The following is a 69,855-nucleotide window of genomic DNA, read 5'->3' as shown; positions in this document are numbered from 1 at the left end:
GTACTAAATTGAGTAGACAGGATGTGAAGTTGCTAATACTAGATCTCTACTCATGAGTAAACTACCACCTCTAATGGAACGGGCTATTTGAGTATGAATTAAATCTTGGGATGCTTTAATTTTGTCCGCTAAAATTTTGATAACATTTTAATTAAAGAAACATTCTCTAACATATTTTGTTAACAATGTTCTTATGCACTTCTCTGTTAAGCTTGATAAATCACTCGAATAGAAAACCAACACAACGAACGGCTTTACATCGTCGCTCAAATATTGTTACACACGGAATTAAGTTTCCTTAATCGAATCTAGATAATTAATAAATAAATCCATCATCGAATTAATTTAGTTTTGCTTGGGTAGAGAGAAGAGGAACAGAAAAAAAAAACAAAAAAACTTATTTCAACCCAAGCTAAGATGACGGTGTCAGTTGATTGGAATGCCATAGTGTTACTCAGCACTGAAGCTAATAGACGGTAATTAATTCATTAGGCAATCTTTGATGTGTTCCTTTTTATATATATTTTACAGGTGTAAACATTAAAAAAAGGTAATGTGTTTTTAATTTCCAATTTGTTTACACGCCAGATTAGTATTAGTATACAAATGTTTGATTTACTGATTAATTAATGACGAATCGATTGTTTTAAATATAATTAATTATTTCTTCATAATGTATTATGTTTGAAAATAAATGAAAATATTATCTCGTTGAGAGTTTTTATCTCATTCTTTATAGGGATTGGTCTTGATATCTTGATATTCTTTATCTATACACAAATGAAAGACAAAATAACTATTTGTAAACATTTAAAATATCATTTTAAATGCTCCAACGACGACAACGCACGAGACGTTTTTTTTTACTTTTCAAAGAGAGTATTAAAAGAAGGCATATAATATTTTTATTTCTGTATCTTATCCAGACACAGATACAGAAAACTATAAGTATGCTAATTGATGAGACGATCGCCAGAATTATTCTATCCAATTGGTATAGGAATGAATAAATTTAGATATCCTCCAGGTGATTACTTTCATAATAAAAATTATGGCAACAATTTACGTACAAAGTATTTTGTTGGCATTATAATGACCCAGTCTGTGAATCGAACACTGGGGTGAGAAACCTATTTGACTGGCAGAATATTGGAAATAAGTTTAATTATTTAGCCACATTAGCTAGCGATTTTTGGAGTGAGGAACGCTTTTGTTTAGATCTCAACCAAATTCTTACAATTATAACTGCCAAACCAATTATTTGTCAATTTTTTTTAAATTATTGGTTCAAAAATGTAGATTAGGTTCGCATTGCTTACTTAGTTTTGAAGCAAGTAGATGTGCAAGTAAAGGAGCAAATTATTTGCCATCGTCTATCAAATAAAAAAATCCTTCTAAAACTATAACATGCAACATGTTGGCATGTAAATGGTGTGCCGATTATGTTACATCAAATAAACAAACACAAATTTGATCATAAAACATGTATACTACTTCCAAGCCATAACTTGCATGTGTGGGCAAAAGTTAAGAGTTCTGTTTTCATTAGTAGCTAAACTATGAATTAGTTTTGCTTTAAAGATGTTTTTCGATTACAAATCCCACAAGTATATGAACACTTTGCACACAGACTGTGAACCTTAATTACGCAGAATTAAAATAGATTTATTCAATGCAGAGAGTGGCAAAGCACTAAACAAAAAAAAAAAATCCAAATTAAAACAGACAAATAAATAAAGCAGAGTACAAAAAAAAAATGCTCAACATTCCTTTGATGCGAGTCACCTCTGTGTGCACAGTTTTTGCTAAATCCGTTTGCCTGGAGATGCCATTTCCCATGCATGCCACCACAGCAGAACGTGTTCCTTAACTAGTTGTGTTATCGTCTTTATCTTCATGGTGCCCACAGTTCAGATGATGATCTTCATCGCCTTATACCTTCCTACTGCCTTGGTTTTGTTGTAAATTAAAGTGGTAGTGGTGTTCGTTTCTGTTTCTGATGGTGGTTGGTAGAGCGCCCCAAACTGAGTACCACACACAAATACATGAGTAATATAATTTTTGGGTTAGGTGGACTTGGACTGGTGCGGAGGTTGAATTCGTCGTGGGTACCTACACCATAGAGTTGAGAAGTTGTATACAACACTGTGCGTGTGTTTTAAGAGCTCCACTCCAACCCAACCATGATGCGATGAGCACATGTAGGTATAGCGCCCAGTTAGTCAGGTTAGTTAGTCAGGTTTTCACACACTCGCTTATGCTTGCGGCGCGGAGTGGCGGCGACGGCGACCGACCGGGCGACTCGACGGCTGTTTGCCGTGGGATAGGAGACGGGTAAATTGTTTGATTAAATATTTTCGATGAAACGAGTCGATTCATGAATGTCGATCGTGATTATCGCTTGGACCGGTAGGTAGGTAGGTATGTTAAATTCAACTTTTGTGGTCGTCTTCGTCGTATCACCTGTGCCCTCATGATTCAACATTAAACCGGCGCAAGCGGGCCAAATATTTTCTTATTTCTTGGTCACTTTTGTGAATTTAAAGAATGCATTATTTTTCTACATGTACGCGTAAAATATTTTTTCACACATTAAGTGCACTTCTTTTTCTCTCCATTATTTTCAAAAAAGAACTCCCTATATAGCTATAAGCTCTGAAAATATTTTCTTCTCTCTCCGTTTTTTTATTTCAATAGTGACTGGACTTGCAATCATTTAATTGGAAGACAATTTCAAGCATGGATTGCGTTAGGTATGTATCGAATAAAATTCCTCACACATAGACACTGCAACAGCAATTCAAGTAGAGCCATCAATCAATTAAAATCTTCTGAAGTGTTACTTAACACTACTTAAAGTCCACTTGGGATAGCATAGAACACACGCAGTTTGAGTGAGTGACGATATCTTTTATTGTACAGTGGGGCAAATAAATTTAAAATAGTGGAAATTGTATCACTATCGAATTATCACATCAACCGCGCCTGATAACAAAATCATAGAATACTGTATTCAATCGACAAACAAAACACTGCATAACTTAAATTTTTTCCACTGTGATTTTTCTGAACAAAAATAGCCCCATACAAATAAAGTTAACAAGAAATGTTATGGCTTGTTAGTTCGCTGATGTTTAAGTTTACTACTTTAATTGTTAAGCTGATGCCTGGTTTTTGTTAGTGTTTGGTAAACTTGAGCTCTTGTGAATCCTCTTATTCAACATACGCCGGAGCTTCTGCTCTTTCTAAGTCTTTCTAAGTATTGTCAGTCATGTTCCTGCTTGATATCTTGGCTGTCAAGGGATTTTGGGTCATATTCCTAACCGTTTAAGTAATGAATATCTGCATTTTCAACTATTTTGCAATAGTTTCAACTCCACTGTATTATGGTTATACATATTTACAAAAAAAAAAAAATGCATTCGTCTCGAAAAAAATAATAACACAGTAGCGATTGAATTGATTGGAAGCATCATTATTTAATTTTTCTACAAAACAAAACAGCACACAATGACTCTATATCAAAGGGTTGTTGGTTGGCAGTAGATATCATCTGTCAGTGTGTAGTAATATTGATATTGATGACTCAGTAAAAAAAAAATAAAAAAACGATCGGAAAACACTTAAGCATAATCAATTTTCATAACGAAACCGTATCAGACTTATTTTTGTATGGTGAAATGTGTGTGGCTTGATTGGATGTTGACCCTTCTATCATCGCGCAGAAAACAACAACAATTATTTATGCCACTTAAAACACAGTAAGGGTTAGCGAATTTTCATTCAAATGTGTATAGTATGCAAACGATACAAAAGTACCGCGTCTGGGTAGGTACTTGAACTGGGTTATAATAAACCAAAATATTGCTGGAGGTTTTTTTAAATGAATATTTTTTGTCGAGTACGACTAGGTATTTCCGCAACGTGAAAAAAACTTTGTTATTTTAGAAAGCCCTTATTGTGGACAAAAAAAACAAAATGATAGTTGCAGAAAGCAGTATGAAGCTGTATGGTAATATAAACAATTTATTATAAACCTAATACTGTTATCAAATCACTTTTCACAGTTCTTTGCCGCCGGGTACAAAGGGGTTAAGTCACAAAAATGCACTTTCCAGGTTTCGATGAAATAAGAATAACCTCTTTTTTCTTTTTTATTTGGTATTAATATTAATTTAGAACAACTCTTTTCTATAAAAATAAGAGGATCAATGCTCAAAAGTTCATCGATTAGCTCAACTTCACATTTTTAGGCAAACTATCAATTATGACTTAACCCCTTTGTACCCGGAGGCAAAGAGTTATCTATCCATAATTTTGATATATAAAAAAGGAAACATATTAAGAACCGAACAAAATTTGGTCTTTTCTTAATCCTGTTGGACGGTCTCAAGTCTCGAGCTTGGAAAATGTTGTCTCCACTTCTGACCGGAGTTTCCTTCAACTCTATTGAGTATCTTCGATGGAATGCAAGCTTGTAAAAAAAACTACAAAAGCTTCTATGGTTATTAAACACCGTCGTTTTGAATGTTAAGTTTTGTAGTGATTGCTATATTGATATATCGAGAACCATCCCACCACTAAAAACAATTAATAGGATCTTTTACGTGTATATTAATAAGATTTTATATGATTGAATTATGTTGTGTTTTTCAAAAAAAAACTTAAATATCAACTCGATTACAACAGTAACGCAAAAAGTAAATCATGAAAATTTCAAATAGAAACTTGATTTGCTAAAAAAAAATTGCTTTTGCTCAGAGCAACTCCCAATAAATTAACCATTTATGCACAGTTAAGTTAAAAACAAAAATTCTTACATTGTGCTGTATTGTATAAGACTTATATAATTATTTTGTTTTTTGGATTTCTGAATTCTGACCCTCTTTTTTTCTGATTCTCAACTATGATCCGATTTTTAACGATGAAGTTGAATTTTAAAACCTTGAAATGAACCCATAACTATTTTTGCACCATATATTGACTATTCAATTTGTTAGCTCTCAGAATCCAATTGCTTTTCTTGTTCACTTTTGCGTCCCACTAGACGTTGCATAATCTTTTGTCTAAAATAATCTATATCCAAATAACTTCTACAAATTTTTAAAGAAGTTATTGTAAGCTTCTGTAAGGCTTTATAGAATAATGAACTACATTTTCCCAAGTCGGTTTGTGAGTTGTGACTTTAACGTTTTAATTATACTATAGTAGATATACAAAATTTCATAATTCACCGGGAAAATAATCTTCTCTTAACGTTCGTTGCTAGGATATATATAAAAATTGTATCAAACATCAAAACCACATTCATATAAACGCGGAACTTGTCTTTTTATTTTTAAAAGAAACAGAACAGAAATATGTACTAAGGTAAACAGAATATTTGATGAATGGACAGTTGCATATAGCTTTTATGTGACCTGGTCTGAGAAAAAAAAGTACATCTTTAACCTTCGGCAAGCACCTCATCATCAGAAGATGTGTATATTTTTTTTTTTTCAAACAAATATACAAAAATGCATAACTATTTACCTACTTCAGTGGAAAACGGAACGAAAAAGAATAAAAAATTGAAGACAAAATACTTGATATGAGTAAGTGTGTATACGTTTCCTCTAATCTTAAAAAAAAAAAATAAATAAAAAAAAGTACAAAGCAGCACTCTTCTCTTTTTTATATTTTACCTTTTCCACATGCTTGGGCAAAAGGTGTGTGTGCCCTGCAGCATTAAATGTAAAGGACACAAAATACAACATAACATATACTGTATAGTATAGTATTTTTTTTTTGACGATGAAAAAGAACCTCAAGTAGCTGCTGTGTTCCCGTTCCCCTTCTGCACATCAGACAATTCAATGGATGCAGAAAGAAATATATGCCGAGCCAAGACTAGAAGATATACAGTCATGTGCACTTTTTTTTAAATGTTAAATCAATATGTATCAATCCGGTTTTGAAATCTGTTTGCACTCGGTTGAAGTTCTAGATTCTATTTCAGAGCTCACTACATCAACTACTTCAGCTACATCAGCGATCTTAAAAATCAGTAGTTGAGTCGAAAGTAGGGACATACTTGTTATGGTATTGAAAATGTTCAAACAATTTATTCGAGAAAAGGCCGCACTTATTAATGTTTAAAGTCGTCGATATAGCTGAACTTATAAAATTGGAGTAGTAAGCTTCGGAACAGGGACATGCCCCTAGTGTCTCAACAAAAACGCTAACGGTTAAGTAAAAATTATGATTTCCGCAAATGATTTGAAGACAAAACTGGCCTTGTAACCATGTACCGCCCACGATAATAATTTTGTATAACTGCCTGAATATGTTATTCGCTCTCAGCTTAGAATTCACAAAACCATGTTTCTATGCCGAAGAAGATAAACCAAAATCAAAGCTTCGAGCTTGGACCTAAGCTTTTCAATATCTACAACACGGATCTGATACTGAACAAATTAGGAACCGTTTGTACAGTATAGTATACACATTCTCACCTACAGCAATTAAGTTAGCCTGGTATTGTATACGACCAACTTGTGATGAAGAAATACATGCCAACCAAAAACTCCCCGGGAGACTAAATGATCAGAAACCTAGAAGTTTGTTCGAACTTTTGAGTTATGCAATACTTGTCAGCAACTACTAGGCCCTAACCGCTCTGGCGCCAAGGTTTGTTTTAATTAAAAATTCTTAAGCTATAATTATCTAAAAACAAAAAAAAAAATTTTTTACACAGTTGTGTCTATCTAGTAAAAGGCGGCATAAATTGAACTTGCACCTACACTCGTATTAATGCAATGACACTGAGGAAGAAGAAGAACACGAAGATGTGACAACAGCATGTTTGCTTTGTTCACAGCGCCAAACCATCAACGATGACTAAGGTAAAAAGTAGTATATCAGCTTAGCTCAGCTTACAGGCAACATAATATCAGAGACGACAACATTTTTACACAGAAAGATAAAAAGAATGAAATGATAATTATGAGAATGGTTATGCAGGTATAACGAATAACGACGCACAAGGATGCTTTTCAAAGCGATTCGACATCCTTCATAATCCAACATTTACATCTACGCATATCGCATAAGCATAGATACCTACATCCATCTCTCCATCTCCATCCATATACATGTGTATTCATGCTTTTGCAAAAAACAAAAAAAAAAAAAAAGAAGCAAAATGCAAAAAAATTATTCTATCTACCTGTGTTGTACATTCTCTAGTATGCACTTCATGGCAATGGCATGCGATAAGAGACTGAATAAATACAAATACGCAGCAACACAATTTTTGTTGATACAAATAATTGCAAATGCACGGCATGTTAACAATCGACTATGTGAGGAATGCAAACCCAGAGGAGTATCTCTATTTAATGTAGCAATTCGTTAAACAATGGATTTTATGTCTTCAAGCTTATGTTGCCTCTTAAACTTTACAGATTCACATTTAGCTAAACATCAAGATAAAAATATAATTTATTTGCAATGTATATGTACAAAAATTCATATGTTCATATGGAATATTCAAGACTTTGTTAGTATAACCTAAGCTATTCGCTGCAGTTAAAAAGTTGTTTGCAGTATTTAATATTATTATTTTTAATGCAGTCGACTGAATCGTTACAAACACTTAAAAAAACTTACATGTCGAGCCAACTACATCCAAAGGAACTCAAGTTGTTGAAGAGGGCCTTCAATCTGACTATTTATATCATCACTCTCTCTGTTTCGTATATCCTCTAGTCTATACTGACCTTGAAGGCTTAGCGACCGAAGCGTCAATGCTTATTAATTCCAAATGTCCTTAATTTCTATCCTCAATTTTGTAATATGGCGAGTGTTCAGCAGCGTCCAGAAAAACAAATTCCTTGAAAGCTACCAATAACTACGATCTTCTTTAATTCGACGCTATTATGACCTCGATGTTGAGGTGATAAAAACTTTCCCAAGTATCTGCTTCACACTAATCTTCTGCCTGTGGGGTTCGCCGGATTGCCCTCAGAAATTGGCTGCAAGTTTCCCGAATTTGTTTTGATCTATTTCTGAGCCCAACAGAGTGCTGATGTTTTTGCATTTGCCTACATTTCTTGTTACTTCGCGGTCGTATTGGAACGTTGTATTATATCCGGTCCGGTTCTCCGGATCTCTCCTTTGGCAATACCAACTGTTCTATTTTTAGAGAGATGGTATTTTTAGCATGTTATCCTAATTAACGAAAAGTCCTAAACTTTGGGATGGGAATCAAACTTGGAGGCCAAGCTGTAAGAGGAAATCGCCTTCAACTAAATTTCGGGGCATAATAAACCTAATTTTTGAAGTGAAATTCTAAAACAAATCATACAAAATCTATTTTATTAACAAATGCCCAGCTTTTAGAATTTGACATCAACATCATTAATTCTCGTTGTACTATGGACATTCCTAATGAATAGGTACATTATGTAAGTTGGTCTTTTAAACTTTTTCAAAGAGCGAGTGATTTTTTTTTTAATCATACTCAACGTTTACTCCCGGATGGCACTACTTCTTGGAGCATCACTTGAGACAAAACTTAAGACGTAGACAGAGAGTTGATATATATATTTTGTAGGTGTATGTGAGTCATTTGCTCCGAATAAAGTATCTTGAATCTTTGTTCAGTCTTTAGGTATACAACAACAACTTAACCCTTTATGTCTATACAAGAATGCATTCAAGAAATACATTCCAGAGGTTTCTTTTATTTTGTTTTTGATTATTTGTCTGAATGAAACTTAATTACAGTAATTTTCTATTTTTCTATTTCCGTAAAAAATGTTTGAAACAATTAATTTTGAGCCCTTAATTATTTTTCATAATATTCTTAATATGTTTTAGTGGTAAGAACTAGTCTTTACTTGATTTCAAAATAAACAACAAAAAAAGAAAACCCTTTTGAGAAAAACCATCACATTTAATGTAAATGAATGTGTTCTACGTTCTAGAGGATGTCACCAATTTAAAAAAAAAAAAAATACATGGCATGGATGAATGAATGAATCTCCAACAAGACCTAGCATGTACCATATAAATGTTTGTTTAAATGCATGTGTGTACTTGAAACTGTTTTACTTTTTTTTTTTACCTTTCACACAAAGGACCCTATGATTTAACTCAGAGAGAAACTGCACTAAAAGAAGAAATTTCCGGTTATAATTTCCATGCTGGATGTGTCAATCTAAGATAATTTTTTTTCTCTTTTCTAAAAAAAAGGATTTTAAGTTTTAAATTGAAATGTTTTACTTTTTTCCATTTCCTGTTCATGTTCATATATAAACAGATCCAGCTTCAGTAGTAGTTGATTTAAATGGCGCTCATTTTGAGTTATCTACCATTTACCTTTACCATTTAACTTTCTGTCCCGTCGTCGTCGTCATAGTCGTTGATGTTATATTAAAATTCACAAAGCAAAACAGAAAGTGTCAGTGGTACTCAACTGTCAACCTGCTGTTTGTTGAGGTGGGACGGTCATTCGTTAAATAAACTTTTATAGCAAAACTATTTAAGGCTTTTTCTTAAACCCAAAGCACGATTCAGTAGGTAATTCAAATTGAAAGACCATAACTATAAGACATCTTTTTTTTACAAATTCAAATTTCCTGATTATAATAACTCCCTGTCCCTATTTCGTGCTTGAAAAAACATGAATATTAAAACAACATGAGGTATAGAAAGAAATGTACCTTCTGATTCATGGAACAAAGGACCTGGTAGTAGGCCGTCTATTGTTGTCTTGTGATATCAGAATTCATTCGTATGCATTTGATGTTTTTTTTTTCTGGCTCTTGTCTCACAATAGGTTACTTAAGACGTTATGGTTTCAGTTGCATCAAGCCGTCCGTAGGTCGTCGGGATGGCCAGCTGTGGTGAAAATTGAAATCATTTTCCACTTACCTCCCTTTTATCTGTTATCTGTTTCTCTCTTTTTTTTTTGTATGCCATTGAACCACTTAAACTTGTGTGGTCTTGAATGAAATTCTATGATGATGTTGCAGTTAACAATCACAAAATATTTCCCACTTCAAAAGTGGTTATGTCAACCGTGTGCATCATATGGAATTAGTTCATTGTTTCCTAAGCGCACTCATTTACCTAAAGGGTCTAAATTGGTTCGTTCAATATAATATATATAGAGTTGAGAATAGACAGGTAAATATTCTTGTGCACTTCATTATTCTGTTGTGGAACAATTACTGTTCATTCAATATGACTAATCGAGTTGATTTAGAAATCATAAGCTGGCTGTCGGTCGGTCGGTTGGAAACAACATCCCTTCGTTCATTTAACGCTCTCAACTAATCAAGTGGAAACTCCTTTGTTGCAAATCCCTAAGTAGGCTGTCGCACATATCATTTGTGTGGGCTATTATTACATTTTTAACACCGCCTACAGAAATACAAATCCCGAACTAGATCCCTCTTTTTCCAGTTCAGCACTCTAAATAGTTTCTCCTTTCGATTGCTATTGCTATCCTTTCATCCTCATCCTACACTCTTCTCTATTTCGGTGCATTTCCGGCTGCCATGCTGTTGTGTGTTGTGTCCTGTTGTCCCAATCCCGATCCCAAAACCAAAGAACACACAACACTAAAAAAAAAAATAAGGAAAATATAACAAACAAAAGAATCTCAAACAACAAAGAGAAACAAAAAAAAAAAAAAAAATAGGAAAAAGCAACAAACACAATGCGAATAATAACAATAAAATAATATTGAGGAATCTCTCAATCATTGAGAACAAAAAAAAAAAAACAGCATTTGTGTACAGCAGGGACTGGGAAAAAGGGAATTAGCTAACGTTATAACATATTGTGTGTATTGAGCTGTGGAATGTTTAATCCTTTAAATGATTTCTCACAAAGAATGTAGTTGCCACTTAAGTGTACGTTCGTTGAGGCGCATTCGATACTTTTGTATCCTCTCTTCTCCTATCATCATCCAATACCTGTTTTCTTTTTTTTTCAACCTTTAGATTCAGATCCAGAATGAGAGACAGAATGGAGGAACCTCTTTCGAAGAAATTAAGAAATTTCTCGTTGGTGGTGTGGTATTTATCGAAGTTCATTCAGGAAATCCCACACTCGAAGATCAAGTTGAATGCCCAAATACGTGTAATTTTAATTTGTGTGGATGAGATGAGGACTTGGGATCGTTTTTTTTTTTTGTTTGTCTACATCAAAAAGAAAGAAAATGGAGATTCATCCACAAAATTATTATCAAAAAAATCAAACACACACACACAGGAAGGTGGCCTGGCAATGATGATGATGGAAAAAGAAGAAGTAGAAGAGAAAGAATCCAGGTAAAAGATACGCATCTCATCAATAGTATGCGCGCAATTTACCAAATCAAGACTGAGAAGATTTTCGTGTGATCCTAACGACTTGACTGTGCCGCAACGATATGGCGGCTTCCTTTTTAGATTTCTTTATCGCCACTTTTTACTTGATTTTGATTTCACTTGTTTTCTTTCTTTTTTTTGTTGGTTCTCCTCTTGTGTTCCTTTTAAGAAAAAAAAAAAACAAAAAATAAATAAAAACACTCCAAATACCTGAGAGGAAAATAAGTTTACCTTTTTCTCACCTCACTTCTTCTCTTCCCACATACAAAAAAAAAAAAAACTGGTCATACGACGAGGACGACCGAACCGACCATTCGGAATATTGCAGTCTTTAAGAGAAATTGGGAACAAAATCAGTTAACATAACAACAACTTTAACTAAAAAACTCGACCAAGCTGAAATTTTTTAATGAACGGCTTTATTTCGCATGTGCGGCGCAGTTACCTCTTTTTTTACAAATGCAAACAATTTAAAACATCCCCTTAAGTTAAAGTGATTAATTGTTGATTTTATTGAGGTCAATCGTTTTTTATAGTACCTAATTATATTTAGGGAGGTCATTCAAAGTGGCGCTTATTCATAGATTTGAAGAGTATATGCATTCGTTTAGGATCAATTGGTTATTTGACCTTACTTATCGCGTCAAGAAAAACCAATTTACGACATCTACTTACGAAAAAAAGTAAGCCACTAAATAAACAAAAACTTATATCAAGCCGTGTCGCGGTCGGGTCGTGTCTTAACAACAACATTATACTATTTCTTTTCTCAAAATAATTAAATATTTGGTAAGTATGCAAAGAGATAACCCACACGCTTATCAGCAATTCAAAAATATTCAAACTCACTTTAGCTTGCCGTCTGATGATGGTGAGGCGTGAGCCGCAGATGAATAGATTTAAACATATTTTTGATTCACCGACAAAAGATAGTTTAAATGGATTTTTGGATTAGGAAGGAAATATATAGGTATAGTCTGTCTATTATTTCGTAAGATTATTATTTCAATATAAACACACAACAGTAAGTCTAGATTGTTAAATACAGATGTCAAGTGGGTGTTAAGATATTACATTTTGAGATCAACAGAAGCAAAGTAATTGGGTTATATTCATAGATTTTGGAGCGATAAATAAATTTACAAAACAAAAAAACCTTCTAAATATTCATACATAATTTGTTTCTCTCTCACTCTCACTCTTTTTATTTCCTTTTGTTTGTTTTCTACATTTTAGATCTTGTTGGATTTCGGATGTAGTGTGTTTGTAAATTAATGTCATTCATACACACCCACAATGACGACTGCCACTTGTGGAACGCCTTATGTTTAAACAAAATTGGAAATTGATCTCAACAAAAGTATCTCTACCTTTCCATAAATTAACTTTATGAAGACATTGACAGCATATAAGCCGGTTAGGGTATTAAAAAATAAAAAAAAAAACAATTTTTTCCTAAATTTATTGTCAGCTTAAAAGTTTGTTTACTTTTCGTTGTTTTATAGCCCAGTAATTTTAGACATTTTTTAACCCAATCTGCGGAAAAATTCCTACTGGGCTCGATTTTGGTATAGACCTTCGTTACGGCGTTGTTATGAAGATGTGAAAAATCGACATTGATATCGTGTCCGCGTTAAGAGTTATAGGGGTCAAAAGGTCACAAAAACTGGTTTTTCACGATTTTCAGCAAAACGGTAAGTCTTATCAAAAAATTTTCAATGCAAGAATTGTAGACCAGATTATTATATATAAAAAGTGTCATGACACTTTTTTTCCTAAGACCCACCGTTTCTTAGGTATAACGATTCAAAAAGTTGAAGTTTAGTTGTAATCGTCATAATCCTATTCCTGAAAAAAAAACTCCTAACTGAAAAGTTCCTGAAATTTCATTATTTTTTTAGCTTGAATTTCGTTCCTCAACTGTTAAGAATATGGGGAAACCAAAAAAAAAAATGGAAATTTTCGCCATTTTTCCGATTGGGGCCCTTCTCCCGAAACCATTTCCCTGGGAATTTTTGTTTAGAATATGTCTAAAAATATACAGGGTGTGCAATAGAGAATGGACAACCCTAAAACGGCTTATAGCTACACTTATGATTGTCCTAAAAACAGATAGAAAAAAGTTCTATCGCAACCAGTTCATAAAATATGGACTTTTTTTCGTTCAGTGTATTTTAAATTTTATCATCTTATGTTTTCGTTCACTACAACCACGAATGAATGAATTTTATTTATTTCTTTTTTTTATAATTTTCTACAATAATTGGATGAGTACATAAACACTTTAAAAATTTTATAGCTATTGCACATTTTCGTAAAAAAAATTTTGAAATCTGTTTTTTGATGCAAAATGTAAAAAAAGTATTTTATGAAAAATTTTAAACACCTGTGGTATTAAATAAATCTATAGAAACCTAGGTGGCCAACTTTCTTAAAAATATTCTCCTTATACCAGAATATTTTATATTTTTAGGAATTTCAAAGATATTTTTCAAAATTTTGATATGAAATTTCGGCCAAATGAGCTAATTTGTGAAATTACATATCTCCTTTGGGCCCTAGTGAAAATAAGATATTAGCTATTAAAAAGATTTTGAACTTCAAAAACTTAAAGGACATAATTATAATTAATGATATAACATTTATAGTTTTTGGATTATTCGAATTAAATATAGAAATATTAAGTGAGTTCACTATTCGAATTTGGAGCGAAAGTTTCGCCAGCAAGCTGGTAGATGCAATTTTGACTACGCAAGTTTAAGTGCGGTTTCCGGTTTTGTTTCAGGCTTTTTGTTCTATGGCAGACTTTTCTCTTTGTTTTTTCCTTACAGCCAGCGCTGATATGCTCTTTCAGACGTGTTGCAATGCTCCTCCGAGTTTAACCGACATGATTAATACTCCGGCTGTTTGGAGAGGAAATGGACTGCAAATAAATAATCACCTTTTAAGGTGGTAGAAATAAGTATTTTACACCAGATTTCTTTAAGATTTTCCCACTCTGTTCCACCCTTTACATATGACAGGAAAAGTATTTTGATCGAGTTGACTGTGTTTATTTCTCTGTGACAAAAATGGCTTTTACGATCTTTGCTTTTTGGTATAGCCTTTCACATATCTGCAATCAAAGGAGCCAATGGCAAAACCATAGCAAAGCCATCTTTTTGAAACATCCGTCCGTTGAAACAGAAATATTCCGATGAAAGACAAAATTCCAAAAGAGGCAAATAGTTCTCATTAATACCGGAGATTGAGATAAGCTCACAAGACTTATGCCTAAACAAAAAATGAATACACTCATGGAGATCTTTTTTTTAGTGACGTAAGTCACTGCGTGTTACACTGATGGGACATAACCCATTCTTCTTTGATGAATTAACACGAGATAAACTGAAGATATTTTTTTTGTTGATTTTCTCCTGAAAAAATGCTTCTTGAGTAAACTGGAGTCAAATTCATTTTTGCGGGATCAATTAATTTTGGGTTAAATCGTTCAGTAACCTTGTCTAGGATAGGTTCTTTATCAAAACTAATATTTTTACATATTTTTCTCTTTTTTCAGTAAAAACTTAACTTTTGTTAAATTTTATCACGTTTCATTTTTTTTTATACTGGCACAAGAGGATACCAAAACAAAACGACCAATAACTTCTAATGACTACACTTTTCCGTTAACTAATAATAACTAACAACGAATCCTAAATTAACTGCCAATCAAACAATAATGCAAGTATAAAATGTTTACCACCATCACACGCAGTGGTGTGGTATCAAAATGATTATAATTATAGCTTACGCAAAATGGCGTGAGAAAGACCATTTCTGCAAGTGCTAAGATTCTAACATTCTATCCACCTCCATTTGGTACTATATCATGGTTTTTATTTTTTTCTCGTCATTCGCTTGTGTGTTGTATAAAAGTTCACACATAAAAAAAAAAATAAAAATGCAACGATAAAGCAATCGATTCTGATCAGCGGAACCCTATCTTTGGCTCCGTCTTCATTCATCAGTAGAAGAACAGGTAGATAACTTGAGTTGAGCAATCCGGTCGGTTGGTCGATGGTGATGGTGGTTTGGTTACCTATCCACCAAACCAAACCAACCAACACAATTAAATTGTCCACGCAACGCAGTCCACCACCGATTGCAGTGCAACACAAGCACCAGCACCACATTATATCATTGCATTCCTATCGTCTAAGGATGTCTGTACTCTATCCTCTCAGTTCTCCTCGACCGAGCGTGGCCGTCACCATCATCATCGTCGTCGTTATGGTCGTTGTCGTTGTATGAATTGGGATAGGATATGTGTGGGCAAGCCGACTCTCTACAGTCAGGTAGTAAAAAGAAGCACCAAGCGACAGTGCAGCAAACTAAATAAAGCAAAAAAAAAACTACTAAAATCTCCACCACACTCCATATCCACTGTCCAGATCCAGGTCCACGTCCAAGTCCATGACTTGCATGGCTTGTAAAGTGAAGAAGAGGAGAAAGAATGTCGAGAAGACAGCGCGGAACAGCGCACAACTACGTAACTACTTAGTAAGAGTATATACATTTGCTAAAAAACAAAAAAATCAAAGCCAATGCTTCATATTTTAGTAAAACTGTGAAAGGTAGGCGCAATTTTAAAAGTGGATGAGTTTAGTTTAGTTGAGTTAAGAGTTAACGACGACAACGACGACGACTACGTAAAGCGACGAGGTGTTTACCCTTCTTGCTCCATATCATTCCTTCTCGCTTTTACGTCCTTTTTAACTTATACCTACGCCTTTACCCTGCCTGTTGTAGTAAAATGGAGATGGAGTGGCACAAAGAAATCGGTTGGTCGGGGTCGGGGCAAGAGACAACAAGCAAGGTAAAATGAAATCCAAGAAGCAAAAGATTTTCTTCTTTTTCTGGGGGATTGGGGTTCAGTTCAGTTCAGTTCAGTTTGGCTCGGCTCGACTCGAACTGAATCGTCTCTCTCGTCTGGCTTTGGCAAGAGGCAGCAGATAGAAGTGGTGGTTGAGGGGCAAAGATTTAGAGTGGAAGTACGGCATTTTTATGAAAATTCTTTTCGTCTTGCTAGTCCTTTTTTACTCACTTTATTTCTTTGGTGGTGGCAAATTTATGGGATGGCAATTGGGAATGCTGCATGTGCTCAAAAGGGGGGATGATGATGGTTCTTTATTTTTACTTGCGATATAGGTACTATAGGGCAAGTTTAGGATTCGGAAAAAAATCGAACTCAAGATAACAATTTTTTGCATGACATTACGATGATAAAGAATGCCAAAAAAGTGGGTCCCGTAATTCTGCCTGCCTGTAAGTACCTCAAGCTAGAGCCTAAACTACTAGTGCGATTTTCTTCAAACTTGGTAGTTATCAGTTTTGGATGATTCCCAAGAGGACAAATTGAATTTTTTTTTAGGACCAAAACTAACGGTACCTGTCATATAACGGAAATAGAAAAATTGATTTATTTCAAAAACGGCTCTAACGATTTTGGTTAAAATTTGTGTGTGTAGTAGTACCTACACATAAGAGCCAACTTTTGAAATAAAAAAAATATTTTTTGTACCGTTTTTAACGGTACCTGTCATGGAACGTTTTTTTTTTTTTTTTTTTTAATTATGAATATCTCGTACACGACAATCCAGATTGCAACGAAAATTTTTAGACAAAATCGTTAAAATATATGTTATTTAAAAATTTAAAAAAAAAACACATTTTTGGATTTTTAAAAAATAATTTAAAGTTTTTTTTTGAAAAATGTTAGAAAATTAAAAAAAATAAAACGGCTCTAACGATTTTTGATTTTTTTTTTCTAAAAATTCCTTTTATTCAAGAAATAACTGGCATACTTGGTTTTGTGTAAAAGATCATTTAAAGCGCTGTTTAGTCAGTTAAAAAAACAGATTTTTTTTTAGTGATGGGAGCTATCGAATGATTTGAACTATCGATAGTTAGTAACTGAATGATTTGAACTATCGAATAGTTCATTCATTCATTTATTTATTCGAATAAAAACTATCGAATAAAACTATCGAATAAATTATCTAATAAAAAACTATTGTTTAAGAAAACAATTCGAATGGAAAAACTGTCGCTTAAGAAAACTATTCGAATGAGAAACTATCGTATTAAAAATACTATTTGAATTAAAAAACTATCGTATAAAAAAACTCGATTGTATTCGATAATAAAAAAAACTATTTGAAAGAAAAAACTATCCAATAAAAAAACTATCGAATAAAAAACAATATGAACGAAAATAGTAACTAAATGAATGAATGATTTAAAACTAGCGAATAAATGAATATTTTACAACTATCGATAGTTGTAGTTTTTATTCGATAGTTCCCATTACTAATTTTTTTTCACTAATGAAATTCGTTAAAAATAACAAAATTTAAATTTTCTCTATTTTTTTTTTTTCGGTAAAATGTTTTAGCATAATAGTTACTTTTACCATAAGAGCAAATACGTGCGACCTCAGTCGTGCATTTTATTTTCTGTGTAGTTTGTTGGTTCATCTGTTATATTATTTTTTTGGCAATAAGCAAGGTTTACTATCATATCCTTTTTTTGAATTTATGTTCATCTTATCATTCTCTTTTTTAATATCGGAAGTAATAAAAAAAACAAACTCAGACAAAAAAGAGTTCTTTGTGAGAAAATTGTAACTCGACACCATTGCTAAGTCATTAAGGAAAGAAACAAAACAAGGTAGACAAGAAAAAAAAAAAGAAAAAACTTACCATTGCTTGGCTTTTGTGGTATATCCGCCAGAGGAATCCCACGACCTTCAAAGATGTGCGTTACGCTAGAGCAATTGGGGCTAAAGTCCAATATAGAACCGACAAGAGGTTTGGCAGACGGCACCGCCGCCGCCGCCGCCAGACTACTTTGCTGCTGCTGCATACTTGGAACGGCTGTCGCAGGTGAATCGTCTCCACCCACCAGCAGCGCTGACAAGCAGACGAGTAAAACAGTTTGCAGAACTTTATTTCGTTGCCGGTAATGGGTTTTGCCATTTGACAAAGTTCTCAAAACCACCGCCATTCTTTTTATACTTTCAAGTTGTATAACTTGGAAACTATTATATTTTAATGTGTACTTTGTTGAGTGGTACCTACTCTTGTGTGTGAACTATGTTTTCTACGATATTTCTACTCTGTCGGAGGAGGTAAAACGAGTTAATTTTTTTTTTTGTTTTTATTTTTTATTTCATTGATTTTGTTGGTAGCGCAATGATTATACTTTTCTTATCTCTCTCTCGCTGTGGTTTAATTGAATTTATTGACTTTTTTATCCCAAAGGCACTACTTTTTAAATGAATAAATTGAAAAACACACTTACAATAAATATTTTATTAAAAAATAAAGACGAATCAATGAACTTTGATGTGTTCATCATATTGACAATGGTGTATGTTTATTATATCAACAAGATTCAATAAAGGATAGTAAATTATTTATTTAAACTGGAGAATAAAGAAAAAAACTGAAGAAATAATAGATAAATATATTGTAAACAATATAATGAATGGAGGCGACCGCGACAGACCGGCGCACGTCTGGAGAATTTTCAACCAACTGCGGTCAGCAGACTTGTTCGTTTCGTTGAAGCGGAGGCGAATGGAAATGAAAAAAAAAGTAATAGAAAAAAGTGGAACAAAAAATATCAGACAGGTTTATTTTGACATTTGAAACGATATGAAATGGAAAGGAAACTCTATAAATGTTACCACTTCATTATAATTTTGGGAGTGAAGTTTTTTTTTTTGTTCTTTTCCATAAAATATGGAAGTGATCATACATTAAAAAAAAAATCATTACAGGCCGCCTCCACAGGTGATAATTTTTGTCATGTTGACGTGTCTTAACAAGAAATGTCTTGTGGAGGCTCACCATTTCTTGTTATGATTCAATGTTAGACAACCGTGTCTTCGTTTTTGTCTGAACACGATTGTCTAACATCGAATTTGACAGGTGTGTTTTTTTTTCTTTTGGAACTGCAGTTTTTTCATTATTTTTTGTCCTCTCATGAAGAAGGTTGTCTCCGTAGTAGCGGACGACAAAATATATTTGTTTGTTTTGCGAATTTTTGCATGTTTTATGTTGAAATTAATTAGATTTCATGAAATGGTATATACTTTTTGAATTTATTTAACAGGTATTATAATTGATTTTTATAAAAATAAATTGTTTATTTTTTTTGGAAGGCAAATAAAAAACAGACCAAGCAATGGGTACATGTATAAATTGAAAAAAATAAAAAAAAAGAAGTAGGTAGGGGAGAAGGGGGTACATTTGACACTTAATTTTTAAAGGTCTGTATTTTCGAAAACTGTTAATGTTTTTCAATGTTTTCTTTTGTATTTGATTAATTGACTATTCAAGATTATACTAACAGTAAATTTTTTTGTTTTACAACATTACAACATTTAAAAAAATAATGTTTTCTAAAAAAAGTCATTTTGTCAAAAGTGCCCCGGGACCGGGGCACATTTGACTTTATAAGGGGTACAATTGACAATGGTGGATTAAACCCCACATTGTGTGCATTATATTTTTAAAACTATCAGCGGATCTTGCTCGTTTATTGTTTAGTTAGAAAAAAAATTAATTTTTGGTTTTAAACAATCTACTAAACAATAGGTGTGTTTTTTATTACAACCGGTCTTAACTTGACAAAAAAAACGCAGTCTGGGCTAAGCAATTTACATGTTAAATACAACAACACCTTAGCCCCTTGGGCTTAGTTGTTTAGCCCAGAGATTTCTCTGGGCTTAACTTTTTGAAGAGTTTTAAATCTGTGCTACCAAACTAATTTTTTCATAAATTGTTTAGAATTTGTTTAAAAACGTGAAAACTCACGTTTGGAAGGACAAAATGTATTAAAATAGTTTTGCTAGCATACATTTTTGTATCTCTTTGTAAAACATACATGCAAAATACAAGAAAATGACGAAAGCGAAAAATATGTCAACTCAAAATTTTTGTTGTGTCTGCTGTTTTCGGAACATTCAATATACAGTGCTGCCAAGATTTCAGGTTAAGCCCCGAGGCGTTTTTTTTGTCCAGTTAAGACCGATGGTAATAAAAAACACACCTAATATAATGAAAAAAATAAATCAGAAAATTTATTTAAAAAAAAAAAGAAGAAAAAACAAAAAAACCATAAAATGTTTCAAAAAATCTAACCATTTAAATCTTAATCAAAATTAATCGATGTTGATTTATTTTTAAATAATTTATTAAATATATAAATCCCCGAAATCAACGTAAAACTGTGCCCACATTGCAAAAGTCAAAGGTGCCCCGCAGGAGCCTCATAACTGTTTTTCTTTTTTTTTCAATAACTAATACTATTTTTTTACAAAACTGGTTTTAATTTACTGAACTTTAAGCATAGTGCTATCAAAATATTGATTCACTATTAAAAAACTTTTTTATTAGGTTCAGAAATCGCTTACATACCGGTGGTCAAAAATTAGATCAGAAATACAGAAAACACGAAAACACGTGGTACTCCGCAAAAAGTTAATGAAAGACTACGAAATTTTTGCAAAAATTTTTTAAATCAAACTTAGCTTCTCTTTCTTCATCCAAACTATTATTAATTAAGGGCACGATCATACCGAAAAACGCAAAGTCAAATGTGCCCCGGTGTCAAATGTACCCCCGCTTACCCTATTCATACCAAATTGAACATATAAAATAAATTTTGTCCGCAAAAAATCATACATCATCCTCTGGCGAACGAAGCATATGAAATGAATTGTCCGAACATAATTTGCCCAGCCAAGAAAATGAAAATTGTTATGCTGTAGATGTTAGACATTGAGTTAGAGAAAAATATCTCCTGTGGAGGCGGCCTCTGTTAAATAATAAACCTGTACATATTGGCCAAGACGCAGATTCACTGAGGCGGGAATGAGAGTCACTTTGTGATGAAAAGCTTAGAGAAAATCTTTTGAAAGGAAAAATAGTAATTTAAAAGGAAACACGTTTATTTCGATAATTTAGAAGAGAATGATAGAAAAATCTATACGTTTTAATTATAATAAAATTCAAATTTATAGAGAAGGAGTGAATTGCAAAAGCAGAGCTTTTTTGAACAAAGTGAATTTTTAGAGTTTAAATACAATTATTCATTCTTTAACACTTTGGTTAGATTTTCTATTACCAAACACGATCACAAAAGAAGTTTTAAAATGTTCATTTTTGTATTTTTTCACATATTTGGTCAATGTAGTTAAGAACATTACTTGAAAAGGCTTAACTACATACACCACTTAACTTTTTGACTTTTCGGAAAGAAACGTAGGATTTTGACATTTTTAGCTTCCGAATGCCTCCTCCAATTATAGTTCTGCCTTAAGTTTCATTACAGCTCTATTCCACCAAAATGCAACCCTACCTTAAAACTACATTTTTTCAACACATCCAGCCATCATTGTGTTTCCACCACAAAATGTTGCGAAATTCTCGACTCTACACCGCCAAAAAAACACCCAAAACAAATGCCAAAAACTGAAAATTGGTAGCACTGCGTCCGTAAATTTAAATGTCACCACAAGTGTTGTTATAAAAATTTCTTCACTCGCTGCAAAAATTAATCTTTTATTTTTATTATTTTTTCAATAAAATGTGCGATTTAACTGACGAAGAAATATATGCTGGCTTGAAGAAGTATTTTGGATATTCAAAATTCAAAAATGAATTACAAGAAAAAGCTGTCAAATGTGCAATTAATAGTAAATAGCATTAAGAAATATTTTGTTTCAATTGTTTTTGTTCAAACCATATTTATTTTTTTTTTAAGCAAATCGAGATATTTACGTCTCAATGCCAACCGGCTCCGGTAAATCACTATGCTTTCAACTCCCAGGAATATTGGCAAAAAAAATAACATTGGTATTTTCTCCTCTCCTCGCCCTAATCAAGGATCAAATCGATCATCTGAGTAAGCTCAAAATTTCAGCCGAATCGATTAATTCCAAAATGTCCACAAAAGATCGCGAACGCGTCATGATTGATTTGAAAAGTATCAATCCAAATACACGCTTTTTATACATAACTCCCGAACAAGCTGCCACTGAATCTTTTCAGTCGCTTCTCAGTCACTTGGTTAAGTATGACAAAGTCGCTTATGTCGCCGTCGATGAAGCCCATTGTGTTAGCCAGTGGGGTCATGACTTTCGTCCAGACTACCTTAAACTGGGTAATTTGAGGCAAAAGTATCTGCATATCCCGTGGATCGCTTTGACCGCTACTGCCTCCAAACATGTCGTCAATGACATCATTACCCAGTTAAAACTCAAATGTCCTGTGACGACATTCAAAACACCTTGTTTCAGGGTCAATCTGTTTTATGACATTGTCTTCAAGAACTCTATTGAAGATGACTTTGCCCATTTGGCCAAATTTGCTCTGCATTGTCTGGGTGACGAGGATAAGAGTTTGCCATCGTCGAAACGAGGCTGTGGCATTATCTATTGCCGAACCCGTGAAGCTGCCGAACGCGTGGCTCACGGAGTATCTAAACAAAAGGTGAAGGCAATCGCTTATCATGCTGGACTCAAGAGTTCTGAGCGCACACAGACCCAAGAAGATTGGATGTCTGGCAAATATACAATTATATGTGCAACGAACAGTTTTGGAATGGGAGTGGATAAGTCCACAGTTCGATTTGTTATCCATTGGGATATTCCACAGAATGTAGCGGCCTACTATCAGGAATCTGGCCGTGCTGGTCGAGATGGAAAACAATCGTATTGCCGATTATATTATGGCAAAGAAGATGTCAAGTCGATAACATTTCTTCTGCAAAACGATGTTAATAGGAGCAAAAATGCTGAGAATGCAAATGCCTTGCGAGCGATTAAGAACTTTGACGAAATGGTCAAGTACTGTGAATCTATTCGTTGCAGGCATAAATTATTTTCAGATTATTTTGGAGATCCGCCTCCAAAATGTACGAATCAATGTGATGTCTGTAAGAATCCGAAGAACATTGAAAAAGCCTTGGACACCTTTCACCGGCTTTCTATGAATTCGGCATTTAAGTCGGAGATAAGTTTGTCAAACACCTCAGATCTTTATGAAGGTATGAAAAAGTCGATTTTATTTAATTTTAATTAATTTTATTCTAAAATCGCATTTCAAAATAGGTGGTCGTGCTGGATTGTTTTCATCAAAAGGACGAACTTTTGCTGATGGTGATGACTGTGATGAAACTGACACTCGAGAATATTTGGATAAAAAAGCTAAAAAAGATGCACAAGATTTTATACGAAAACAATTTGAAATTCGCAAAGCAATTAGCGCTGCAACTTTGTTAGAAAACGAACCCGATGCTAAGATGTCGCGGGTGAAATCAGCTCAAGCTACTGAAACTAAAGTAGCCGGATTGAAAACCAGTCTACGCGAGAGCTATCTAACTTCGCTGATAGAAGTTCTGAAGGCAAATGTAGAAAAGTGTGCGATTGCTGCTGAACGGCCTAGTTATGATTTGAAGCATAGGGACTTTGAGGAAGTGGCCAAAGAAATTGAATATGAGTGTTTCACCAAAAACAAGGTTGTCAATATCTATCGGCTTACTGTAGCTAAAGAGGTAAGGAACAATACTATATTATTTTCTTAGGTCTTTTATTTTAACTTTCGTGGGGCTTAGATATCCACTATACGGGTCTTCGTGCTGAGTTTCTGGTGATATATTTAAGCTTTGTCATTTCACCCTTTGTTCATATTCTTCAAAACGGATTTAGGACAGCCTCTGGGTACTGAGCTGCTCTTCCTATGTGCTGGTGCTGCGAAGTTGCAGGCTTTCAAAAACAGTGAGCGACAAGTTATCCAAAGACTGGGCCACTTGTTATAAGAACCATTTTAATTTTATAAATCCAGTTATTGCTCATAGGTTTCATTAGTTTTGGTAAAAAAAAAACAGCGCATTCAGCGCTAATTTGATCATCAATCTAGGTTGCTTAGTACCGCCTTCTCTACCTACCTACCTTGATAAAGATAATGCTTTCCAAACATTAAATATCTTCTTTTTTTGAACAAAAGAATTAGTTCCGAGCTTGATAATTGTGGTAAACCATCAACACTACCAACATTGGTGATAGAAAGCATGCTTGTCTAACATATTAGGCTTAACTAGCTCAAATAGGATTCTGTATTGTTGCTTTTTCTTTCATATAGATTTAGTAAGTAGGTCCAATTCGTTTTGAACACGTTAGTACTCAAAAGTTAACTGTAAGAGATTAAATAACCATAATTGATGTGAAAAATAAAAAAAACTATAGCGTCAGGGTCGCAAAGTTGATGTGGATTCTACTACAACATCCAACCTTCTTCAAAAGTGTTATAAAATTAATGTATGTTAAATTTCAGATGTCTGCTATTAGAAAGTGCTCTGATGAACTAAGACTTCTTCCAGTGTTAAAAGATTACGTCCCAAAGAAAACCAATGTACACGGTGGATCCGTTGAATATTACGAACAGAAATTAAAAGACTTGCAAGATTCAGCCACCGACGAAGTGAAAAGAACAATCGCTGCATCTAAATCAAAGTTAATTAAAAAATCCAGCTATAAACGAGATCCTCACAAACAAACCGCCATTAGTTCGTTTTTTGAAAGTAAATCCAAAAAATCTTCATCAAGCAGTCAGAGTAGTCCTGCGGAAGAAGCAGTAAAAGAAGAAATAGATAGCGATGATCTTGAAGCTGAACTTGACGAAACATGCTCATTTATAAAAAAAGAAATAATCTCAGAATCAAAAGATAAAGTTGTAGACAAAATCACACAACCAGGATTTGTAAAAGCATCAGTTCTTTTTAAAACTCAGAAAAGGATATCACACAATAATAATAATAATAAGGATGACAATACACTGAAGGATGATTATGTCAAACCTGAAAAAACTGCAATAAAGGCAAAATTTTCAGAATTCATAACTATTAAGGAATCGCCTATCTATGAAGATATTGAGCCTGAATCTCCAACATCGTCATCGAAAACGTGTACTGTCACTGTCACGGAAAAGGAACCAAGTCCAGCTAGGGGTAAAAAACGTAGTGCATCACCAATCGCCATCTCTGATGGCGATGAATCCAAAACTAAACGAAACAAGCTTGGGCGGGCATTAAGCTTGAGTGAGGAACTAACCGAATTGTGTAAAGCCAATGCTTCTGTGGACAAAAAAAAGCCAAGTAGTAGTGGGCAAACTGAAATTAAAAACCCAAGTAGTAGTAAACTGAATGAAACTCAAAAAAAAGTTACAACCAAAGTCCCACATTCGGAGAATTCAAAAACTACCACCGATAAACCAACAAAAGAGGACAAAAATGGTAAAATAAAAAAAGATTCAAATGCCAATCATAAAGATGGCAGTCGAAAAAATAGCTCAGCATCGAAACAGGATTTCGAAGCAATGAAAAAGTTTAAGGCATCTGTTGGCGATCATGTAGTCAAGTGTTTAAATCCATACTATAAAGTTAACATTGCTAATAAGGATGTGTTCAAAGCACTTGCCAAAAAGATATCGCATTTGATTTATTCAAAACAATTAGGTAAATATCTCTTTAAAAATTATTTTTGTTTTCAATTTAATTTGTATTTGTATTTTTTTTTTTTATTTGCAGAAAAAGATAAAAGTAAAGATTTCATTGGCCAAATATTCAAAAAAACCAAAATGATTTCAAATGATGCTGATATTGAAAAATATGTTGGTTGCTAAGTGTTTAAGCAAACTGTATATATTAATAATATTTTAATCTTCCATATATTTTATATCCTATTAAAAATTGTTTTTGTTTTGTTCTTTTATATTCAAAATGCATTTGAATGATTAAATGGACAGAATAAACTATCCTATTCAAAAAATGGTTATAAAGAGATAAATGGTTATTTTTGTAATCTTCGAAATTTTATTTTTAGTTAACTTTGAACTTCGCAGAACGTTAGCTAGCATAGCACCTTAAAACGTTATCCAAATAAAAAAAAAAAACTAAAATAGCACGGTCGTTCACAAACGATTCGAATGAGATAGTAATCGTAGTTTTGAACTTTGATATATTTTGCGCCTTGAAAGTTAAAAAGTTTTCGAAACATATCTAATCTCTATGAAGCTTTATGGCTTCTTTCTGCTCTTAAGAATATTCTAACGAAGTTTCAAAAAATGTTTACACATATTTAACATAATTCTTAAAATTAGTCAACAGGAACAAAATCATTTAATTCTGATTAAAATCTATAAAATATTTTATAGTCGCCTTGGGATATGCAACTCTTTTTTGCTTCCGATAGCTGACAATAAATGCATTCTAGTATATCGGATGGGCGTTCGATGACACCCAATTTTGTAATAAACGGTGTTTTTTTAAGAAAGGTAACTCCACAGTGGAATTTGATTGAATTAAAGGTATAACTACAACTGCCACTTTTTGCAAAAAGTCAAAAAGTGAAAATTTTCAAACTCATTTTGAGACAGTGAGCCCCAAAATGAAAAAAAATGATGGAGAAAGCTTATTTTTTGGTTTAAAAAACAATTTCTGTAGTTTTTTTGCAAAAACAAATAGCGCTAGAAAGAAATACAAAATTTTTACTTTTGTATAGATGACTTTAAAAATGAAACTTTTCAAACATTTTTTTTTTAGTTTTTTTTTCCGAATGGAAAACTTAAAAAAATGATGCAGAAACGTTATTTTTTTGTCTAAAAAACAATTTGTTTACTCTTTTTCACAAAAAATTATTCTAGTGGTAAAAAATATTTTTACTTTCGTTCTTTTGCAAAAGTTAAACGATGTAGTAAAACATCGATACCCTACTTTAAATACTTCAGAAAAAAAAAATCTTTCTAGCACCATATTTGTATTCAAAATATTTTTACTTGTGTAATTTTCCCTAAAGAATTTATAAATGGAGAGCCTGTCCAATTCCAAACGTGAAGCATTTATAGAGGGCGCTAGTTTTACACAAGTATTGCTAACTTTGATGAGCTCCTAGTCCATTGCATTTTTATTTGATGGCTGTCACCAAAGAAAACGCACTTTGACACTTGACAGCTGCTGGCTAACGTCACTCATTGAAAGTGGATAAGCGTCACGAGTGCCCCCTATCAATGCATATCGCGTTACCATGTATTGAAAATAGGTACAAGCACTCCATAATCATATAATAAAACGGCAAACACCTATTTTGTGGTACAAAATACGCGGCCCACAAAAACCAAAGGGGCATAAATTATATACCGAACGATAGGAAATTTTATCTAGATGTGCAGAATGTATACTTTATTTATTTTTTTTTACCGAAATAGATAAAAACAATAAAATAAAAATTAAGGAAAAAAACAAAAACAAATGTGCTGAACCACGCCCTCTCCCTTCTGGAAGTGGAAACTTCTAAATGCAAAGACGAGAACCTTCGAAGACATTCTCGAATTTCGAATAAAATTAAGTGTTGCATATTCTTAGTAGTAAATAAAGTGATTTATATAGTGTGCTTATTTGAGCATAAATAAAAGTTACAATTGGCACTCGAATTTTGAGTGCGGGGTCGGCTAGTCTATATTATTTTGTTGTTGTTTTCTTGTGATTTGAACCTGATTTAGATATAAACACATATTATAATCATTTTACAATCATAACATTGATACTCATTCATATAATATAAAATTAATTCATAAAATAAATGTTTTTCGAGGTCTTTTTTCTTATGAAAATTATATCGAACGTCAAATCGAAAAAATCTATATCATTTTGAGAGTTCCGCTCCAAGTGCTAGATGGCGTGGAAAGCAATTTCCCAAGTCCCAATTCCGAGGTACTGAACGCAGCCATCAATTTTCAGCAAACACTTTTGCTGACATGCTCCACTTGACCATTGGTAAAATGTCAATCACAAATGTCAAACTTTTTACTTGGTTTTTGTAGTATTTTTTTCTATTTTTTAGGTGTTGGTTCTTGATTTCTTCGGCACACTCAAGTGACTCATTTAACAATTTTTATAATTTTTATTTAAAAAATATAAACATTTCATAAAAAATGGCTGCAACTTTAAAACCATATTTAACTGCCGTGCGTCACACCCTAACCGCCGCAATGTGTTTGACCAATTTCTCATCACAAGTTGTCGAACGCCACAACAAACCCGAAGTCGAAGTTCGTAGCAGTAAAGAGCTTGTCCTCACGCCCGTCGTTATCTCCCGCAACGAAAGAGAACGAGTATTAATCGAAACCAGTGTCAATTCCGTACGCGTTAGCATTGCCGTCAAACAAGCCGATGAAATCGAGAAAATCCTTTGCCACAAATTCACCCGATTTATGATGAGAAGAGCCGAGAGCTTTGTGATTTTGCGAAGAAAACCAATCGAAGGCTACGACATTAGCTTCTTAATCACCAACTTCCATACTGAGCAGATGTACAAACATAAGCTTGTTGATTTTGTCATTCATTTTATGGAAGAAATCGATAAGGAGATAAGTGAAATGAAGCTTGCTGTTAATGCCCGAGCACGTATTTGCTCGGAGGAATTCTTGAAGCGATTCTAATATAGATTGCTGATACGCAATTGCAAAATATAAATGTTTCCATTTCTTTAAAAAACTGATACCCTTACTATTATATGTATTAAATGTAGCTGTCTTCGTTTTTTTTTTCTTTTATAAATTCGTGGAGAAATACAATATTGTTATTTGAACTGAAATAATATTCTCTTTTTTTTAATTATTGCATTAAATAGTCTCTTAAATGTTAATATCTTAAAAACTAATTTGAGATTGGGTTAAATTTAGTCCGGAGGTGGCATTCCTAAGCCTTGGAATTCTATTGCAGCACTTATTGCATGTTGGTCGAAAAAGTTGAAATCATCGTCGATATTTGCAGGTCCTATTGTTTGAACACTTGGGAGTACTACTCTGTTGGGTCTTCGTTGAATGCCGTGCGATTCAATGGCCATATTGATGGCAGATTCTTCAAGAATTTCCGAGACATTGTCGGGAAGGTTGCCGTCAATAATGCTGTTTAAGAAATTATCAAATTCACACCAAACGATGGCATTACGTTGCCACTGCTTCAATTCGTCGTCAGTCATGAAACCTGCAAATTAGTCTTATTAGATTGTTTTATCTTTTTTTTTTTGTTGGTATATTTTATGGTAAGTACAATTTCTTTTTCGTATGTATCCTGCTAGATACATTTAAGCAGTTGAATTATATAGTTTGTTTACAAAATTATTAAACAATTTTTAGGGTGTTTTTTTTAAAGAAATTTTCTTCTAGTGATGGAAAATTATTTTTGTTGATTTTATTTGTTTGTCAAAATTTGACATTTGCAAAATGAAAATAAGATCTGTTTGATTTATACTTTTGGAGTTGCCAGGCCAACGCGGAATTTTGGCAGAGCCAGCGACAAAAACGCTAGCGTCGCTTTTTGTTTTATTAAAAACGCAGCACTTTTTTGTCGCGTCGGCGTTGATTATGAAGCTCTCATAACGGCCATATTATTCACTAGTTTAAAAAATACATCTGGATGTAAAATTTTCAAATGTCAAATAAATCCAAATCCAAAATAGTTATCCCGATTTTAACTATGAAAATAGTTAAAAATGACTATTTTTTGTCTGTGTGATAGTGAATATCATGGATTTGGATTTATTTTTGAGATTTCAATTTCTTTCCATTCAGATGTATTTTTTAAACTAGTGAATATGGCCGTAAGAGTTGAACAGAATGCATCGTTTGGCGCACTGCGATCAATAAAGGAAAACACATTGGCTAGCAACAAGCTTACACTTTCGAAAATAATAATTCCATATTATTATGTGCATTATAAATTTTTGTATTTTAAATTTTTTAAACAAATATCTTTCATAACACTTAAAAAGAATGCAAAAATAAATTACACCGACGAGAGACTACAATTTGTTTGTATAGAAATTGCTGCTATTTTGGTCGCTGAGCGACGAGAGAAGTATCCTGTCCGTTGCATTTGGTTTGGGAGAGAAAAAAATGAAAAATGCCTTAAACCACCTCCAAAGAAACGCGGCTTATTTATGACGGCTTTTCATTTTACCAGTCGATTTTTGTTGTGCGGCGAAGCTTTTCGGCCTAAAACACTTGACCACTCCGGAAAGGTATAATATGTGCTATGGTTACGATTAATTATATGAAAAAAAATCCAAACTGCAACTAAAACGTTCAGGTGTGGAACCCCATGGTCATTCCTTGAAGCTGTAAACAAACACACACTGTATTTGTATTTGAATAATAGCCGTTTTTTATTATCTCACTTGATCCATATAGATCATTAATTAACACGTATTACAACAACTATAATGAGATCTTGCTTTTCATCAGGATCACGAATCGTGATAGATATATTTTGATAGAATCTAGAGGTGCTTACCAAGTGTTAAGAATTAATGTTAATGGCCATGGTCTTAAAATGTAGCTAAGAATATACAGATAATTTTTGGTTTTTTGTGAAAAAAAAATTTTTTGAATCCAACATGGATGCCATGGCCACATGAAAATTTTTGTTTGCATCCAACATGGATGTAATGGCCTTCCCACTTCGGAGTTAAAATAAAAAAAAAAACAAAAGCAACATTTTTGACAGAAAGCTGCCAAAGTATATGTACAGTGGTGCCAAACGTTTGCATGGATTTCAAAAATCTCGATGTCGTTTTTTTGCACAAAATCTATATAGATAAACAAAAAAACACAGCTATTAGCTGTTGTTGTTGCTTGTTTTTTTTTTATTTTAACTCCGTAGTGGAAAGGCCATTACATCCATGTTGGATGCAAACAAAAATTTTCATATGGCCATGCCATCCATGTTGGATTCAAAAATTTTTTTTTTTCACAAAAAACCAAAAATGATCTGTATATTCTTAGCTACATTTTAAGACCATGACCATTAACATTAGTTGCGTCGTTCTTGTGTTATAAGCGTTTGAAGGTAGCCATATTGAATTTTTTTCGATTTTTTAAAAATCAAATGTGAAAACTTTTTTATTTTTATTTCTAATTTTTCGAAAAAACTTTTTTAATTTTATATTAATTTCTGTTCAACAATCTTATCAGGATCCATTTAAGACTTTTATCTGAAAAGTGCATTGCGTATATCTCGAGATATTAACATTTCAATGCAACCATGTCAAACAAATTTTTGATTATTTTTTTCTATGAGAGTTTTTTTCAAACCTCGTTTTATCTCCGCTTTTTTTTTGTTAATATTTTCAGATATTTCTGTATGAACACAACAATTAAATTACCTTGGCACTACTGTTTTTATCGAGAGAAAGTAAAATCTGGATAATTATCTGGATTTTTCAAAAATCTATACAGATAAAGTTTTTGTTGTTTTTAACACGTAAATTGTTTTGATTTCAAAAATCTCGATGTCGTTTTTTTGCACAAAATCTATATAGATAAACAAAAAAACACACCTAATGTACAAATGAGAAATTAAAATTATGAAAGAAATAAAACTACAGCTAAAAAATTTTTAATATAAAAAGCGAGAAAATTATAAAAACTAATTTAGATTTAAAAGTATACAAAAAGCAATGGGTATATTGCTACACAATTATGTACTGTTAAACGTATCGCAACCTTACACTTTTCCGGTGTTTGAGCGCCTTAAGTTGACTTGATTTGATTTAAGTTGCAGTCCCATCTGGAGGGTTAACAGCTGAAGTGAACCAAGTCACAAAAAGTGAATTCGGAGATATAACGAGTTAAAGTTTACGTTTCCATTGAATCTTATGGTGAATATTTTTTCGAACAAAAGACAATTTGAATCGAAATACTTTTGGATCAAACTAATGAAAGACGTTAGTAGAGTCAAACCTTTAGCAGATTTTGTCACTAAATTTGATTAATTTGATTTTTTTTGTTCTTTTTTTTAATTTGTCCGTTTCAGCTGTAAAACCTCCATATTAGAAAAAATAGGGTTCTAGTTGACTTTTGTCGCGCAGCGTATTGTACAGCTAAAAACGCTTTGCGATTTCTCGCCAAACGCAACTACAAATGAACAATTTCTTTTGAGACACACTGTACTTTTACTTGTCACTTTGAAAAAAAATTTGACACTTCAATTCCAAACCCCCATAACCAAAAAAATTCTCCTGTTCTCTCTTCGTTGAGGTTGTCCGTTGTTTTACAATTTATTAAATTAAATACAAAATGTTATCGCGAATTGCAAAATATCGCACAATTTCTCGAAGTTTAGCTTTAATTACCCAAAATCGTTCAGCAATTGCCACCAGGCAACTTATCCACAAACCCTCACAAACACAATTCCTTAACCACTCATCACGAAACCTCACTATTTTGTGTTCGAAAAATTTTTGCAGTGCAAAGAAAAATGATGATGAAATTGACGAAGCCAATGGATATGTGGTCAATAAAGATCCACAATTGCCAGCGACAGTGGCAGTTCCAGAAGTCTGGCCACATGTTCCATTACTTGCAACACGCAGAAATCCAGTCTTTCCAAGATTCATGAAAATTCTGGAAGTAAGTTTAACTCTTCTTCTTTTGAATGTTCTAGAAAAATGTTGTAATAATCCCATTCAAACTTATTCAAGGTATCAAATCCAATGGTTATTGATTTGATAAGAAGAAAAGTTCGATTAAATCAACCGTATGTTGGTGTTTTCATGAAAAAGGACAGCGAAAATGAAAACGAATTGGTTGAGAATTTGGACGATGTTTATAGGTTCGGTACATTTGCACAAATCCAGGAATTACAAGACTTGGGCGACAAATTGCGTATAGTAGTTGTTGCTCATCGCAGAATTAGAATCACCGGACAAATGATGGAGGATCTTACACAAGAGCCAAAAGGTTTGTTTAATCGAAGTTTGTCATTGTTTCTAGGAGGAAGACGGTGGTATTTTGTTAAGTTAATCCTCACTACATAAGTGTTGTATGTTAATTTGAAATTTAGAAAAAATGACTATACATTATCCGATGTTTAATGTTAAAATGAACGTCTCAGTTGATGAAACAGATAATGATCGACGAAAACGAAAACCTCGCACTGTGCGAAATAATAAGACCAATCGGCCGGAAACTGTTGTCCAAACGACGCCGCCGCCATCACCAAAGGTGCCACTTTCGTCGTTGAACCATGTTTCGACTGCTGATAAAGATACCGCCGCCGGAGAACTTCCACCCGCTAAGCAGCCTGTTCTGATGGTTGAAGTTGAGAATGTTAAACATGAACCATATACGCAAACCGAAGAAGTTAAGGCACTTACTCAGGAAGTTATTAAAACTATTCGCGATATCATCACCATGAATCCATTGTATAGGTTTGTTTGAGATCTTTTCTTTTGTTGAAAAATTATTTGGGTGGTTTGTTTTAATCTACCTGTTTAATTGGTATATACAAGCAAAAACTTGAACAGTTTTTGACATGCCATTGGGTGGTATACGAAATGATTTGTTTCAAGTCTCATTATTTTGAGCTTTTGTCAGCATTTGTATGCAAAATTGTTTTGGGACAAATCCAATAGAAATGATTTCGATCTGATGTTAGAGATCTATTTCATTTGAGAGATTTCAAATCTCATTATTTTGAGCTTTTGCCAGCATTTTTATGAAAAATTGTTTTGGGACAAATCCCATAGAAATGATTTCGATCTGATTTTAGAGATCTATTTCATTTGAGAGATTTCAAATCTCATTATTTTGAGCTTTTGTCAAAATTTGCTGTCTCAGCATTAACATTGGCTAAAAATATAAATATTTTTGCTCACTTTGAGTCAACAGAATATTATAAAATCCTTTATAGGTTTACCTTTACCCAAGTTGAGACCTTAACAAATTATTTCCTTCAAAATAGCGATGATTTGGTCGTTTGTCAATACCAGAATGATGTTTCTATACGATTTGTTTGTTGCTGAAGTTGCTAAAAAATTGTGAATTGATTTTGTTTTCTAAGGATCAAAATAACGTATATTTGACCAAAATGAAAAAAGTTGTTTTTCTCAAAAACGATGTTTATTTTAATAAAAATACGCGTATTGTCGCCCATTAGATCATAATTTTTAAAACAAAAATTTATTTTTTGAACCGTTATAAACGGTACCTGTCAGAGAACCGTATTCTTGATTATTGACTTTCTTGTAATTTACTAACGCGATTTGTGTACGAAAGCGTAATACAAAGTTTTAATTCAAATCTATGAAAATATTTGAAAAATATCAATTTTTTAATTAAAAAAAAATTAAAGAAATTGTTTTAAGAAATCGTTTTGATTAATGAATTGCCTTGATACTTTGTTTTAGCTCTTTATTTGGAGCTCAGATCTCATTGTCTTGAGATTGAGATAGATCTTTCTACATACCACCCATTATGTCGTTTTAAGAATTAAATTCGATTTTTGCAAACCACTTTATAACCTTATTTGAAAATGATTTTCTCATATATTTTTGCTTTCAAAGAGAGAGTTTGCAGCAAATGTTACATCAAAACCAACGTGTCGTAGACAACCCCGTGTATCTTTGTGATTTGGGAGCATCTTTATCAGCCGCTGATCCTGAAGAATTGCAAAAGATCATGGAAGAAATGGATGTATGCAAAAATCAAATACAAATTACTGAAATTGTAAAATTTACTTTAACCATATTTCCTTCAGATTCCCAAAAGACTTTTATTAGCTTTAGCACTTTTGAAAAAAGAACTTGAGCTCTCAAAGTTGCAACAGAAAATTGGACGAGAGGTCGAAGAAAAAGTAAAACAACAACATCGAAAGTATATTCTTCAGGAGCAACTTAAAGTGATAAAGAAAGAGCTCGGCATAGAGAAAGACGATAAGGACGCCATTGGAGAGAAATATAGAGAAAAACTCAAAGACAAATTGGTACCTGAGAACGTGATGACTGTTATTGATGAAGAACTTAACAAGTTAAACTTTCTTGAAAGTCACAGCTCTGAATTTAAGTAAGTCTTGACAAAAATAGTGCTTCATCAACTGAAAATAATAAATTTTATAACTTTACCAATTCTAGCGTTACACGAAACTATTTAGATTGGCTCACTACACTGCCATGGGGTGTATTAAGTGAAGAAAACTTAAGCCTAGACCAGGCCACAACAATTCTTGATGAAGATCACTATGGAATGGAGGACATTAAGAAGCGAATCTTAGAATTTATAGCTGTTAGTCAACTTAAAGGCAGCACTCAGGGTAAAATCCTTTGCTTCCATGGCCCTCCTGGAGTTGGTAAAACAAGTATAGGTATGTTGTTTCTTAAATCCATCTCATTGAACTTAGAGAAAACTCTTATATAAATTTTGCAGCCAGATCGATTGCAAGAGCTCTGAATCGTGAATATTTTAGATTTAGCGTTGGTGGTATGACTGATGTAGCTGAAATCAAGGGTCATAGGCGTACTTATGTTGGTGCAATGCCTGGAAAACTTATTCAGTGTCTTAAAAAAACAAAAACTGAAAATCCATTGGTCCTTATTGATGAAGTGGACAAAATTGGAAAGTATGCTTTTGTATGAAAACAACTCGAGGAGATTTTAATTTATTTGTTTTAGGGGCTACCAAGGAGATCCAAGTTCAGCTCTGTTGGAACTTCTTGATCCTGAACAAAATGCCAATTTCCTAGATCATTACTTAGATGTTCCAGTAGATTTGTCTCGTGTTTTATTCATTTGTACAGCCAATGTGACTGATACTATCCCCGAGCCATTGCGTGATCGAATGGAAATGATTGAAATGTCAGGTAAATATGAATTTAAAAAATAAAATTAAAAATTATTTCATCCAATATTTAATTTCAAGGATACGTTGCGGAAGAAAAGGTGGCAATAGCAAGACAATATCTCATTCCAACAGCAATGAAAGAATGTGGTCTTAATGAAAATCAAGTTAAAATCACCGAAGAAGCTCTTAACACACTTATCAGAAGCTACTGTCGAGAATCGGGTGTGAGAAACCTTCAAAAACATATAGAAAAGGTTAGTTTAATATACGATTAACATTTCATTTTTCCTTTACACATCTCAAACTCAGTTTAGGTTAAGAGTTGTGTTAGTGTACTTAAGCAAGCATCTAACTTTTGTAAATTATAAATACTTCCCATTTTAATGCTCAGAAAGTCAAAACTAATATGCAACGTCAATTTATTTCAACACATTCCCTTTCCTTCTAACGCTCTTACTGTCCACGCATATTATTTAAAAAAAAAATTTCATTGCAGGTAGTTCGTAAAGTTGCTTTCAAAATAGTTAAAAAAGAAGCAGAGAGCTTAGAAGTAAAGAATGACAATCTCACTGTGTTCCTTGGCAAACCAGTATTTTCTCAGGAGAGAATGTATAACGAAACCCCTGAAGGTGTAGTTATGGGCCTAGCATGGACAGCCATGGGAGGATCATCCTTGTATATAGAGACTGCACAAAGAAAAATTAACGAACAAAGTAGAGATGGTAGTACAGGAGCTGGTTCACTTCATCTTACAGGTCATCTTGGCGATGTGATGAAAGAATCTGCTCAAATTGCGTTAACAGTTGCGAGAAATTATTTACGAAGCATAAACAAAGACAATACATTCTTAGAAAAGAGGTAAGCACTTACAATAACAACTTTTCATTTTTAATAAAAAGACTGTTTTGCTAGTCACATTCATCTCCATGTTCCTGAGGGTGCAACACCAAAAGATGGCCCAAGTGCAGGTATAACAATAGTCACAGCACTAATGTCATTAGCAAATAAGCAGCCAGTGCGACAAAATATTGCCATGACTGGAGAGGTATCTCTTAAAGGCAAAGTCCTACCTGTAGGAGGAATTAAAGAGAAAACTATAGCAGTATGTTTCTAAAAATTTATTTTCATGTTCAAATTACATTTCTCACACTTTTCTTTTAAATAATTTCTTGAAGGCAAAACGAAGTGGTGTAACCTGTATTATTTTACCGGAGGAAAACAAGAAAGATTTCGCCGAATTGCCTAGTTATATAACCGATGGACTAGAAGTCCACTTTGCGGCGAACTATGATGATGTTTATAAAATTGCATTTGCGCCGCCCGCTTAGACTTAATGTTGATATTTTTTTTAGTTGTATAGGTAATGTTGGTTTATTATTTACTTGCTAGATCGAGTGAATGAAAAAAAAATATATTTAAAAAAAATTACTGAAGAAAGACTTTAATTGATGTAAGACATGTACAAAAATATTTAAAAAAAAATCAGGGATCAAGAGAATTTTCCAGAATCCACGGTAGATATTTGTCAACACGTGTGTATAATCCAGGACGATTTCGTTCACCACAGCGCAATCCCCATGAAACAAGACCTATTACAATCCAACGACGATTCGGTAGTTGAGCCATCAATGGACCACCACTATCACCTTGACATGAATCACGACCGCCCTCAACAGCTCCAGCACACAATAAAGTATCATCAACACGTTCAACAAACAACTTTTCGCACACACTATGTTTCCAAACAGGTACGGTCACTTCCATCAAAATCTTAGAATGTGGTCCACTGAAAAATAGAGTACCCCAGCCCGTTACAATGGCATTCCAGCCTTCCCAGTTCTCTCCGATGGGTGGTATGCATATTGGCCAAATATACGTATTGAACAGCGTTGGTCGGTCGACTTTAACTAAAGCAATATCGTTTTGATAAGTTTGTGCATCAAAATCTACATGATGTATCATGCTGCTAACACGAAAGTCTCTAGATCGTGTTTCATTGAATAGCTGAAAATCGTACTCGCCCAAACGAACAAATATATCGTCTTTTAAAACATTATATACGCAATGTGCTGCTGTAAGTACATGCCTATTAGTGACTAACACTCCACCGCAGTGAACATGTGGTAGACGATCACGAAGAATTGCTGCCATCCATGGCCATTCATCGGGCTCGGCCGGTCTTCCACCAGCTATTCGAGGAAATTGTTTTGTAGTTATACCACAACCTCGTTCTTCAGGTCTATTAACGATTCTTGGGTCTCCACTAAGGCGATTATCATTGATGTTTGTTATTATTTCTGGGACAGAAATTGAATTCAATCCGGAACGATAGTTGTCAGGACAACAAATACCAATGGAACTGTAGACGATAAAAAAAAGGTCAGAATAATAATTACATCACTTTCTAATTATGTTTAAATAATGTCCATTTATGTAGAAGGTTAACAATAAAACAAAAATAGTGTCAGTTAATATGAAAACTAATGAAATGAGTAATCCAATAAACATGTTTCTTATCGTACAACAAAACACCAACCCACTTTTAAGCAAAAAGTTATACCGCCAAAAAATTCCTTGGCTTTTAAATATTCTTATCAGTGTTTTGCAAAAAAAATGTGTGGCTTGGGGAAAATATATCAAATCCCAAAAAAGAACAAAAATATTTATACTAACGTTTTCTCAATGATACATAGTTGATCGACAATCCTCCATATATCGTTTTTTAGCTCCGGCATTCGGCAATACATTATATGGGTGCAATGTCCAGGCTGTCCAGTGGGACCCTTGCATGCTGAATATTTTGTATCCGGCTAGAATTAATCATTTTCAATTTAAATTAATTATTTTTTAGGCCAAAAATTAGGGGTTTTCTTTTTTTTTCTACCTTTGTTCGGTAAGAAAAAAAGTAAGTAAACATGCAATAACTTTAATTTAAATAAATCTAGGTAATTACGTTTTGAAACACGGCTTGTCGCTTGAATCTTGAGTCATCTTTTTCTTCTAAATCCAAGTTTAAATCGTACGTACTCCGGCTATCTAACAAATCTTAAAATCAAATAATCAATTAATTAATTTCAATTCAAAAACAAATTGACTAACCTATGTATGATTTATCATGGCCGGAGGTATTCTCAATCCAGAATATACAATTCACCACTAAAAACAGGAACCTCTTCATTGTTCCTGTTGCTATTTAACTGCACAGAGCAAAGAATACTGTCGCACTGCTGCGATACAATTACAAATAACTAGACACTGACGGATTTTCTTATCACTCTCTTCCCTAACTCAAGCATTCATTAGTTTAAAATGTAAAAAGAGAAATATGAGGAAAAAAATAGTAGGTACATGCGAATAACAACAACAATTAAAAAATATTGGTAGCTCTGAAGCGAATGTGGTTTTGAAGTAAAGTCACATTGTTATGAAATTGTTCGTGAAAAATTGTTCTGGCACTGCATCAAATATACAAACAAGTATACATAATATCAACAACTTTATTGCCTTTGTAGTTATTTTGTGGAGATAAATGTATTGTGTATTAACGAAGTACCAATATACAAGTCATTATTTTCCAAGACGTTCGTGCTTGAGAAGATCTTGTGTATTTATAAACAATAAAGTGGTTATTTTGATGCATGCATTGAATAATAATTTATTTTAAATTATACATCTGTTCAGCCACTGAACTTAACCCTTTCTTTAAATTCAAAAGTTGTCACTTCATGCGACTATTTACGTAGGATTATTTAAATCATGTTTGATAAATAAAAAAAATATAAATCTGTAATTTCCGTTGGTGGTTTCCTCTGATGGATTAAAATTGATGTTTACATCCTTTTGCTATATTCTACCTGGATCTTTGATCTTAAGTTCTTATGAATTAATTTTTCTTTTTTTTTTTGCAAGGGTGGGATACCATACTGTTATACAAATATCAGTAGTTGCTATTTCGTGAATCATTTTTGCTATGTTTGTGGTATAATGAGCTTAGTAAATTTTTCGATTAATAAAAAAAGTTTTTAAATTTGAATAAGATTTTTAAAACGGCCTTGGTTGAGGCGAGAATTATACACGTACATTGTACATACTTCAGAATTGGCAATTAGACAACGGTATCTGCCAAATAATGAAAAGCATACATAATCGCAGATGGTTTCAAGCTGCGCTACTATGAACTATGAAGTTCATAGTCGTCAATCAAGTTTAAATTTGCTTGTACAATATAATCAAGTCTTGGTTAAGTGAATACATAATTTTCAAAATGAATTAAAAAAAAAATCTTAAAATAAGCAAAACTATTAATTTTGCTTCAAAAAAATTATGCAAACGTACCTAAAACATAAATCACTAAAAACCGGCAGCTGTATTTTTTAAGAGGCCGGTTATAGAGATTTGGAAAACGGATAAGAATAATTGATGCAATTTCAAGTACAGATCCCAAAATTATCGATAAGAAATCATTTAAGATTAGGCTTTCCAATAAAAAAAGTTGAATTCAACAATTGTTTATTGTTAATTAGAGTTGGGCACTTTAGTTCATTTGAGTGATCGATCACTTTAGTTCAAATCACGCTACTGAACTAGTTCTGAACTAGTTCATTTTAGTTCAATTTATTTTAATCACTCTGGTTTTGTTAGAATTAAAAACCAAAATTAGTTTGTACAAACTGTATCCAAATTTATGTAAAATTGACGCATTATACATAATAAAACAAATACAACCTAAAAATATTCTTAATTTCGTTCATATACTTGTCGAGCTTTCTGGTTCCTGACGAAAGTCTAGAAGAAGTACGTTTTGCTTTCATTAAATCGAAATCATAGTAATGCAAGGACCAAGATGCTACTTGTTTTTTTGTTCTTGCTCAGAAATAAGAGTAAGTGGTGCTTGAAGAAGAAACGCAGATAGATACTGGCGCAAGCGACCTTTTGTTTTACCGACATCTAAATCTTGAGGAAGAGCAGAAGAGCTGATTTCGCTCAACAAAGAATTGGATGCAATTTAATATGCCTTTTGGTTTCTGCACCCCTTCTTTAAACGTCTGTCGGGTTAAAAGGGGCTGTCGTCGTATAAGAGAAGGAGACAAGGACCAAATTTGAAAATTCCCTTTACAGATGGGACTTCCTTTCACCCAAAAAATATATAAAAAAAAGGTTAATGTAAGATGAGCGCAAGCTCTGCTTTAGGTTGCTGTTTAGTTTGTTGAAACAAATCTTTTTCGCTATTCGCGAACTAAATTGAACTAAGTAAGTGAACTAAGTTCACTAGTTCACCAAGATGAACTAGTTCATTGAACTAGTTCGTTCGCGAACTACACAAGCCTATTGTTAATTATGAATTTTTGTGTTTTCCTGATGGTTTTGATCAATTTTCTTTGCAAAATTTTCTGTCGATTAGTGTGGCATTTATTCTTTACATCGCTTGAAATACCGTTAAAAAAAAATTGTCCATAATGCGTCGTTTTGGGCAGAATAATTCAAATATTTAAGACACTCCTTTTTGAAAGATGTCCTAAATTTATAAAATTTCTTAAATTTTTTAAAATGGCTATGAACAAACCAAATCGAACTTAAATAAATAGAAAACATACAATAATTTATAACATAATGATGAAAATTTTTGAAAAAACTAAATTTAAATAGAAAACAAATTGTATATGAACAAATATAATTAATAAAAAGAAAATAAACATAGTAAATTCCTATTAAAAAAAAGTAAACATTTTTAAATCTCACCATGACTTTAATAAATGTTCCATATTAGAAAAATAAAGAAAGTACACATAAATCTTGTTCATAAATGTAAATGTCCCGAACGTTATTCATTTTACAAATACTTGAAATACTCCTCTTGGTTTCTTTTTTCTGACTTTATCGAATTATTCGGCCCTAGTGGGTTATCCGTCGAGGCGGAAATTTTTCTGATTTCCTACGAATCTGGCAGTTTTTGCTTGATGAAAGCACACCTCGAAGCATGATTCGTATGAAATCAGACATTTTTTTGCTTCGACGAATAACTAGTTAAGGCCGATAGTATTCTTTCAATAATGTTTTCAATTTTTGACAATTTTTTTTTATAAATTACAATGAGGTACCTAATTTTGGAGGTATAAATTTACATTTATGAACTCGAGATATTATTTCGACATTTTATTAATTTATATTTTCCTTTCAAGTTAATTCTACATTGATTTCACATTTGTACACAAATTACATAACTAAACACTAAAGAAAAAGCAAAAGTTTTAGTAGATCACAGTACAAAAAAACTAGTATTTTTTTTTTTTTACTATGCCTTACTTTTTTTTGGAATGGACAGCCATAAACATACATATAATTATTGTGTTTTATATTATACAAATTGATTAATTTATTTTTTTTTTTTAAACTATCATTAGATTTAGTGAAACTTAATCTTAACATTGAAAATGGTGGGAAGAGTTCAATATTTTTTTATCTCTGGTTCTTTGTTGCATTAAATGCATTTATAGAAAAAAATAAAACTTATAGGGTAAGTTTTGTTTTTTGTTTTTTTATTTATAAATATAAAAAGTATATAAGTAATAATAAAGAGCTTGTGCAGTTAAGACCTTGTAAATTGTTGCGACAAGCGCCAGAAGAAAATAAAAGAATAATTAAACATCTACAGTAAATAGAAAAACCTGTAAGTTTTACATACAACATGTGTCGTTGCTTCAAATGCAAAGAGACATAAGACAAAATTAAGTCTTTTTTTTACTAAGAAAAAAAAACACAACTTTTTTCACATTTAAATTGTTGTTTTTTTTCCGACTTAAGACTGTTTGTACTCCACTGTTTTTAAAGCGAAGAACGATGTATTTAAAAATTCCTATTCACTTACTTTTTGATTGTTTCTTTTTTTTCATTTTTAAATTTTAAATATTCCTCTTCAATTGCTGCAGCTTTTTTATTTGTAGTGTTAAATTGTTGATTAAATTGTCGATTGTGCTGTATGTAGTCGTTGTAGATCGACTTGATTTACTTAGGTTGGGAAGATCTTTTGCGGCGCATTCTTTGAGCTGGAGCCGCTGCCGAATTTGCACAATTACAAATAGCATCGAACAAACGGACCACAAATCCTTTGGCCCTGTTTACTTTTACATTTTTTAGGCCGCCTATCGTGAAACCTGTAGTAAATAAAAGAAATTTGTACTTAGTTTTTATATAAAAGCTTCTAACATCTTGTCGTTTTTCTTAAAAAAGTGTTGAATTTGTCACTAATAGTAAGCAATTAATTTATGAGCGATGTGGGTGGATTGTGATTATAACTTTTCAAATCGAGATGCTTAACATCTCTGGTTTGCAATTAAAAAACAGATAAACCTTTAATTAAACACTGCCTCACCGCCTTGTTATATTAAGGTGGGTCTATAAAAACTTTGCTGTAAGCATTCATTTGTTTTCAAATGTAACCGTGCTTTCTTCCCATTGGGAACTAATCGGCAAGAGTAATATAAATTGAAGGACCAGGCAAGTATGTTTAAGGATTCTACAATCTGGTTAGCGAGCAGTGTAGTGTTCTCAGCACTCTTTTCTTCAACATTTTCCGTTACTATGAAACAATTTGAAGCATCATTGGAAATGATGCGATCTGGATGTGCTCCAAAATTTAAGGTCACTACAGAACAACTGGATGACATGAGAAATGGAAAATTCATTGAAAACAACATGGATATAAAGGTGTTTTAAATAATGAAAAAGCTTGTAGTGCTAATGTAACATTTTCTTTCTAAAAATTAGTGTTATACTAAATGCATCGGCCAACTGGCGGGAACTGTGAGTCAAAATTATTTTAAATTTCTGTGTAAAATCAATGTTCGAAATTTATCTGGAAGATTGATTTTAAACACACATTTTGTTGATAATTAGTAAAGATACATTTATAAATCATTAGCTAACAAAGAAGGGCGAATTCAGCATTCAAAAGGCTCTTGCCCAAATACCCATTATTTTACCACCAGAAATGCAGGAATCTGCAAAATCTTCACTTGAGAAATGTAAAGATATTCGTAAGTATTCTAGTTTTTTGTGAAAAAATATATTTTTCTTAACATATCACATTATAATTATATTTTAGAAAAAGGCTACACAGATTCATGCGACAAAGTTTTCTATGTGACGAAATGTGTCCATGACGCTGATCCACCGAGTTTTAAATTCCCGTAAAACTTTATTTATGTCGACATACACACAACCTTACCTACACATTTAATAAAAAAAAAATTCTAGTAAACATTAGAAAAGCTACTTACTTTGGGTACCTGTTTTTTCTTTTCCAGATGTCTATAATTAAAAAAAAAAAAGAAATCAGGATTAAGGAATTTACATCGCAATTCAAAGATGCGTATTATACCTGTTGCAAATCTTCTGATTTCTTTTGTTGAGCTTCAATCTCTGCAGTTTTGATGACATCTTCAATAAATTTCGACAGCACCTCCATTTTTTCTGAGTCATTTTTAAACTTATCGATTTGAACCTCAAAGGGTTCAGTTTCGGTTTCACCACCTTCGTCGGTTGCAAAATGGGCTTTCATTTTTTAAAATTAAAATTTGTATAAATTATTTTATATTATTTTTTTTTTTTAAACAAAATTCTTTAGCAATCGATGATGATGATGATTATTGTGCGATTTTCGTCTCAGATGTTGAAACACTCTCTTCTGCTAAACTACTGATAAGAAGTTGATGAAGAAGGACATTCGAATCAATAATTTATGACCTGCGCATTACATTCCATTCTTGTTTCCTTGTTAAATTCATTGTTTCATTCTATGAGATAGTATCTATTGTATCAATTGAATTTGTAAATTTTGTGTAAATAAAATAAAAACCCGGGCAAGAAAGAAAAATTAAACACGCATGACATTTATTTAATAAAATTATTATTTATTTTAATTCATATCAGATTTATGCAATTTTTGTTTTATGTTATTTTTCAATGAGCAAGCTACTCCAAATGTGATAAGTCATCTATGTCTGGGATTTGTCTCTCTTCAGCATCAATTATAACCGAACTAGGATCTACAGACGTCTAGAAATAGATTTCTTGTCAGTATTATTTAGCTCAGTTTTTTTTTTTTGTGCAACAAACTTACCCTTAGTCCTACAGGAGTTGTATTTCCATTTTGTTGAACTTGCAATAGACCTAAAATAAAAAAATATGAATAAGATCAAAATAGATTTTTGTTTAATTTCAAGAGCAGATGTGTGTACCCGATTGAGGTGTAGATGGACGTTGTTGTTGGGGAAGGATTACAAACTTTTGTGTCTGGCCAATCTGCACTTGAGATACTGTTCTAAGTGGAGGAATATTCGTGTTTGGTCTAAAGCATAAAAAGTATTCGCAAAGAAATTAAAAATATATTTTATTTAGTGAAAATGAATTTACATATTAGATGAAGGTGGACGCGGTGTAGCAGTGACTTGTGGCCTTCCCATTGTCGATGCTGTCTGTGCAGCTGAGGTTATTGGTGCACTTGATATAGAATTGCCCATGTTGCAGGGTACACTTGCTGATATTGGAGCATTTCGTGCTTTAATGACAGCTTGGTGCAGAGTTGGACCCAAGAAGCCGAATTCAGTCCTTTTAATTTCAATATAAATTTATTAATGAAAGGAATTTAATTGTTTTTTATATTTCATACTTATATTCGTCAAGTGCATCAGGTGGATTACGCATAGCTTTTAAAACTGGAGCACAACATTTTTGAAGCATTGCTCTTATGTGTCCGGCTGCTATTTTGTCTGTGTTGCTAAGTGAAGTGCCTTGCAAATGCACTTCGATGCGTTCGGACACAAATTTAAGCCTCGGCACAATGAAAACCTTAATAACTTCACCACCTAGTTCAGATAGGCCAGCAATAGCACCGTATAGTGAAGATAGATGGGTTTTATCATTTTGCAGAGCTTTACTGAATATCCTGGAATTTTAATTAAAAATTATTAATTTGTTTAATGAACATAAATAAGAGTAAACAAATTGTTCATACCTTGTTACTCGTGTCTGTAAATTATTAGTGGATGTATTGAAATTTTTACAAATTTGAGCCATCAGTCTGGCGGCAAAGTCCCGCAGAGCCCAATGGTTATCCAATTCGGGACGCATACAGAGTTGTTTCGATACAATACAAGTTGAAACTGAAGGAATCAATTCGTGGAGCTAAAATGAATAGAAAAAGGTTTATGATGATATTTGATATATAAGCCGTGTTTTTTCTATAACACAGTAGTTACTCATTTTTAAATTCAAGCGGAAACCAAAAACCACTTTTGAGGGAAAAAAAACAATATACTCCAACGCTCCGATTTTTCGAGATTTACTAGACTTTTCCACACAGAAATAGTTTACCTAAACTAACCGGATTGGAAAGTTTAAAATTGAAATTGTATTTATTTTAGAGTTGCGAACACATTTTTGAACCACCACTTGCATTAATAAGGTTTATAAAAAAAAAAAACAATAAACTGGTCCAAGGTGAATTTATCTAAAAATGAATTCTTTTTTATGAATCAAATTGACTTTAATTTAAGACTTTATTATTTTTTATTTAAAAAAATTTGCTGAAATGTAAGGATTTTTTATTTCAAATCTACTCCGGAAATATGGTATGTGCTTTACTTTTTTTTAAAGCTCCAAAATTTCATAAACGAGGTTGGAACCCTGTTTGTGAGTGTGTATTGCTTTCTCTGTAGGTACATACTCGTATGAACAACAAAATAATACCAACTGCACGAGAGTAATTTTTAAAAATGTTCATTTTTGTCCAAAATAGTTTACTTGTAGATTGTAAGAGCTGCCTCTGTTCATGTAGGGGAAGAACCGAAATGGAGACCAAGTTTTTGTTTAGTAAATTTTTTTTTTGTTATTTAACTGTTTTGATAAAAACTAAAACTGAATAATACGTATGCAAAGTTTAATCAAATTCGTTAAAGCGGTTTTCTAGAAAATTGCTATAACCTAGTAACGACGTTGGGAAGGAGTCGACATGAGGCATTTAAAAAAACGGAAATGCTACATGTCCATTATAAGTATTTTTGAAAAACGCAGTTATGTTGGTACTACGTACAGATACATAGAAAAAAAAAAAACAAAAACTAACTTCTAAATTACGAAAAAATCATCCGTATCAAATTTCATCTGTCTACCCGTTTAGACTTTGCTACTTGTACAGTTGGACGCATAAGTCTACGGGCGTCATGGCCAAACACTTTTCTGGATATCTCTATCATCAAAATGTTAGTTTTGATTAAACTCGATTTTTTTTATATGAAACCTAAAATTTCGACTTAGATTGATTGAAAATAGACCAAGCATCTAAAGAATTTGTTTGAGTAAGAGGGAATTTTGACTTAGAGGGAGTTCGTCTTAGAGGATGGTTTTTGTATGGAAAATTCAGAGGGAATGCAAAAATTTGGCGAAAAAGTTCTAGTTAGAGAGAAATTCGATTTAAAGGGAGTCGGCTGTATTTTGTTTCTGTTTTGCAAAAACATAAATAAAAATATAATAAATACATAAAATAAAAAAAAATGAGTAGTTACTGAGTTGAAGAAAAAACCTGGCTATAGTTTAAGATTTTTGCCATACATATTTTTCCAAATAAAGAGAAGGATTGTCCAACAGAGCCTTTACCATTCTCATCAAATAAATGAGAAGCGCTAAATTATTTTGAACTACATTGACTTTGACACCCTCCGCAATAAATGTACACATTCGAGGTAACATTTCATGCAAACCTGGATCGGAGGCCAAACTTTGCAGAGCTTCGCCTCTCCTAGGTTCATCAGCTCCCACACAAGCTTCTGTGATTTCTTTATAATAAAGCTGTTGCTCAACAGACAACTCGTGCGTTGCCAATTGTTTGACATGAACTGTTTCGACATTCTTTAATTTGTGAATCTTGCCAGTAGCTGGCTTTCCAGCAGTATCTTTTGTTACACCCTGCTCTAGCTTTACAACTGGATTCACAGAATCTAGAGCTTGTGAATCCTTTGATAAAGGTGGTGGATTTTCTGGGATAGTAGGTTGGATACCATCAACACACAACCAATGCGAACGTAGAGTTATGTCTAAGGGAATTTTAGGTGGTCCAGCTTGAACAATTTCATTTAGATCCATTTCTTTGTCTTCGACAAAATGCAATTCCCTGCCACCACCCGATGCAAAACGGAATGGTATAAAGTCGTTGGAAGTGAAGCCATATTGTGGTTCAATGTTGCGTACTTTGATTGCATTGTCAATGTCGCCAAGGCTCAGTTTTTCACGTTTGGAGTGGTGCATGAATTTGGCAGCGTCTTGGACGATTTTCTTGATTTTGAAGGAAACATCATCGGCAAGTTCTTTGGCTGCATCGTCGGGTAGGAAGCCGACACCGATGCTTTCGGCAATAACTTTAATAGATTCAGCAGATAATGTTGTGCCGTATAACATATTAGAAGCACTCATTTGGAATGATTTTTTTAAATTTAATTAGATTTTTTTTACTTTGAGTAAACACAAAAATGTAATTTTTATCAAATAAAAATAAAAACGCATAACAAAAAAAACTCAAATTTTTGACATTTGTAAATAGAACTGCCAGGTTTAAATATTAACCACAGATAGTAATTTAAAGAATAGAGACTTTGTCCAAATAATGCTTTATTGCAGTTGCGATAAAGTCGCGTTCATCTGTCAAATCGTAAGCACGGGTCATTTTTTAATCATGCCTATTACCCAAGACGCAGTGAATCACTCCCCGGGAATCTATCCGATCCACGACCGCATCAAATTTCAATCCGTGAACTCCCCGGGATAAACTGTATTACCAATCCACGAAACCACCCTAAACTGCTTACCAACATATTTGTCAAATGCCATTCTATCACTTCCGCACCGTCCGGTTCAGTAATAGGAAATCTGATGAAAGTGGCTCTCATTCCCGTCGCAGTGCTTCTGCGTCTTCGGTAATAGGCACCAAGAGTTAAGCCTGGTACGCTGCTCGCGCTAAATTTTAGCTTCCATACAAATTAAGCCTGGTACGCTGCTCGCGCTAAATTTTAGCTCCCATACAAATTATCGAAAATTTTTAGCCGAGATAAAATGGATCCCATACAAGTTATCGATAACTTGTATGGGAATTTTATCTCAGCTAAAATTTAGCGCGAGCAGCGTACCAGGCTTTATCGAAAATTTTTAGCCGAGATAAAATGGATCCCATACAAGTTATCGATATCTTGTATGTGAATTTTATCTCAGCTAAAATTTAGCGCGAGCAGCGTACCACCCAACTAGCACAACAGCTTCTATAAATTGAGATCTCGCAGGAACTGCTTTTTATACAGCTTGTATTGAGCTTGCTTCAGAATTTAATTGCTTATAGAAGTTCGAACTTGTTTAACAACTTCTAATAAGTTGTTTAAATACTTTTAAAGAAACTTAAACGAAAAAAGCTTATTTTCGGAAAAGCCTACTTAATGAATTTATAGAAGCTTTACAGAAATTACCAAGTTTAGTATTTGATTTTTGGTTTTGATATTGAATAATCTAGTTGGGACACTTTTTAGTATTGACATTGAATTATTTGGCTCGGACATTTTTTGTTTTGACATTTCTGCTATTTGAACTGATTAAGTTTTTGACTTCATTAATGAATATAATAGGATGGCTGAGTGGCGGACTGCCACCAAGCAGATACGAAGTTCGATTCCTGGGTGTGGTAAAAAAATTATATACTTTTAAAATTAATTACTAGATATACTAAAAACAAATGGAATAATATATATAATTTCAGATCAAAAGATAAAATTCATGATTTAAAATCAAATAAAAACCAGTTAAAAAGAATTTTTTTTTGTTTTTGTAGTTGTTTTTTTTTTTTTTTTTAAACTTCGATAAGACATGTATTAAAGAGCTATACAAGCTCTTCCGAAGCTATCTGTCAAATCTCAAAGCTCCTATAAAGCTTTTGTAAAGCTTCATTTAAACTTCTTATAGAGAGTCAAACTTGTATAACGTTCTCCTTTTTCCATGCCCCACAACCTTACAAAAGCTTAAAAGAAGCTGAAATGTAGCTTTTGTAATACCTTAATCGAAGCTGAAATGTTAGTTGGGCAGGCTTTAAGGCTTAAGCCTGGTACGCTGCTCGCGCTAAATTTTAGCTCCCATACAAATTATCGAAAATTTTTAGCTGAGATAAAATGGATCCCATACAAGTTATCGATAACTTGTATGGGAATTTTATCTCAGCTAAATTTTAGCGCGAGCAGCGTACCAGGCTTTAACTACATACACCACTTTTTGAAAAAGTACAAAAGTGAAAATATTTTTTTTCTGGCTAGCGCAATTATTTTGTAAAAAATAGCATACAAATTGTTTTTTAGTCCAAAAAATAAGCTTTCTGCATCATTTGTTTTAATTTTCCGGTGCGAAAAGCCTGGTACGCTGCTCGCGCTAAATTTTAGCTCCCATACAAATTATCGAACATTTTTAGCCGAGATAAAATGGGTCCCATACAAGTTATCGATAACTTGTATGGGAATTTTATCTCAGCTAAAATTTAGCGCGAGCAGCGTACCAGGCTTCAGATAAAAATTTTCGATAATTTGTATGGGAGCTAAAATTTAGCGCGAGCAGCGTACCAGGCTTTAGCCTTTAAAGCCAGGCTTAAACTACTGAGGTTTGGTTTGCAGGGTACTCATTTGGATCTCTGATAGATAAAGCCTGGTACGCTGCTCGCGCTAAATTTTAGCTCCCATACAAACTATCGAAAATTTTTAGCCGAGATAAAATGGATCCCATACAAATTGTCGATAACTTGTATGGGAATTTTATCTCAGCTAAAATTTAGCGCGAGCAGCGTACCAGGCTTAAACAAAAAATAAAACACTATTTAGGTAAATCCTGGTACGCTGCTCGCGCTAAATTTTAGCTGAGATAAAATTCCCATACAAGTTATCGATAACTTGTATGGGATCCATTTTATCTCGGCTAAAATTTAGCGCGAGCAGCGTACCAGGCTTTAGCCTGGTACGCTGCTCGCGCTAAATTTTAGCTGAGATAAAATTCCCATACAAGTTATCGATAACTTGTATAGGATCCATTTTATCTCGGCTAAAATTTTTCGATAATTTGTATGGTAGCTAAAATTTAGCGCGAGCAGCGTACCAGGCTTTTATCGATAACTTATATGGGAATTTTATCTTGGCTAAAATTTAGCGCGAGCAGCGTACCAGGCTTAAAAAGATAAATTTTCAACTGTCAAAATTTAGACTGCTCGTATTTAGCTGTGGAAATTGGAATACATTTTTGGATTGGCTAAATAATTTGTATAAGCTGCAACATAAAACAATTACTAGTGTTAAAAACTTTTATAAATTTTTAGAATATACCATGGCCATATGAAAATTTTTGTTTGCATCCAACATGGATGTAATGGCCTCTTCCCACTTCAGAGTTAAAATAAAAAAAAAAACAAAAGCAACATTTTTTACAGACAGCTGCCAAAGTATATGTACAGTGGTGCCAAATATTTGCATGGATTTCAAAAATCCCGATGTCGTTTTTTTGCACAAAATCTATATAGATAAACAAAAAAACACACCTAATAATAGGTGTGTTTTTTTGTTTATCTATATAGATTTTGTGCAAAAAAACGACATCGAGATTTTTGAAATCAAAACAATTTACGTGTTAAATACAACAAAAACTTTATCTGTATAGATTTTTGAAAAATCCAGATAATAGGTGTGTTTTTTTGTTTATCTATATAGATTTTGTGCAAAAAAACGACATCGAGATTTTTGAAATCGAAACAATTTACGTGTTAAATACAACAAAAACTTTATCTGTATAGATTTTTCAAAAATCCAGATAATTATCCAGATTTTACTTTCTCTCGATAGAAAACAGTGCTGCCAAGGTACATTACAGGTATTAAATGTCAGATTCCATTGCATGACAGCTGCAGTTGACACATAATATGACAAAAAATATAATATTTAAAATTGAATTCAATTAGGAATAGCAAACAACACAAATCAATGTAAGTACAAGCATATTTTTTGAAAAAAAGATGAAAATTGTACCATACAATTTGTTTTGTTTTAATTTGATTAATAATTTTAGGATTCACGTTTTTTGCAAGAGTGCGATATCTTCCGCAAAATTAAAGAAAAAAACCTGAAACCAGATGGAAAGTAAAACAATTTATTCTTACAATGAGCTAGCATAATTTATCTTTTTTTCTAGGAATTATTTCACAAAAAAAGAATCCTGTGTATTGTGCGCTTGTGTCTTAATCGTGTCGATACCTTCAACCCTCACAGCCAAATGTAGTGTAAAATGCTCTTGAAATGCCCGCTCGTTTGCGAAAACGTTTATTCTTTGACGATAAACATGGATAAATGATAACAAAGCTCTTGTTGTTAATCATTTGCCTCAATAGAATGCCCACCACAAAAACAGTCTCATAACTTTTTAAAAATATACACGTCATGTATGTGCGCTGCGAAGAAAAGCCGAAAAATATTCCCCCAGGAAATACTTTTCATCCCAAACAGCAGACAGCAATAAGCAAGACAATCCTAACATCGCATTATGCAGCTCATTCAACACCCATATCTTTCAGCTCCCTTAAATTGCCCTCACTTTATGTAAATGATATCAGGACCAAGACCCGTTGATGAAAAGCCATCTTAGAAGAAGATCACTTCACTGCCTGTGCAAATGATGGTATCGACGTTTATAAACTTGGACCACATGTGCATGTAAAGTGTGGAAACAATGGCATCTTGAAAGTTGATGTGGAAGAAATATTTGAAAGAACGTTATAGTAAATGTTTCAGAGCATCATTTAGGTCCCCAATTTTGGTTGCGGGTAATTTTTTTTTATTGATTCTCCTTTTTTGGTTCGATATATTCCTTATTCCTTCTTCATCAGATGAACTCTGCCTGCATTGATGTCGTCCTGTTTCTGTAGGACATGTCTTCTACAAAAGGCTCTAAAGACCCCATCGGGATCCCGAGAAAATGATATCTGCATGAATCTTCTTCGCAATTACTTTCCCCTCCTAAACAGCTATGCAGCGGAAGGAATTAAACCGAACTCAACCAACCCTACAACTGGACATCCGGGTCTGAACACCTCGAGGACAACCTAGACAGCAGACTTTTTAAATAAAGTTTATCCATGTATTATATTTGTTTATATTTTATAACTTTGTCATTATTTAACGTTAGGCCCTCTTTGTGCCAACAAAATTTTGTATCTATCAATGTATCTTAGAAATAAGTTATTTTAAGTCAATTGTAAATAGGAAGTTCAATAAATCAAAATTAAATTGCAATTAAACAAAAAACTTATTTGCAAGCTAGCATTCTTGGTCCAGCTGTGGGAGGCCTCACAAAGGCGGGATATTACTGAAATAAGAATCGTGGTTGATAAGTTTCAATTATTACAACAATTTTTATTTGTATAGTTTTGAATTCTCTTTTCATACATTTTTCTTTAATTTAACCACATAAATTCACTGCCCAACACACAAAAATTTTCCCGACCGTTGTTTATCATGTCTTACTAAATGGAGGGTGCTGATTCCGAAAACAACATTTTTAGTTTTTTTCTAGCATTTTAAATTATTCATACATAAAAACCCATACTAATTTTTTTTTGTATATTTTTATTTTGTATTAAATATAGCTATGCATATACATATAACCACACAAAAAAAACACTAACCCATATACATCACATACAATTTGTACAGTAATGGAAGTTTTCTAAAGCAAATTCTGCTCATCGACGAAAGAATTTGTTGGAAGCATTGTTACGATAACTTGCGACCGATGCTGAGGGCACTTCGGTATCCTGATTTAAATTCCATATATCAAGGCGACCACTGCCGTCGACAGAAGTGAACAAGGCGGGATGAATTGGAGACCATGCAACATCCATAACATTATCTTAATTATCTTCAAATGAATATAATGGTTTAGTGTCCTACAAGTAAATACAAAAAATGTTATACATATTGGTCGTTATAGTAGATATTAAATTTCACCTTAAGACTACATAACTTAATTGTCCAATCATTGGACGATGTAGGGAACAAATCTTCAAAATCTGGTGTAGATTGATTTGGATGAGTTGATATTCCCGTCACTGGACCCAAATGCTTCTCATAGACTTCAGGCACACCCGAACGTATTCCATGTCGATAAGCTTGAGTAAAAACAATTTATTTATAAGCAAATGGAAAATCACAACAAACTTTTACCAGAATAAACGTTACCATTGTTAATCTCATTCGACGGAAAGGACATGCAACTGATAGCAATTGGCTTCGATTGCCGTTGCTGCAATTTCACTGTATCTTGCGGCATCGACAACATATCCAAACTCCATGAGCAAAGCTTGCCATCGGATGAGATGGATATCACATTGTGTGCATTCTGTGTGCCAACCATTTGCAAAACAATACACTGGATGCGTATGTGTAGTTGCACTTAGAGGTGTCCTCTGGATGGGTGTCCGCTTTTGCACTCGATTATCCCATAATACAATCTGATCGGAATACGTTCCACCGAGTATAAGATTTTGATTGAATCTAGCAAAGCATGCTGACATATGGACATATCTGACAATGGAATACATCTTCGGGTGTTTGTTTTTTATATTTTGTGTTCCAGACCATTACAACACCATCTGGTTCATTGGGACTCTCCTATAAAAATTTATTTAGTGGGTTTTAGATAAAATCGTAGAAAAAAATACAAATGCAAACCTCATTATTGTGATATAAAGCAACAACCAGTTCAGGAAAATGTGTTGACTAATCCATTTAAGTCATGCATCGATTCTTAGACCATCGGTCTTCGTAGAAATCTCGATTCAATGACAACCTGGCACGTGTCCTCTCATCCTTTGACTCTTCATTATCACCACCTTCAATGTAGTCTGTGTAGATGTCGACATTCTCAGATATAGCCCTTTCGATGACACGTCTAGCGCGTAGAACAAACCTCTGAAAGTCTTCCGACAAGATGATCATCTGTTTTTGTTCTTCCGATAGTTCCTTAACTGAAAGCACAAATGTTAAATTGATGTAAAGACAGGAGAGAAAAAATTCACTTACTCTATTTTTCTCTTCATATTCTTTTTTGTGTTCAAGTGGTGTTATGGCTGATGCAACTTCCTTCACAGTGGGCAAACCATGTGGTATACTTCCTGGTGGTAGTTTGGAATGGAAACCATGGTCGATGTGTGGCAGCGATCTGTCTTCGTCATCTTGGGCATCCTAGTTAAGCACTGTTATGGTATAAAACTAACACAGCTAGAGGAACATGACAATCGACAAAACAGGAACAATTCTACGATTTTTGTTTGTTTGTTTTTTTCTCTCATTTTGTTAAGAGATTTGTTTTATTAAATTTTAATTTTTTAAATAAAAAAGCAAAAGCAAACTTTTTGACAGACAGCTATCAAAGTTCATGTTCAGTGCTGCCAAACTTTTGCACGGATTTAAAAAAATCTCGATGTCGTTTTTTTGCACAAAATCCATATAGATAAACAAAAAAACACACCTAATTATCCAGATTTTACTTTCTCTCAATAAAAACAGTAGTGCCAAGGTAGTTTAATTGTTGTGTTCATATAGAAATATCTGAAAATATTAACAAAAAAAAAAAAAAGCGGAGAAAACGAGGTTTGAAAAAAACTCTCATAGAAAAAAATAATCAAAAATTTGTTTGACATGGTTGCATTGAAATGTTAATATCTCGAGATATACGCAATGCACTTTTCAGATAAAAGTCTTAAATGGATCCTGATAAGATTGTTGAACAGATATGTATATAAAATTACCAAAGTTTTTTCGAAAAATTAGAAATAAAAATAAAAAAGTTTTCACATTTGATTTTAAGAAAATCGAAAAAAAATTCAATATGGCTACCTTCAAACGATTATAACACAAGAACGACGCAACTAATGTTAATGGTCATGGTCTTAAAATGTAGCTAAGAATATACAGATCATTTTTGGTTTTTTGTGAAAAAAAATTTTTTTTTGAATCCAACATGGATGCCATGGCCATATGAAAATTTTTGTTTGCATCCAACATGGATGTAATGGCCTTCCCACTTCGGAGTTAAAAAAAAAAAAAACAAAAGCAACATTTTTGACAGACAGCTGCCAAAGTATATGTACAGTGGTGCCAAATGTTTGCATGGATTTCAAAAATCTCGATGTCGTTTTTTTGCACAAAATCTATATAGATAAACAAAACAACAGCTAATATAATTTCAGATTAAAAGATAAAATTCATGATTTAAAATCAAATAAAAACCATTTAAAAAAGAATTATTTTTTGTTTTTGTAGTAGTTTTTTTTTATTTCGATAAGACATGTATTAAAGAGCTATACAAGCTCTTCCGAAGCTATCTGTCAAATCTCAAAGCTTCTGTAGAGCTTCGGTAAAGCTTCGTTTAAACTTCTTATAGAGGGTCAAACTTGTATAATGTTCTCCTTTTTCCATGCCCAACAACCTTACTAAAGTTTAAAAGAAGCTAAAATGTAGCTTTTGTAATACTTTAACCGAAGCTGAAATGTTAGTTGGGATAGATACTTCCAACACGCGTAATTTTCAGTTATTGATTATTAAAGCCTGGTACGCTGCTCGAGCTAAAATTTAGCCAAGATAAAATTCCCATACAAGTTATCGATAATTTGTATGGAACTCATTTTAGCTCGGCTAAAATTTTTCGATAATTTGTATGGGAGCTAAAATTTAGCGCGAGCAGCGTACCAGGCTTAAAAAAAAACATAAATTCTTCTGTCAAAATGTATATCATCTGAAGATAAAAATTTAACCAGTTCCCAGAGTACAGGATCCATTTTTAACAGTTGAAAATGTATCTTTTCACCTCAAAAATTTATCTTCGGCTAAATAATTAACCCAATTCACACACGACCTAAATTATTTTAAATTATCCAAAAAACTCTTCACCTGAATGTGATCCCATCATACTCCATAGCTCAGTTATAAGAAAACTCAACAATTTTCCAAACACACCCCAAATGTGCTCAATTATCAGTTCAGTGGGCTCTTTTCCCAATTTCCGCCTATCTGACAGAAGCAACGTGTTTCGCTCTTTTTCCTTGTGAACTGTTAAGATGGCGGTCGGTAAAAATAAGGGTCTGTCCAAAGGAGGCAAGAAAGGTGGCAAAAAGAAGGTGATTGATCCTTTTTCAAGAAAAGATTGGTACGATGTTAAAGCCCCAAATATGTTTACAACCCGTCAAATCGGTAAAACTTTGGTAAACCGTACCCAAGGAACCAAAATCGCTTCCGAAGGTTTGAAGGGTCGCGTCTTCGAGGTCTCATTGGCCGATTTGCAAAAGGATGGCGACGCCGAGCGTTCATTCCGCAAATTCCGTTTGATCGCCGAGGATGTCCAAGAACGTAACGTTCTTACCAACTTCCACGGTATGGATTTGACTACAGACAAATTCAGGTAAGTCACAAATTCATTCTAACCTAACTTTTAAGTGAAATGTGTTTTGCAAACACAACAAAAAAAATCAATACAAAAAATGGAAGCAGCATTCCTTCCATGTGCTACTCCTCTGGAATTGCTTCTTCAATTTTTTAAATGTCATATCTTTCTCCAGGTCAATGGTAAAGAAATGGCAAACACTGATCGAAGCCAATGTCGATGTAAAGACAACCGACGGCTACTTGCTCCGTGTCTTCTGCATTGGATTCACTGCCAAGGATCAATTGTCCCAACGCAAGACTTGCTACGCCCAACAATCTCAAGTCAGGAAGATCCGCAACAAGATGGTTGAGATCATTCAGCGCGATGTCGGCGGTTCGGACTTGAAGGGTGTCGTTAGCAAATTGACCCCCGATTCGATTGCCAAGGACATTGAGAAGTTGTGCCAGGTTATTTATCCATTGCACGATGTTTACATCCGCAAAGTCAAGGTATTGAAGAAGCCCCGTTTCGATCTGTCGCGATTGTTGGAATTGCACGGAGATGGCGGCGGCAAGGGCACCGAAGGTGTTGTGTCCGAAGGCGCTGTTGTTGAGAGGCCCGAAGGATACGAGCCACCAGTGCAACAGTCGGTTTAATTTTATTGATTGAATTATTTTGTAAAAAAATAAAATGATGAAATGAAAAAAGATCATTTTTTTAAAGAGGTTTTTCATTTTACAAAAAGAATTTGCGGGGCTTTGTTGGATTTTTTGTTTGTTTCTTTTTTCCTTTTAGATTCTAGGTTCATGGAGATAGCTAAGATCATCACTTGAAGGATTCTATTGATCACTGGATTATGAATTTTGTTGAGGTAAGTTTAAGTCAAGTTATAAACTTGCACTATTTTTTTAAATTTTAAATGATGTTCAATTTATTTTTCGTCGCTGAGTCTTTTGATGCCAAAAACACTGTCTGATAAAAGATTTATGCATTTTTTATTTTTAAATTAAATCATTTTCAGTTTGGTAACCACGTTTTTTTTTCTTTTTGATTTGCAGATCAAACTTGATACTTAAGAAATCCAGACAATAAATTCAAATGGAACAGAATGCATCAACACACTAGGTAAGTGAAAAACGTTTTATATAAAGTATTCCTATTTGTATCAATCTAATATTCACATAAAATGTAGTTGCTTAAAATAGACTAGGTATGATGGAGTTTATTAAAATGTGGATCAGTCAAAATACTTGAAAAGCAAGGGTTCTGATATTTCAGATAGAAAAGGGATAGAATCTAGCTTTTTTTCTTCTCAGTTTTTCAAAGCCAGAATTTCGGACTCTTATGAAATTGAATATTTTTTCCTGATGCTCGGTTATAGCGATCAGGAAGACTTAAGTCAGTTGATTCACATAAAATCTACCTACTCTCTTCTTTTCTTGATTGAAATACACACGAAAAATGTTGTCCTATGCGATGGAACAGGAAAAATATAAAACACTTGAGGGGAACGATTTGTTTCATTTTGTGTGAAATGTCAATCAGCTGGCACGAAAAATGAATTTGCGTCAGGAAAACAGATACAATTTTAACAAAATATAATTGTTCCATTGTAAATATTCTATTCGAAAAAAATTCTTTGAGTCATTTATAATCGATTGGTATAGCATCTAAGCCAAATCTTAGTTTCTTTTTTAGTGGAAATATTATATGAGCTATTACCAAAGATCATATAACTAGTTATATGATCTTTGCTATTACCTTCATGTTGTTACCCCTTTTCACCACTTGACTGTCTTAAAAACGGAAATAAAGATGTTCAACGATGAATTTCAATGATTGTTATAACTGGCCCCTAAACAACAAGTTCAGGGTTCTGAGATTTCGGAGAGAAACTGGATAAAATATAACATTTTTTCTCCACAGTTTTTCAACTGGACTCTTATTACTGAGACTGCTGATTGCTTAGATGCTTACAATTTTCACATTCCATCATGTGTGATTTTTTGTTCAAATACAGAGATCAGGAAATCAAAAGAATTGTATTTTGTTTATGAATTTACATAACCAGTTCCTGGTTGCTAAACCTTTACTTTTTTTTGTAATTTCGTCTTTCAAATGACTGCTTTAAATTTCAAAATAAATCTTTCCAGTCAGTTTGTCTCAAAGGATAACCTTTAATTCCAAGTAAAAATCTATCTAGGAGAGCATCATTCATAATGCATGGCAGCCATACAGCACGTGTTTGCTAATTCTCTTTAGAAAAACGTGGTTGCTGGATGTTTTGTTAAGCATTCCTCACAGCCAGATACGAGCTCAAGGACAGTTTTTTTTCGACCAAAATACCAAAAATTCCATTAACATTGCAATCAGTTTTCTCCCTCTCTCACTTTTCCATTTCTATGTCCTTTGTTTTCATGAATTTTTTTTTATAATCATCCAAGGACAGTCCTTGCATTGTTCGAGCGACTACCTTACCATCGTAAGATATATAAAATAGGAGACGCAGCTGGCGATGAGCACAGTTAGTTTTGAATCTTCGGTAGGTTTAGGTGCATGTTACAGAAACAAATTCAAAAGGTGATACATTTTCTTCTGAGTTGAAAAAAAAATGTTCGGCATTCTTCTTTCGGATTTTCGGATATTCGGATGTTTAAGAAATTAAAAAGAATACAAACAAATATTAAGAACAGAGTCTCTAATAGAAACCGGGATATTCTAAAATAAGTTATACAATGTATACTTAAAAAATTCTTTCTGCTTTGTATTTTTGGTGCTTAAACTATTGATAAGTGAAAAGTTATTTGCTACTAGCTATTGTTAGCTTAAATTTATTTCTATGATGTTTTGAATTATTTGCTACTACTGAGAGCGTTGATGTTTAATAATCTCTGATGGAAAATCTTAGAATAATAAAAAAGATCTTTAATTGTATTGATTTTTTAGTTCTAACAATTTTTTTTCATTTATTTTCAGTCGCAAAATTGTTTCCAGCATCCAAATAAAAAAATGAACAGACTCATTTTTATAAAAGGTTAGTTTTTTTACTTTAAATATTTTTCAATTAACAGTACTTATCTGATGTTCGATTCACTTGCTTAATTATGTCACATTGGCTTTGAAAAATTATTAAAATTTATTTTTTCCGACCATTTAAACTCTTCTTATTTGAGACTTTCACGCGAATCGGATAACAGAATAGGGCTGCAAGTTAGTTCACATTTGAGGGCATTTGGAAAAATAGATCTGTTTTACAATTTTTATAAATTACAAGTTTTTTTTTTTTGATCAAATGCCCTTAAATTGAAAAGACTATTTTTTATGATGAGAAATGAGACGTTTCGATTATTTGCTACTCTGAGAGCTTGTGATGTTAAAACGCAGTTTCTGAGGCTTTTGTTTTTCTTCACACATGTTTTTAAAAAGGGAATTAAATATCTAAATAGTTTATTTTATTTTTTTTTTACAGATTTCTTCAAAATGATGTTAACAAGAAGAAAAAAACTATTTATTCCAAGGTAAGCAATACTTTCTTTTATTTTGTGCCTTAATATAATCAGCCCAATCGTGAGTTTCAACATAATATTTTTTTTAATGAGTGAGCTGGCCTCATTACCAGCAAATAACTTTAAAACTTAAATAAATAAAAATATGTAGCTTCGAATGCAATTTTCCGGGTGAATTTTGTTCAAGTGAAACTCACAATAGAACTGATTACAGTATTAATTTAATTTTAGTTTGACCGAAAGTCTACTTATAATTGATTTGTTTTTAATTGAGTTCATTTGGAATATTAGACCTGTTATACAAGTTTTAAGAATATTTTTTTCAAATGCCCTTAAATTGAACAGACAACTAATTTGTTATGATGAAAAAACGTTTTTAAAGATTATTTGCTACTCTGAGAGGTTGTGATGTTAAAATTCTATTTCTGAAGCTCTTAGTTTTCTTTATACTTGATTTTCAAAATAGTTTACATTGTCTAATCAATTTGTTTTATTTTCTTACAGATTCTTTGAGAATGAGCTTATCATAGACAATTAAATTATTCAAAGGTAAGAAAAACTATTTTTTATTTATTTTATAATTATTCGATTATATCGTGAAGTTCACGTGAAAAAAAAACTTCCCCGAAATAATTTTGTGGCCCAAATTATTAAAGTAAAAAATAGTTTATAATTTAAAATAGACTAAAAGGGAAGGGCACTTTGTTTCGATTGCAATCTTTTTCACGTGGAATTCACAATAGATATATATTTATCATGATGTTTATATTGATTTATTTGCTACTTCTGATGGTGCGTGCTGTTAAAAAATCTCTGATCATAATGATTAACAAGTTTCGTAAATTTTTTTTAGACCTTGTCACTAATAGTTTTTTTTCTTGTTATTTTTGCTTTTAGTTTTCGATGATCTAAAATTTTGTATAAAAGGTTGGCCGATGGGAATTAAAGGTAATTAAAAAAAAATTATTATTTTGTTAAAATACAAAAAATAATTTAAAAAAAAAATATTTTTAAATTGCAAACATAAACAACAGCTTAAAAAAAATATTAATATTTTTCTTTTTTACCAAACAGAATAAACTTAAATAAATAATGATGTTTTTTTTTTTACAAAATGAATTATTTTAAGATAAAATCAAAGCAATTTAAAAATATTAAATATGTATATTTAGTTTCAATGATGTCAATTTTCGGTATAACAGAACTAAATAATGTTGATTACGAATGTTAGATAGTAAAGCTGAGTTTTTTTTTTTTTATTATTTTACTATAAGGTTTTATTTTTACAAAATACCTAACAAAATTTCTCTTTTCTATTTTTAGCCTTCTGATTCCTTGATCATAAGCGGATGAAGATATTTTTTATTTCAAGGTAAGCATCTAAATCAATTTAATTTTCTAGTTCGATTCAGGGTTTTTTCGTTTAATATTTAAATTATATGTCGTCTTGCTTATGCCAGAAGAATGAACTTGCCCAAATTTCCACAATACAAGACAAAATTAATTACTGCCGAAAATAATAACTTTACACAATTTAATTTTCAAATTCATAAATCTGGCAATTATTGACGTGCAAACATCTAAGATCTTTGTATAAAACATCAAATTTATCTAATTTTTGCAATATCAATAGGTACATATTTTTGTTTTAAGCTTAGAATCACAGTAGGTAACTAAACTGGCAAAATTTAAACTTTGATTTGATCAGTTCTATTTTAAACGCTGTGAGATCATATAAAGCCTAGACCCACGCTATGTTATACGAATTAGTTCTCTTCGTTCGATATAACACGCAGTCACGGTACATATTATTCATAATTTATTGAAATTTTTTTAACATCCATAATTTATTGACATTTTTTAAACAAGAAAATGATATAGATCTCAAGAAAATGTACTGAAAAGTGAGATAAGAGCTTAAGCTCATTTTTATTGCATACGATCCATTATGCTAAATTTATTTCGCTCAGAAAGTTTCTTTTAAAACACAGTCGGTAACAAACTGTCAAAATTTAAACCCTCTTTTGGTCAGTTCTATTTTAAACGCTGTGAGATTAAATAATGCCTAGACCCACGCTATGTTATACGAATTAGTTAAATACTCTTCGTTCGTTGTAACACGCAGTCATGGTACAATCTTTTTTCCAATAACCTATCGACGTATAAAACTAGGCTTCTTTTAAATAATTTTTGTTCAATTTTCATCACAGATTGAAAAAAAAACATCCATAGTCGAAATAGTCTAAGATAAATGAATATGCAATTGTAATAAAGACTTAATTTTAATTATAAATTTTCTTTTAATTGCAGGAAAAATCGAAATCAAAATGGCAGCTTGTAATGTTGTTGGACTTTACGAAAACAAATTTTCCCGGAATTTCCTAGACAATTTAAATGGTAAGTTAAAAATGTGTTTTTATGTTTTAAACTCTTGATTTTATTGTGATGAGAATATTTCGGATTCCCCATCATTTGATCGATAAATGACATATATCCACACTGATTTTTAACAACAAGTTAAAATATAGTATTTTTTTAGTAAACACGAAAATATCAATATCTTAATCCATTTTCATTTCTTTTCAGTTAACAATTCCAATTACGGAAGAAACACATCAGGAACCCAATATGCTAACTGAAATTTGCCGGACATATCCTTGATGCAAATGGTAGGTTTCAATTTAATGTATTTCTTTTCTAAACCAATAAAATATGATGATTTTCCTTTCGGATTCCCCATCATTTGATCAATAAATGAACAAAGACCATTCTGATATTTTACAACATTTTAATAAAATGTTCTTTTATTTTAGTAAACGCAAAAACAAAAATATCAATAAGTTAATCCATTTTCATTTCTTTTCAGTTAACGTATTCTAATAACGGAGGAAACACATCAAGGAACTCAATAATGCTTAATGAATTTGCCGCACGTGTTGCCTTGATGCAAATGGTAGGTTTCAAGTTTTTGTATTTCTTTTCTAAACCAAAAAATTTCATTATGATGATTTTTTGTTTCGGATTCCCCATCATTTGATCAATAAATGAACAAAGACCATTCTGATAATTATTTAACGTTTTTTAATTTTAATTAAAATAAAAAAATAACAAAAAAGCTAATGCTTTTCATTTTCTTTTCAGTAAAGACATTCTGTTAGAAATGGAGGAAAGAGCAAACCAAAGAAGAAAATCAATTTGAATCAAGGTAAGTCTATATCTCATTTTATTAACACATCCATATTATTGACTAATTTCAGAAATTGTTTTATTGCAAAACTAATTTCGTAAAATTTAAAAAATGCAAAAATCTGACATTTGTATTTTTTTTCTTATAGTAAATTATCTTAAACTTAAAATTATAAATTTGATTTTTAAATTATTAAACTAATTTCGAATTTAATTAAAAATATGGAAAAAAAAAAGAAATTATTTTTTTTTTCAAAACTACGCAAGAGAAATAAAATAAATTTTGATGCGTAGCAGTTTTTTTTTTTAATGATGACACACATTACCCAGCTCGCTTTGACAAGCCATGAAGAGAACTTGTTCTTAAACCAACGCAAAATTAAACTGCTGATAAAAAAAAAAAACAATTCTTCTCATTAAAAAAAATTCTATCTGTAACCCATAAAATCTAATGCAAAATTTTGTATTTGTTTCCAGAGCGATGTCTATTCTATGAAAACGGTTCGACTGGAAGGAACTAATTGAAATTGATGTAAGTTGATTTTTTGAACTAATTAATTTAAATTTTTTGTTTTTCAAAACTACAAAAAGTTTCAAAAGTTCATGAATTCAATCCTTTTCACGAAATTCCATTGTAATCAAAATTTTGGTAGAATTCTCTTATAAAAAACATAAAAGCCTTCCGAGTGAAAAAGTTTGCTCAAATTTTTTTTGTTGGGACTCAACAACAAGCAACTATTACAATGGAATTCTAGAAAAAGGAAGAATAGAATTCTGCTCTGTCTGTTTTGTTTTTATTTAAATGATGACACACATTACCCAGCTCGCTTTGACCAAGCCATGAAGAGAACTTGTTCTAAAACAACGCAAAAATAAACTGCTGATTAAAAATAAAAACAATTCTTTTAATTAAAATCCAATCTATGTATTAACCAATCAAATCTAATGCAAGATTTCTGTTTTTTTCCAGGGCAATGTCTTTTTCTCGGGAAACACGGTTCGACTTAAATAGAAGTGACGAAATTCAAATTAGTGTAAGTATATTGTAATATTAAATTTTCTACTGTACTTTTTTCTTAAACTCCAAGAAGTTTGAAATCGCATCCTTTTGTACGATATTCTATTGTAATTAATATTTTGGTAGTATTTTCGAAAAAGCTACAGTTTCGTTTTATAATAAGTCCATCCTTTTACAAAGTGAATTAATGCTTTTAAAAATTAAATTCACCGTTTTGCAAATTAAATTCATTAATTTGTAAACTAAAATCACCTGTGTTATTATTATTTATAAAGAAATAATAACTTGAAAACTGGTCAATTTTATTTGCAAAAATATTAATAAAATTTGTCAAAGAGTGAACTTTGTGAAAAACCTGTGAAGAGTGAAAAGTTTCTCTTAGATTTTATTCGAGATTATCAAGGTTTACGATAGAATTCGGGATCAAGCGGACATAAAAACTCTGCTCTGCGATTATTTTTTAAATGATGACACACATTACCCAGCTCGCTTTGATAAGCCATGAAGAGAACTTGTTCTTTAACCAACGCAAAATTAAACTGCTGATTAAAAAATAAAAACCAATTCTTTTATTTAAAAAATTATGTCTATGAACAATAAAGTCTAATGTTGGATTTTCATTTGATTTCCAGGTTGATGGCTCATTCTTTGGAAACTGTTCGACTTACATAAGTGAAGGAAATGACTTGAAATTGATGTAAGTAGTATTTTTGTATGTTTTTTTTTCAAATATAAGAAAATCGCGTTCTTTTCACGAAATTCCTTTGTAATCATAATTTTGGTAAAAACCTAAAAGAAAAAAAATACCATAAAAGTCATGGGAGTGAAAAGTTTCTTTGGATTTTGTTGAAGGCTCGAAACGATTACGATGGATTTCGAAAAAAGAATGAATGAAATTTTCGTCTATTTTATTTTTCTTTAAATGATGACACACATTACCCAGCTCGCTTTGATAAGCCATGAAGATAACTTGTTCTTAAACCAACGCAAAATATAACTGCTGATAGAAAAATAAAATTTTATTGCTTTAAAATTCTTTTTAGTAAACAAAAAAATCTTATTGTTTTTTTTTTTTTCTTAAATTACAGAAAAATGGGAAACTTGATTAGCTCTCTTTTGCACTTCACTGGCGCTGTTATCAACGTAAGTAAATCAGTAATGCTTAGTTTTTAAAAGGATTTTTGTTTGTAAGTTTGTATTTCCAATGAACCAAAATTTAAAATCTCATTATAGTGAAATTAATTAAAAATTAGAATATAAATTAGTAAAAAAAACATGCCCTTGGTTCTCAAAAATATAAACTATCAAACAGAGGTGTTTTGCCTAGGCGGATTTTTGTTTTGTTAAAATGATGACACACATTACCCAGCTCGCTTTGACAAGCCATGAAGAGAACTTGTTCTATAACCAACGCAAAATAAAAATGCTGATTTAACAAAACAAAATCTAGTCTTAATTATTAAACAAAAATGTTTAACGTACATAAAGTCTAATGGATTTTTTGTTTTGTTTTACAGGCTAGGTCTCTCTTGAAGTAGTTGCACTTAAAATTGAGTTTAAATTGATGTAAGTAATGTTTTTATATTTGATTTATTTTTTTTAAACTGCAGAAGTATTTCGTCCCGGTTAAATCTGCTAGGTTCACTAGTACAATTTTATTTAAAGTTAAAGCATTTGCTATGTTCTTTTGAGTTAATAAAATTAACTAAAGCTATGAACTTCACTTCATTGTTTGTATGAATTTAGCGGATTGACGTTGAGGATTTGCTCTTTGCAGTTTTATTATTTTTAATGATGACACACATTACCCAGCTCGCTTTGACAAGCCATGAAGAGAACTTGTTCTTAACCAACGCTAAATTAAACTGCTGATATAATTATTTTACAATTATCTTGAATTTCCACTAGAAGAAGATTTTAAAATAATTTTTTTTTTTCTATTTCCAGTTGTCCGAAAATGTCTAACGTCAAATACTGAAGAAAGACCAATTTCATCGAGATGAAGATATGAATTATTTATTATAAAACCAAAGAAATGCATTTTTTATAATTAAAAAAAAAAATAAAATAAATAAAAACAAATTTACTGAAATATTATGATTATTTTTTTAAATTTAAAAACAATCCAATTACCCATGGAACTGTAGTAATGTGTGGATTTCAAAACACACATTGGGGATTATGTTAGAAAATTTTCCTCGGAATTATTTATCAGAGAAGTTTAGCTTTTATTTCATGTCTTTCGCCGGTCAAAACAAAAATACGGCAAGAAACGGTATTGCAAATCCAAAGGAATGAAAAACGATAGAGGCAAAAGGGAACAGGCTACTGTTTGAATAATTGGTGTTATCTACTAATCTCGAAAAAAAAAAATCATTGATATGTTAGTATGTATTTGAAATTTGATTTTTCAACAGAAAAAAAGTTACGCATACACCATAGTGACTTTTTAAGTTTAAACTGAAGATGATTGAGAAAATGTCTAACTGATCAAATAATAAAATGGCTTCAAAAATTATATTGTCGTTGTTTATGAAAACCTTCATGATAACAAAAGCTACATAACGATTTAATATAAACTCCAGGGGTCGAATTACGGCGGGAGCGGGTCATAATTCTGCTTGTCAAAATTCTGTACGACAAAATTCTGTGGGGTCAAAATACTGTAATACCATAATTCTGTACGTCATTATACTGTAAATACAAAATTCTGTACGTCAAAATACTGTATCAACAAAATACTGACATGCAAAATTCTGTTTTGTAAAATTCTGTACGGCAAAATACTGTATATCAAAATTCTGTAAAAATGCTGTAAAAAAATATCGTTTTGATAATGTAAAAAAGTGCGCGCGCACTTTTTTACATTATCAAAACGATATTTTTTTACAGCATTTTTACAGAATTTTGATTTACAGAATTTTGATGTACAGAATTTTGAAATACAGTATTTTGACCAACCAGAATTTTGCTATACAGAATTTTGACTTTCAGAATTTTGTTCCTACAGCATTTTGCACATACAGAATTTTGACATACAGTATTTTGGCATACAGTATTTTGAATACAGAATTTTGCAACATACAGAATTTCGACCCCAACCCAATTACGGCATACGTTCGTTAACGAATGGTTGCTATGTGTCCCTATCGTTTTCTAATAATTAAATAGAGACATAAATAGTCAAAACGTTAACGTATGATCGTAATCGTGTGCCGTAATTCGACCCCAGCTTTTTTCTTTGTGAGAAAGTAGAAAGGAAATATTTGAAACAGTAATTAGGGTTTATTTTCATGTAATTCAAAAGAACATAATTTGGTTCAGTCAAATTGGTATAAAAGTGGGAAGTTCGGCTAAATTCCTTAGCAAATTGATGCTTTGCATCAAAAATATTTCTAGTGCAAACGTGATTCTTTGTAGGTAAGGTAGTGTTTTCTTTCCATGCATAAAAACTTACCTATAATGAATCACGTTTGCACCAGAAATATATGTTTGAGCAAATTTTTAATCCGTTAATGAATTCAGCCTTCAAGACAAGTCTGGGGCCTTATTTTGAATTACGAAACGAAAGGCAAAACAACGATACCCACGACAACGATAGTCACGACATAGAGCGATTTAGTACAACGATAATGAATCCATGTTTTTTTTTTTTTCAAGCGTACCAACCTTACCGTACCAAAGCTGTCAAAAAATAAGTAGGTAAACAAAATCTTCAGTGGTAAAAAAATTTTCTTTTACTTTTCTTGTGCTTTTTAATAGTATTTTCTACTCAAAAACATAATCAGCCCTATCGGCAATCTCAGGTGAGAAATTTCCCCGGGAGTAGGTTTTCGCTCCCGGGAATTTTTCTCCTTATCGGCAATCTCCATCGGAATTTCGTTTTCGGGAAAGAAGTACAGCCAACTTAACAAAACAAAAAAACCTTCGAACACATGTCTTCGAAAATTTTGACAACTCTAATTTGATTGTATTTAGTGCACAAAAACAATTAAAATGTTTAATAGTCAATATTTATATAATTTTTTTCTTTGGTGTTGATTTGTGTGTTGATTTTTTGCCCAACTTATTACTTTGTTTGTTTCTTCAGATGGACATGTAATTAGTTTTGTGTTTGTAATTTTAATTAAAGAATCAATCAATAAAGTTTCTTAAGCTTTGTTTTTTTTTTTTGACATGATAAACAAATAACTGAAATAAATTGAGGCATTCCACATAATTTGATCATTTCTTCGACCAAAGCAGCAAACTAATGCTCTCGGAATGGTCTCGTTTAGTTCCATGCTTTTTTTAAGGTTTTCTTATGTTTTAATTTTGTCTACTATTTTGCGTTATCCAGTTGCAATATCATTTGCTTTTTATTGGATTAAGGAAGTAAATAATTTAATATTTTTAACAGAATATTTTGAAAGAAAAACACGTCCATTTTGGCTTCAAAAAATCTGTTCCCCATAAAAAATATGATAGAAATACTTCGGGGGAGAAACTTCATTCCCGATAAGTATTTTTGTGTGGGAATTTTTTCCTAGGAAATTTTTCCATTCAAAAAGTATTGCCGATACCGATTTTTCGGAATAGAGAAA

The 69,855-nt window shown here is 32.4% G+C and overlaps 9 protein-coding genes, 1 long non-coding RNA gene and 1 pseudogene across 14 annotated transcripts in view; 6 read left to right on the top strand and 5 right to left on the bottom strand.

The window, feature by feature from the left end:
• The window catches only part of LOC129919774 (glypican-4), a 36,066-nt gene extending 17,168 nt beyond the window's left edge, over positions 1-18,898 (bottom strand). For both annotated transcript variants that reach the window (XM_056000811.1, XM_056000812.1), the window contains exon 1: positions 18,107-18,898. In XM_056000811.1, coding sequence (XP_055856786.1) covers positions 18,107-18,410 — 304 coding nt within the window. In that variant the 5' untranslated portion in view covers positions 18,411-18,898. The remainder of the gene's footprint in view (positions 1-18,106) is intronic.
• Positions 18,899-21,895: 2,997 nt separating this feature from the next.
• Positions 21,896-26,211, top strand: LOC129919773 (ATP-dependent DNA helicase Q5). Its single transcript, XM_056000810.1, has 5 exons — positions 21,896-22,110; positions 22,179-23,462; positions 23,527-23,969; positions 24,749-25,928; positions 26,001-26,211. The coding sequence occupies exons 1-5, from the start codon at positions 22,002-22,004 to the stop codon at positions 26,093-26,095; spliced, it is 3,111 nt and encodes a 1,036-aa protein (XP_055856785.1). The 5' UTR covers positions 21,896-22,001; the 3' UTR covers positions 26,096-26,211.
• A 2,080-nt stretch (positions 26,212-28,291) lies between these two features.
• On the top strand, positions 28,292-29,061 carry LOC129919772 (actin-related protein 2/3 complex subunit 4). The gene has a single exon (XM_056000809.1). The coding sequence runs from the start codon at positions 28,403-28,405 to the stop codon at positions 28,907-28,909; it is 507 nt and encodes a 168-aa protein (XP_055856784.1). The 5' UTR covers positions 28,292-28,402; the 3' UTR covers positions 28,910-29,061.
• Positions 29,062-32,462: 3,401 nt separating this feature from the next.
• LOC129919770 (lon protease homolog, mitochondrial) lies at positions 32,463-37,416 on the top strand. Of its 2 annotated transcripts, none has more exons than XM_056000805.1 (12): positions 32,463-32,881; positions 32,953-33,211; positions 33,315-33,681; positions 34,816-34,945; positions 35,010-35,314; positions 35,383-35,612; positions 35,675-35,867; positions 35,920-36,107; positions 36,167-36,342; positions 36,585-36,946; positions 37,001-37,190; positions 37,264-37,416. In XM_056000805.1, the coding sequence occupies exons 1-12, from the start codon at positions 32,549-32,551 to the stop codon at positions 37,414-37,416; spliced, it is 2,886 nt and encodes a 961-aa protein (XP_055856780.1). In that variant the 5' UTR covers positions 32,463-32,548. The 2 variants fall into 2 exon arrangements, with proteins under 2 accessions (XP_055856780.1, XP_055856781.1); XM_056000806.1 differs by having other exon boundaries at positions 32,464-32,881; positions 33,366-33,681.
• An 86-nt stretch (positions 37,417-37,502) lies between these two features.
• LOC129919771 (proclotting enzyme) lies at positions 37,503-39,526 on the bottom strand. 2 transcript variants are annotated; one of them, XM_056000808.1, is made up of 4 exons: positions 39,188-39,526; positions 39,042-39,124; positions 38,762-38,898; positions 37,503-38,447 (listed from the first exon to the last, which is right to left on the bottom strand). In XM_056000808.1, the coding sequence occupies exons 1-4, from the start codon at positions 39,264-39,266 to the stop codon at positions 37,571-37,573; spliced, it is 1,176 nt and encodes a 391-aa protein (XP_055856783.1). In that variant the 5' UTR covers positions 39,267-39,526; the 3' UTR covers positions 37,503-37,570. The 2 variants fall into 2 exon arrangements, with proteins under 2 accessions (XP_055856783.1, XP_055856782.1); XM_056000807.1 differs by having other exon boundaries at positions 39,042-39,133; positions 39,188-39,522.
• A 2,733-nt stretch (positions 39,527-42,259) lies between these two features.
• LOC129919769 (uncharacterized) lies at positions 42,260-44,965 on the bottom strand. Its single transcript, XM_056000803.1, has 3 exons — positions 44,466-44,965; positions 44,365-44,395; positions 42,260-43,239 (listed from the first exon to the last, which is right to left on the bottom strand). The coding sequence occupies exons 1-3, from the start codon at positions 44,643-44,645 to the stop codon at positions 43,091-43,093; spliced, it is 360 nt and encodes a 119-aa protein (XP_055856778.1). The 5' UTR covers positions 44,646-44,965; the 3' UTR covers positions 42,260-43,090.
• On the top strand, positions 43,527-44,551 carry LOC129919768 (general odorant-binding protein lush). Its single transcript, XM_056000802.1, has 4 exons — positions 43,527-43,792; positions 43,853-43,888; positions 44,007-44,121; positions 44,190-44,551. Exons 1-4 carry the CDS (start codon positions 43,589-43,591, stop codon positions 44,276-44,278), a joined length of 444 nt encoding a protein of 147 aa, XP_055856777.1. The 5' UTR covers positions 43,527-43,588; the 3' UTR covers positions 44,279-44,551.
• Positions 44,966-44,976: 11 nt separating the features above from the next.
• On the bottom strand, positions 44,977-48,553 carry LOC129919767 (transcription initiation factor TFIID subunit 6). Its single transcript, XM_056000801.1, has 7 exons — positions 47,696-48,553; positions 46,101-46,270; positions 45,756-46,031; positions 45,500-45,694; positions 45,325-45,434; positions 45,207-45,256; positions 44,977-45,142 (listed from the first exon to the last, which is right to left on the bottom strand). Exons 1-7 carry the CDS (start codon positions 48,551-48,553, stop codon positions 45,059-45,061), a joined length of 1,743 nt encoding a protein of 580 aa, XP_055856776.1. The 3' UTR covers positions 44,977-45,058.
• A 4,059-nt stretch (positions 48,554-52,612) lies between these two features.
• Positions 52,613-56,978, bottom strand: LOC129919395 (cytoplasmic dynein 1 intermediate chain-like; annotated as a pseudogene).
• Positions 56,979-57,197: 219 nt separating this feature from the next.
• LOC129919765 (40S ribosomal protein S3a) lies at positions 57,198-58,284 on the top strand. Its single transcript, XM_056000800.1, has 2 exons — positions 57,198-57,598; positions 57,756-58,284. The coding sequence occupies exons 1-2, from the start codon at positions 57,258-57,260 to the stop codon at positions 58,216-58,218; spliced, it is 804 nt and encodes a 267-aa protein (XP_055856775.1). The 5' UTR covers positions 57,198-57,257; the 3' UTR covers positions 58,219-58,284.
• A 175-nt stretch (positions 58,285-58,459) lies between these two features.
• LOC129919766 (uncharacterized) lies at positions 58,460-66,828 on the top strand. Of its 2 annotated transcripts, none has more exons than XR_008773116.1 (14): positions 58,460-58,687; positions 60,539-60,596; positions 61,032-61,080; positions 61,573-61,617; positions 61,966-62,016; positions 62,392-62,440; positions 63,379-63,465; positions 63,655-63,737; positions 63,935-64,021; positions 64,210-64,273; positions 64,732-65,288; positions 65,905-65,969; positions 66,361-66,415; positions 66,790-66,828. It is a non-coding gene; the product is annotated as an uncharacterized LOC129919766 (long non-coding RNA). The 2 variants fall into 2 exon arrangements; XR_008773117.1 differs by having other exon boundaries at positions 58,460-60,142.
• The last annotated feature ends 3,027 nt before the right edge of the window (positions 66,829-69,855 follow it).

This window comes from Episyrphus balteatus, chromosome 4 (genome assembly GCF_945859705.1).
Source record: "Episyrphus balteatus chromosome 4, idEpiBalt1.1, whole genome shotgun sequence".
NCBI lineage: Eukaryota > Metazoa > Arthropoda > Insecta > Diptera > Syrphidae > Episyrphus > Episyrphus balteatus.
Note: the sequence above shows the minus strand (reverse complement) of the source record. Positions and strands in the feature narration are given on the sequence as shown.

Coding starts and splice junctions, on each gene's coding strand:
- LOC129919773 (XM_056000810.1), top strand. CDS start 22,002: ATGTGCGATTTAACTGACGAAGAAATATATGCTGGCTTGAAGAAGTAT. Junction 23,970..24,748: donor GGCTTACTGTAGCTAAAGAG/GTAAGGAACAAT, acceptor GTTAAATTTCAG/ATGTCTGCTATTAGAAAGTG. Junction 25,929..26,000: donor GATTTATTCAAAACAATTAG/GTAAATATCTCT, acceptor TTTTATTTGCAG/AAAAAGATAAAAGTAAAGAT.
- LOC129919772 (XM_056000809.1), top strand. CDS start 28,403: ATGGCTGCAACTTTAAAACCATATTTAACTGCCGTGCGTCACACCCTA.
- LOC129919770 (XM_056000805.1), top strand. CDS start 32,549: ATGTTATCGCGAATTGCAAAATATCGCACAATTTCTCGAAGTTTAGCT. Junction 33,682..34,815: donor ACCATGAATCCATTGTATAG/GTTTGTTTGAGA, acceptor TTGCTTTCAAAG/AGAGAGTTTGCAGCAAATGT. Junction 35,613..35,674: donor AGTTGGTAAAACAAGTATAG/GTATGTTGTTTC, acceptor TAAATTTTGCAG/CCAGATCGATTGCAAGAGCT.
- LOC129919771 (XM_056000807.1), bottom strand. CDS start 39,266: ATGAAGAGGTTCCTGTTTTTAGTGGTGAATTGTATATTCTGGATTGAG. Junction 39,134..39,187: donor CCATGATAAATCATACATAG/GTTAGTCAATTT, acceptor TTTGATTTTAAG/ATTTGTTAGATAGCCGGAGT. Junction 38,899..39,041: donor GACAAGCCGTGTTTCAAAAC/GTAATTACCTAG, acceptor GATTAATTCTAG/CCGGATACAAAATATTCAGC.
- LOC129919768 (XM_056000802.1), top strand. CDS start 43,589: ATGTTTAAGGATTCTACAATCTGGTTAGCGAGCAGTGTAGTGTTCTCA. Junction 43,793..43,852: donor AAAACAACATGGATATAAAG/GTGTTTTAAATA, acceptor TCTAAAAATTAG/TGTTATACTAAATGCATCGG. Junction 44,122..44,189: donor TGAGAAATGTAAAGATATTC/GTAAGTATTCTA, acceptor ATTATATTTTAG/AAAAAGGCTACACAGATTCA.
- LOC129919769 (XM_056000803.1), bottom strand. CDS start 44,645: ATGAAAGCCCATTTTGCAACCGACGAAGGTGGTGAAACCGAAACTGAA. Junction 44,396..44,465: donor AATCAGAAGATTTGCAACAG/GTATAATACGCA, acceptor TTTTAATTATAG/ACATCTGGAAAAGAAAAAAC. Junction 43,240..44,364: donor AGAAAAAACAGGTACCCAAA/GTAAGTAGCTTT, acceptor TATTTACTACAG/GTTTCACGATAGGCGGCCTA.
- LOC129919767 (XM_056000801.1), bottom strand. CDS start 48,553: ATGAGTGCTTCTAATATGTTATACGGCACAACATTATCTGCTGAATCT. Junction 46,032..46,100: donor TTACAGACACGAGTAACAAG/GTATGAACAATT, acceptor TTAAAATTCCAG/GATATTCAGTAAAGCTCTGC. Junction 45,257..45,324: donor TCCATCTACACCTCAATCGG/GTACACACATCT, acceptor TTTTTATTTTAG/GTCTATTGCAAGTTCAACAA.
- LOC129919765 (XM_056000800.1), top strand. CDS start 57,258: ATGGCGGTCGGTAAAAATAAGGGTCTGTCCAAAGGAGGCAAGAAAGGT. Junction 57,599..57,755: donor TTGACTACAGACAAATTCAG/GTAAGTCACAAA, acceptor ATCTTTCTCCAG/GTCAATGGTAAAGAAATGGC.